Source organism: Camellia sinensis, chromosome 15 (assembly GCF_055761805.1).
Source record: "Camellia sinensis isolate YWXY chromosome 15, ASM5576180v1, whole genome shotgun sequence".
NCBI classification, from domain to species: Eukaryota; Viridiplantae; Streptophyta; class Magnoliopsida; order Ericales; family Theaceae; genus Camellia; species Camellia sinensis.
The window spans coordinates 89,010,093-89,082,181 of NC_138975.1; the positions used below are offsets into that span (position 1 = coordinate 89,010,093).

Here is a 72,089-nt window from a genome sequence, read left to right on the forward strand (position 1 = left end):
AATATCATTTATAATTTGCATATTTTAAAAGAATAAAATAAAATTATGGTATTTCTTAAAAGCACATGATCGCCATAATTTAACATCATTATATAATTAACACTATGGATATTAATATCATTTATAATTTACATATTTTAAAAGAATAAATAAAATTATGGTATTTCTTAAAAGCACATGATTGCCATAATTTAACATCATTATATAATTAACACTATGACTATTAATATCATTTATAATTTGCATATTTTAAAAGAATCAATAAAATTATGGTATTTCTTAAAAGCACATGATTGTCATAATTTAACATCATTATATAATTAACACTATGAATATTATAAATTTTAAATTCAAGAACAAATCACATTTGTTTTATAAAATAGATTATTAAATTTAATTATATTTACCATTCATTTTATAAAACAAAATGTGATTTATTTTTATATATTATAATTTTTTGATGAAATTGATTTTTTTACATAGATGACACTTATTGTGGGGTTTACAAGATAGATGGTGTAGATCATTGATATTAGTTCAGATTAAAACTAAAAAAAAGAATATAGAGAGATACAAAGGGATGTAATATGAAAGGGAGCTTATCCCATTTCTAACCATCCACTCAACCTTAACATGGTCAACAATCCAATATTGTCATAATTTCACACTAATAAATTTATACAATTTTTTTTTGTTGCAATAAATTAAATTTAAGTTATTATCTGATCCTATTGCAATTAATGAAAAAATTGGTGAAACATTTCGGTTTGATTAGAAATAAATAAATTATGAAAAATGAAAATAGTAGAAATAAAAGAAAAGATTTTCTCTTATGAATTTTATTAAGATGAAAATTTTGTAACAAAATAGGAATTTTAATTATGAGTAACTACTTTTATAACAAATTTAAACTTTCTTGTATTTTCGTGTATTTTTTTGCAATAAACTAAAAGTTTAGTTACCATGCTACTATGAGTTGTACAAAAAAAATTAATTTTCTTGTAACTTCTACCATTTTCATGCTAAACAGACTTAGAAAAATTTCTAGGTAGTAGGAAATGTCTAATATATTTTTTCTTATTAGTTAACGTTTCACGATAATATTATTAGATAAATTTTTCTATGACGAGCTGAAATGTATCTATGAAATTTAAATTTCTTTTTGAAGAGATAAAATTTCTCTATGAAGAGCTAAAAAAATTTCTTTGTGAAAATGATGAGAGACCCTAAATGCAATGAAAATTGTGAATGTCATATATCTTATAAAATTTTAATATTAGGAAACTTAAACTAAAAATTCCGTAATTAATTGGTCTTTTGTTAAATGATAATTAGGATTTTATAATTGGGATCTTGAATGAAACCGTATAATCAAATCAAATTAAACAGATTTCTAAGATTTGATTACATAATTGGGATCTTGAATGAAACCGAACAATCAAATCAAATGAAACAGATTTCTAAGATTTGATTACATAATTTCAAAGGTCTAATTCCAATTTCAGAATGGACTTTAGCATAAATTTTTACACTTTGTAGGTAATAAGTTTTTTCTTTTTTCTTTTTTTTTTAAAAAAAAAAATTTGAGAGGACAGTACCATCCCAAAAAACTTGGTTCATCTTGAGTTTTGAAATATAGTTTTTGAATTTTTGCATTTTTATTTTTCATGTATTATTGTCTTTAATAAACTTTTATATATTTTTTTAGTCAAATTTTAAAAATAAAATATTTGTAGAGAAATGTTTTTTTAAAAAATCAATAAATACAAAAAAAAAAAATGTATTGAAACTCCTTTTTTTTTGGTTAAAAGAAAATCACAAATATTTTATTTGTTAAAATAAAAAAAAAAAATTGATTAAAATATTTAAAAATATTCACTAAAGACTCAAAAATACCAAAAATAAAAAATTCAAAAATTTTAAAAACATATTTGAAAACTCAAAACTAACCAGAATTTCAGTCGGATCCATAATCCATTCATTTCAACAAGCAAGAGGTATCCAGAGCTAAGGCCCCTCCTATTTGAGGGCAGGGGACCTCACCCCAAAAGTTGTTTTTGTTTAAATTTTGCCCTCGAAATTAAATTTTCTTCATCCTTGGAATATTGCCATGATTTACTTTGTATGTCACATATTCAATATGATTACATATTCGGAAGATTTGTTTGCTATATGTGATTATTTGATATAAAATGCATGTTTGGAAGTCATATCCATGTAATTAGGGTATTTGCTATATTTGTTTTCAATGCTTTTTTCTTGAAAAATTATCTCTTTTTGTAGGAAGATTATCCTAAATCAAATCTTTATAAAATATGCAAGTATTCAAATTAAAGGAATTGGGGTGGCTATTGTGCGGGGGTGCACAGCAGCCATTTGGGCCTTTTTTAGGGTCCATTTTGATAATCCGAACCGTTCACATTTTAGAATACATCAAGTAGAACATACCTGTAAAAAATCAAGTTAATCGAATATCATTTACCCATTCATCCACTCACATTTGTATCTACAAAAATAAATAACAATTGTTATTTAAAGTATTAAAATAAATACAACGTGAGTGGATGAATGAGTAAACGATATCCGATTAACTTGATTTTTTACAGGTATATTCTATTTGATGTATTCTAAAATATGAACAGTTCGGATTATCAAAATGAACCCGAAAATGGCCCAAATAGCTGCACAGCAGTGGCTGATGTGCACCCCACACAATGTTATTCATCCTTGGAATATTGCCATGATTTACTTACTATACTCAATATGATTACATTTTTCGGAAGATTTGTTAGCGATATGTGATTATTTGATATAAAATGCATGTTTGGAAGTCATATCCATGTAATTAGGGTTTTGCCATACTTGTTTTCAAATCTTTTTTCTTGAAAAATTATCTCTTTTTTCTTGACAAATTGATTGGAATAGAATGGAAAGATTTGTTAGCGATATGTGATTATTTGATATAAAATACATGTTTGGAAGTCATATCCATGTAATTAGGGTTTTGCCATACTTGTTTTCAAATCGTTTTTCTTGAAAAATTATCTCTTTTTTCTTGACAAATTGATTGGAATAGAATGGAATGGAATGAAATGAAATGAAAGACAATTTAGGCTCTTAAACTTGCTTAATTACGGATTTAGGGTTCGTTTGGCAAGAAGAGTTTGGGGCTTTTTTGGCTATTTTAGCCACAAAAGACAAAATAGGTTATTTTAGCTACAAAAAACAAAATATCGTTTCCAACCCATAATCATTACACTTTTCTCTCACAAAAAAAGTCAAAAATGCCAAAAAGCCAAAAGTCCTTCCCAAACCAAGCTTTTTAGCCCAGGCTAAAATAGCCAAAAAAATCAAAAAGCCAAAAAACCAACTCACTTCCCAAACGGAGGCTTAATTGGCTTGGTTAGTGTAATAGGGGACAAGGGAACACATCCCTAAATTAAGGAGTTGAACCATGCTTTCTTTTCTTTTTCGATTTTTCTTTTTTTATAGGTAAATTTTCCATATTAGACACATCTAAAAAATAAAAAATTTATTGAAAATATTAAAAATTTTTGCTAAAAAGCGAAATACAACAAAACAAAAAAACTCAAAAAAATTTGAGTTAAAAAATAAATCACTCTTCAATGCCAACGATCTTCTTCTTCTTTTTATCCTTCACGGTCTCCGTTTTCTTTCATATTTGTTTATTAATGCTTCAGTGCTTCCCCTTCTCTCTGGTTTTCCTTCCTACTGGTTAACTCTGCATTCCTTTGCTTCCCCTTCTCTCTGCTTTTTCACATTTTTGTTTTTTAACTTATATTAGACAGTTTTCGTGTATAAAAACCTCATGCAAAAATGCATTGTAGTGGGGTGGAGAAGTTTTTAAATTACTAATTCTTGTTTTCATACTTATAGCAGGTTACTTTTAATTTATTTTAAATTGATATATATATATATATATATTTTGAAACTAATATTTGTGAAAGAACACTAAAATGGTGTTTTTATTTGTATATTGATGAATGATTCATCTTAACAAACCATTTTTAACCAATTTTTAGAACCATTATGTTTTTATTTTTAGTGGGTTTGATCTGATTTTATTTTATCTTTTAAATTTTGGGTAGTGTGTTCAAATTCACCAGTTCTACATTTTTGTTTTTCTTTTTATTTTTATTAGTCTCTTTTTAATATTATTTTACAGTATGTTCGGGAACTTAGGAGAGAAAAAAAAAGAAAAGATTACTTAAGTTATAAGAAAAAACAAAAGAAAAGAAATGATTATAATTTCTCTCCTTTTTGTTTGGATAAGGAAGAAATAAAAGAAAATAAATGATTGTGATTTTTCTCATTCTTGTTTGGTTAGATTTCATTAAGAGAAAAGAAAAGAAATTATTTTATGTTATATTACCAAAATAGTTTTTTTATATTTTCAATAGTTTTATTTCTTTTATTTTTATAAGGGCAAAATTGATATTATGAAAATAATAGTTTATTTTCTCTCTCAATCTCTCCACTTTTGAAAAGATTGAAAATGAGACTTATAAGAGAAATAAATTTCTCTCCATTTCTTTCAATTTAAGTTATCCAAACAAGTAAAAAAAATACATATCACTCTATGTCTTTTCTTTTCTCACCAAATCACTCCATCCAAACATAGCACTATAGATCTGTCCATCCCAACATAGCATTATAGATCTGGGTGACAAAATATAAAGTTTCTTGTAAAATCTTTGTAAAATTTGTGTTCATACTGGCTTCTCTGTAGCTGCCTGAAAATTCAAAAACTTGTAACTTTTGCATGTGTGATGGTATCATCTTTGTGAGAAGAAAAACCCTTTTTCCTTTTTTCTTTTTTCTTTGTTAATGATTAGGGTTTTTGATTCTTCAGCTATTTGGTGACCCATTTATTTGTGCATTTGTCTTCTAATTCGTATTTAAGATTAGCTCTGCAAACATTGAATTACTTTTGTAGCGATTATGAACTTGAACAAGTGAATGCGTGAAAGCTGTTGAATTGGTGGTGGAATTGTTTGTCTAGGTTTTCAATGCAACAAAAAGAGTACAATAAAGCTCATTACAAGTCAAAAACCCTAAAATCTGAGGAAAATCGAAGCTCTGATGGTTTCAGCACTGGGCAAAGTAACACCAGTATATTGGATCAACAGCGGTCTCGAATTGATGATACGAACCTTTCTTCTGCTTCGCCTATTTGTTCTGCACCGGTCTGCCGGCAATTTTGGAAATCTGGAAACTATGACGAGGGGGGTGTTTCTAAATCTATCATTAAAGGTATATTCTGCTACCAAAAATTTTAGGATTAATTACACTAATGTTCTGCAGTGTACTTAATTGTTCTATTTCAGTCCCAGTTGTTATACTTTAGCCCTTAGGCGGCATTTAAAATTAAAATCAGTAACCTGAAGATGGGTTATTTTAAAATTTTACATACAACAAAATCAAAATGACCAAATGCATACATGGTCTTGAAGTATACATTTTGTAGCATTTTTTGTTCATAAAATCTGCCTTTTGTTTCATTTTAGTCTCCAAAGTATGCACTTTCTTGCATTTTCGTCTCCAATCTTTTAGTTTTATTGTTGTTTTTTTCTTTTCTAAAAATTTTAAAAAATACCCTACTGTAGACATCCATTTTGACTAGCCATAAGTTTTTGTCATTCCGGGGGCTTCCCAATGATGAGATTGATACCCAATTCATTGCGACAACACTATTGAACGGCTAATGGGCTTAATGGGCCGCCATTTTCGTACATGAAGCCCAAAGTTTGCAAAATTGTTCTCAACCTTAGCCAAAACAAATGTTTTCAAAAAGGAATGTGGGAAATCAGTTCACACATTGATCAATTTTAGGTTTTGATTGGCGATCAAATTAGGCTTTAATTCCAAAAATTGACTCAGAATTGGTTAAGTGCATGAAATGCAAACAAAATTGCTCGGAAAGTGGACTGCAGCATGAAGCAAAGTGGGGCCCACTTGAGAAAACCTGTGGCCACACAAACAGGGTGAATCTGTAGGTCCTGTACCTGCGGGTTGGACCCAGAATTTTTGGAGTTCCAGGGAAACATGTGGCCGCACATCACAAACCTGCGGTCGTACATTCTTTCCTGTACGTTTGTAGACCAAGTTTTGCGAGATTTTGTTTCCAAAACGATTATGGTAGTGACATCTATGGGATTGCAATATAGATACAAGGTGTGCCTTGCATACCAAGAATATGTACTTGCTTAACAAGTATATGGGGCCTATAAATACACCACTCCTCTCATTAGCAAAGAAGAGAACCTTTTTGGAGAGATTTTTGAGAGCCAAACTGCTGCCACACATGCCCTCAAACCCTAATTCAAAATCCTCATTATGTCAGAGGCTGTTGTTGAGTGCTTAGAGCATACATCACACACTTCAAGGGTAATTCTATTTCCACACACAAAGTTTCCTTACTCCACACACTTAATGAATTTTTTTAGAATCACAATTTTATCCTTTAACAAAATTGCCATCTCACCCACACATCTCACAATTTCTCCATACACATCTCACCCACAACCATCTCACCAGCCACTTCACCGCCGGCCATCGCCTTCCATGCCCACACCTCAACCATACACAACATTCATATTGTACACAAGCAAGACTATGCAGCTTGTCAATGCTCTTGCTCAAGAGTGAGGAGGATGCTTGAAACATTTTAAAGAAAGCCATTGAAAGTACAGTGTCAAATGCATCCCCCGTGTCACTTCACTGACGGTTGTATTTACAACATCAAATAAACCCTGAGAAACTCAAGCTCCATCAAAGTCTTGAGTTTCATTTCAGGAACTGACTTGGCGGGGACAACAAAAGGATACCATAATGTCTGCAAGCAGAGTCACAAGTGAAATCAGTCATGGGTTCCACACCCTCAGGTTATCCTGTTTTCTCCTTATCTTGTATGTCTGTCCTCTTGGCATACCAATTCTTTAAGAGTCGTCAAGTTTTTGGCTACTTTTCTTTCTAGAAAGTAGTCTGTTTAGCTCCTAATTGACCAATTCTTAAATGTTATCAAATGCTCCTCTCACTTCTTATACATAGTATTGGTCATCACTAGGTTAGCAGCCAACGCAAAATCTAAAATTCTCACCAAAATCATACCCACCATGCACCCTCTCATAACCTAGTTTATCTATTCCTACATGGCCATTGAAATCACCCCATATAACTAGGTTTTCTCCTACAGGTATCTCCTGTAACGCCTCATCCATTTGGTCTAAAAAATCTCTCTTAGTCTGTTCATCTAATCTTACTTGTGAGGCGTATGTACTAATAACATTCACTATATTCTCTCCAATAACTGGTTTAACCAACATTCCCCCTCAAGTTGGAATACGGAATAGTTGTAGTGAAGTGTCCAACTTGAACTCGAAAATAGGATAATCAGTACAAACAACTACTATAAAGTTGCCGAAAGACCACAACAATTGTAATAACTCCATCAACAACTTCAAAGAACATAGGCAAGTATTCAACATCTCGCAACAGAGAAACGTGCATGGAATTAGTGATGATGGTAGCAAGAGAAATAAACCGAGAGAGAGAAAGCAACAAGGCCAATGCAACAACAAATCACCACAAACAAAAAGGTCGAAAAAACGGCATCCCACAAAGAATGCTATCGAACACACCGGTAGCCCAAAAAATAAAAAAGAACCAAATATGTGCTTATCACATTAGCACAAGGACCCTAAAAGGGTAGAGAAGTAGCTGAAAAACTCAACGTATCATAGAATAATGCGACTGAACACACTGGCAATCCTGAAACAAGTAAAAATCACAAAGTTTGCTTACCACATCATCAAATTATTGGTCAACTCAGGGAAGAGGGAAAAACACCTTGATAACAAAAAAGGTGGAGTGAAAGCATTCTAGAGAGAAAAAGGCCCAGGGTTTGGTAGGCTTATATGATCAAGCGCTTACCATCTCACCAAAACCCATAGGTAGTGGTGAAGGCGCAACTTTATTTCTTTAAAGGGTACAGCGCCAAGCGCCACAGTCGATTGTATCTCAATCTCAACCCAGGCCTTCGCCATGGCAGGATGATGGAAGCACAAATCATGGGATCTCCATATATTATGATATTTTCCATATCTTCTAATATCTTTGACAAGATAATCTTATCTCCAACAAGTTTTAGTCACATGACATGATTGTCATGCATATAGGCCCAGTTTACCCACTATTAGGCATATTTATCGCTGTATTTTATGATGTGTGTAAAATCATATTATAATGCTCATATGTCATGATTAGTGCCTACTGGACCTCTAGGGTTTCATGTTGTGTGTTTTTGCATTAGTGTCATATCTAGATCATGTATTCAGTGTACTAACATTAGTTTCATGGCTATGATGTTGAGGAGTCACTGTTAGTTTTCTTTCTTTTGCATCTTTTGAGTGAATTTGCACAACTTTTATAAATGACATGTTTTTGTTGTCTATTTGCTATATTTGCTTCCTTTTTGGTGTGTCCATGTCACGCTCGGATTTCGGAGATCCGACCCACGTGGATAACCCATCAACCCGTAGACAAAAGACGATAAGAGGCGTAAGAAAAGTAATATCACTCATGCGAATGAATACAATAAAATCAAACATTACATGAGTTCATCCGATTACATACACCCTACATTCAATATACAGTGATATCATACTTAACTGAAATGCCCGCAGGTTTATATCATATATAAAGGGTGTAACCCTTACAAGAATGGCACTCGGTCTATTAAACAAATGGCCCAAGGCTTGCAGGTAATAGAGCAATTCCACTTTAGCTCCAACAAATACCATTGCCTCATCATCCCATATTCAAACATATCATCACACCTGAAAAATATTTCAGCCACGTAGGCTGAGCATAAAGTCCAGTAGAGTACATTTCAAAGACTAGACACAACTCCACTAGCATAGATGATTATGATGCTATATGTATAATATGCTCAATGTGTTTTTCAAACACATGCTACTGCTCAAATAAAACATTTCCAAATCATCAAAACTTTTCATTTGTTCAAAACATTTTCTATTTATGACCATCCCTTGTTTGGTTAAACCATTTTCCAAAAACACTTTCTTGAATCATAATCCAACTAGCAAATACATTGCTTTGCATTTCCAGTTTATCCAAATCATAAATTCATTATTCGTTCCTTTAAAATAAAAAATAGGACGGTAAATACAAACATTGGGAATCTCTAGGTACGCGCATAAAAGCAGGCTATAAAAGCAATACCATTTCCAATTCATTGGAATTTCACCAGTGAGATCGGGACCCATGTAAACGTAGGCTATAAAGCATTATTATTGCCACTTCACCGGTACTATCCGGAAGGAAGGCATCCTAACGGCACGGGCTTTTGGACTTTCACCAAGGATACAAATGCCAACTTAATTAATCACAACCACACTCCCTAACTAGATTCCACATGGTATTCACTCATTTCTTCAAAATGATATAAGTGTTTCAAAACAACTTTTCCAAAACATAAAGTGTCAAGCTTCCAAATTCATGATATGCATAATGAAATGTATGATTTTATAATGATTCAATTGCCTAGTGACATGCAATTTCTAATACATGACAATGCTATCCTCCACCAATAGAGATATCTCTAATGCAAGAATTTAAAAGATGACAACATAGATATACAATCCCAATATTTGAATAATCAATATCCAACCCCTTACGTCAAATTTCTAAAACCTATATAGCTTTTCAATCACCTCAACATTTCAAAAGAGTAATCGATACTCTTTACTCTAAAAGTTTCAAAAGCACGGCCAACCAAATCCTCAATTTTAAAACAAAACAAAGATTTTCCCAGTAATCCGATAACTTCCCAAAACGTCACCATTTAGGGTTTTTTTTCCACAAATTGGGGTTTTTTCACTCTTAATTACGCACATGCAATCTTATATACATAAAATATGTTTGATAGCAAGATTATAGATAATCAACCCCCAACTTAACCAAATCCTTAACCCACAATTCATATCTCTCAAAATCAACATAATAACAAATACAACATGGTTCCTTGTACTCAAAATTACCACAAATATACCACCAAACTCATATCGAGTAAAAGAAATGTAACCCTACCTCTTGAAGAGAAGAGGAGACAAGTCGAAAATCCACTGACGATGAAAAGACGATCCATTCAGATTAAAACAAAGCCCTCGCTACCCTCTACATTTTGGTATATGGAACTAGGGATAAAAAATGGGTAAATATAGATGAAACCCAAGTTTGAAAGCTTAAATGAGTCAAAAATGGCATCCAGAGGAGAGAGAAAGAAGATGAACAAAAAAAAAAAAAAACATATTTTCAGCTTTTGGATACTTTTATAGACAGACAGACCGCAGGTGTGAAGGACACACCGTGGCTGCGACTTAGACCACAAACCTCGTACCACATTTTAGAGCAACTGGCATTCCCGTTCTCATTCCACGGACCAAAACAATTCACTTTCCAGGGTGGATGTTTGCTGTGGTCTTTTTGCATGCTCCATTTTGACCCTTACATTTTTGTCTCTTTCTAACAGATGGCAGTAGTTATCTACATATTCACCCCAGGTTCCTTCATTCAAATGCCACTTCACATAAATGGGCTTTTGGTGGTATGTCCTGCTTACTATATTTACCCTGATTATATCCTATTCACCCCGCAATTCTAGCAGTTTGAATGTTTTGCATTTTGGAACTGTTACAATCTCTGATGCCATCTTTACTTTTGGCCTCATGTTTGCAGCCATAGCAGAGTTGCTTGATAATGCTGTTGATGAGGTAAGTTTTTGTCCAAAATTTTTAGTTGTTCACTTTGTTATTTTAGTTCTCCGTGCGATTCTGTGATGCTGTGTTGATTCAGTCTTGCAACTGATCTGCATAGAAATTACATTCAAATTCCTTAATAAAGTTGAGAGAGACGTTTTAGAAGTTTTCAACTGAGATAGAAGTCCACTCGTAGAAGGAGGGAAAATTACAAAGTAAACATCTAGTTTGACCCTTATAACAATTTAAACCATATGGTTTTAAAATTTTTAAATTAAACTCTAATTTATGAACCTGATGTCAATTTTGAACCATCCATTCATTCCCTTCAATTAAAACTAACAGAGATAGGATATTTTTGTCAATTTATCTTTTTCATTTTTCTCAACTTGTAATTTTTTTTTTTTATGCATTTCCTTTCCTTCTTCTGCTAGCTCACTTCAGTGGTGGTGGTGATTGGGAAGAGGAAGAAGGGGCTGATGGTGGTTGGGGAATAGGAACGAAGGGGGGTGGTGGTGGTGGCACAGTGGCAAGGTTTTAAATAACGGTGGTGGTTACCGTAATAGTAATGGTAGCATTGACGCGGTTGTGGGGTGTAATGGCATAGCGTAACGGTGCTGGCAACCGAAACCGTGAATTTTTTAATTTTTCTCTCAACTTTAAGAAAACATGACGATACACTGTTTTTATTTCATATTCACATTTAGTAAGGTTCAAAATGATTTTTAGTATTTTTGTTTAGTTTTAAAACATGATCCAATATATATATACTAATTTTATATTAATTTTAAGTCGTTATGGAGAATTTTTCTATTGTTGAATTTACTCAATTTTCTTTGCTTTACTAATTATACTTATGGATAACTTGCAATTTGATAAGAAAAAAAATGAAGTATGTTTAAAATTAAAAATAATATCTCATAAACATAAGTTTAAATACAAAATGTCAACAGAATAATATAAAAAGTACATAACATGAAAGCTAGATTTTGTTCAATAAATTTAACATAAGAGAAATAGATATAAATTAATATTCAAATCTAATTAAGTGAAACAGTAATCAAATTTTGTAGAACTTGAATATTAGACATTTAAAACATATACATATAAGATTTTTACGTAAGTTCAGGAAAAAAAGAAGAATCATTATATACAATATTTATTAAAATATTATTTTTTCTTAGAAATAGAAGCGTAACGGTCGGAACGGCTGTAATGGTGCCATAGCGGCAATGTAACAGCCGTTATGGCCTTTACTTAACGGTGGCAGCCATTACGGTTGTGAATTTCTTTCACACCGCTATAGTGGCCGTAATGGGTGACAGTAACCACCACAACCGTTACGTAACAGTTGTAGTCGTTTTTTAAAACCTTGCACAGTGGTGGAGCTACGAAAGGGAAATGGAGAAGGCCATTGAACTCACAATAGTATCCATGAGGATGTGCGTGAATTGACTAAATTAACCCTTCTTTGTTAGTTTTAATTAACAGAATTGGACAGAAGTTTGGAATTGATGTTAATTTCAAAATTTAGGGTTAAATTTTATTGTTTTCTTCTCTCTCTCTCACTCTCTCTCTCTCTTGAGCATTGATGTTGAAGGTGTTTTTTTCTTTTTGTTCTTTGACATGATCACTGATGTTAAATACCTAGCCCTCTTTTAGCTGGTAGTACTCAGTAGCTTAGATTATGGATCAATGCCCTTTAACTTTACTCTTTTGCCATTATTGTCAGTTAAAGGCTTGGAAACCAGTCCAGGATTATTGGTATGAATATAATTTTGTTTTCCAATTTTAAGTCCAAAATCAATCCAAATATTATTGGTAAAGGTCCAAAAATTGATCCAAAGATTATTGGTATGAATATTATCGTACTATGAAGCACGGATACGGACACGGATACAGACACCGAACATGGGACACGGTGATTTCAAAAAAACAAGGACACAGACGTGGCGGGGGGACACGACAAATTATTATTATTTTTATTATATGTATTTGCTATATAGATTAATATTATGTTATCAAATAATCAAAATTAATAAAACCTAACATTAATTCAATATATATATATATAAACCACTATATTTAAACAAATTAATATATTATTCATATTTGAGCATGCGTATCCCCGCCGTGTTCCTTGCAACAAAAAAATAAATAAATTAAAGGGACACACCATTTGGTATGTCCCGTACGTGTCCCTGTGTCCGACACCGCTACAACACCTATTTTGAAGTGTCCGTGCTTCATAGCTATCATATTTTTCACTTTTAAGCCCAGAAGCAATCCAAATATTATTGGTAAGTCAAGGGCTCAAAAACTGGTCCAAAAATTATTAGTATGAATATTATCATGTTTTCCAATTTTACGTCTAGAAGTGATCCTAACGATCACAAATTCTCAGCCCCGTTGTTTGGCTTCCACTCTAGTTGACCTCTCTTGTTTGCGTCCCCCCATGAGAAGGTAGAGAGCAAAACCAACTCAGCAAACCACTATTACTATGCCAGTATTTGTAAAGCATTTACTTTTTTAAAATTTGTGAATGGTTCTCTATTAAGCAATAGTGTGCCTTGGAACCTAGGTTTTCTCTTAATTAGTAGCATAGCTTGGTTATTAATGTCTTTTACCTTTTTGGCTTTATCTGTGTTTTTGGTCTTAAGTGTGACTCGTCATTAATGTTTATTTGAAAAGCAATGATAGAGTTGAAAGGTGGAAATTCGGAAAGACTATTGTCCATCGCTCATTAAGCCAAGCAGTGAACAGAACTAAGGGACAAATTAACATGTTGTAAGAGCCATTAAAGGGCACTAAACCAGAGCAACCCTAATTTGGTACATGGAGGGATGTTGCAAGGCTGTCAAGCTGCTGGTTTTAACTAACTAGTTTCTTTAATTGAATAAAGATGTTGCTACATACTTTAACTTCCTGCTCCTTCTGTACTACTTAATTGGTTGTGTGGGTTTTTCATTTCTCCTCCCCCCCCCCCCCCCCCCCCCCCCTCTCTCTTTCTCCAAGAATTGCTTGATTGATGTAATGAAGGTAGAAATAGTCATCTCAAATATTCCAGTCTTTGCAACTCATTCATCCAGTTGAAACCCCATATATTAACACAAAATGGGTGGTGAGTGGTAAGGAACTAGATGAAGGAAGGAATAGATGGGGTGGGGTAGAGAGCATAATGGATAGGTGTGCTCTCACCTCCAGATGCATATCACTTAATCCAAAATTGAAATTGTGACGTCAAAGGAATTAGATTGTTAGTTAGATTGACTCTCACCACATAAATTGGCTTCTTAGTTGGCATCATGAAGGTTAATATTTAACTTTAATGTTCATCAATGGAAAATTACATGCCTAATTTTTTATGCCAAGTATGATGACTTGTTTTTATGTTTTGTATTCCTTGTTTATTCCATTTGATAGATTCAAAACGGGGCCACCTTTGTCATTGTAGATAAAACCTCAAATCCGAGGGATGGATGCCCAGCATTGTTAATTCGAGGTACCTGATAGTTAATATGATTTTGAACTCTTCTTATTGACATTATCACCCTTCTTTAAATTTTTAGGGAAATTATATTCGTACTCCCCTTTTAATCTGTCATGCTTCCCTTGTGAGAGCCAAGATGACCAAAAAAAATGAAATAAAATAAAATAAAGAACAAAGAGTGTGGGAGGCTAAAAGGGGAGTGTGAATATCATTTCCCAATTTTTATGTAAATTTTGTCATTTGAAACTTTATGCTTCACAATCAGATGACGGTGGTGGAATGGACTCAGAAGCAATGCGGCGTTGTTTGAGTTTTGGCTTTTCAGATAAGAAGTCAAAATCGGCTATTGGACAGTGTATGGACCATGGGCTCATTTTGCAAATTCGACTGTTTTCTCTTTTAATGTTAGGTGGCTGACTTGTGTAGCCTTTCAGATGGAAATGGCTTCAAGACCAGCTCTATGAGACTTGGGGCAGATGTTATTGTTTTTAGTCGCCATTCGAAGGAAGGCTCGGAAAGGTTTGAGTCCAACAATGAAGTCATTTATTTTCTTTAAACCAAATTTCTGTTTTTGCTGTTCTGCTGATTTGTTCGCAATTTTTTCTGCTTTCTGTTCTTTATCCTGGTCAATGATTTTAGCATCTCTAATACCATAGTGGATGCAATGCTCTATAGTTCACATATGGTTGTAATGAATCTATCTGCTCACTCAAACAAATGCTTTAATATAACTGTCACTTACATGTATTAATATTTCTGTGCTTACACACAAACACCTATAAATGAAAGAAATTCTGGCTCAAGTGATTCATGATAACTTGGAACCGTAAATTATGTTTACCCACTTTTGTTGTGATTGGAGACCATGAGGTATTCGTGTGTTGTAGTTTTTAGTTTTATTTTTTTATAATTTTATTTTATCCCAAAGAGTGCTATTTGGTGGTCTTGAGAAATTTCTTAAATTTGAAATCAAGGATAAAAAACGCTGCAATCCTTTGCAGAAGATTTTGTTATGCAGATGAAATTTGACTTGGGCCCTCTGTATTCTGATCCCTTTTCGCCAACCTCATAGATTATGGGTCTCTGTGATTTCTCCCCAGTATGCACTAATTTTCAGCATGTTTGCACTAAGGTTTCAACCAATGCTCGATGGTTGAATTTGGGAATTTGTTGAGCTGTTGGTTTGGATATGAATGTCAACGTACTGTCACTCTTTTGAAAACCAGAGCCATAATTTATAGTCACTTAAAATTTTGAACTGGTCAATGGGTTGAATGGGGATAGACTAACCATAAATTTTGCATCTGGTTCAATCTTGATTTACGTGTATTAGTCTATTGTTTTTCATATGGCTCCATTAGCAAATGGAAGGAAAATTATCTAAAATTGGAAAGGAAAAAAGAAGATGAGGAAGATAGATTGTGCATTGCATACTCTGAGTCAATTAACCATTTAATACTTGTATTCCCTTTGTTAGATACCTGGCTATTTATGCATGATTGCTCATGTTGAAAATGGAGAATTGGTGCCGATCATATCGAACATTTTTTTTTTTAAAGTAAAAGATATATACCAAGGGGATGCAAACAAAAACGGAGATCTATATCAGTTATACTTAACGACCTCAACAAAATTTAAAAATTGGTTAAAAGGGATGGATCAATGTTAACTGAGACCCAACTATAAAAAAAGGATAATAATTAAATAATCTCTTCTTTTTCATCATTAGTTCTTCTATTGTGTTGCCATCATCCAACATTTGATGATTCTCAACAAACTACATTTTACTGATTTGTTTGCAAAAAAGTCAATCCTACAATAAAAACTCTCACAAAAGCAATAAGAGTTGTTAAAAAAAAAAAAAAAAAAAAAGAAGAAGAAAAGAAATAGAGTGAAAAGAAAGCTCCTTATAATCAACATTCCAGATCGAGTCCCAAAATTGTATAGACAGGCGATGTCACCAACTTCATTGAACCTTTCTGCTTATGTTCCCCATCGTTGTCCTTGATACCAACTAGGAGTAGGGTACTGGGGGTAAGATGTTTTCGGGTTTCTGACAAAAGGAAAAAGGAAGAAGAAAATACTAGTGAACGTATTGAGACACACCACATTGTAGCTTGTACTTGAAACTCAGTTGAACTGCAAAGAATATGAGATGATACATGCTTCAAGATTTCATGTTGTTCTTGGAAAGAATCAATGCAAAGGTAGAATGATCTTCCAAAAAAAAAAGTTGTTTCATCTGTGGCATTGTCTTTCCTCATATCCTCTTGTTTCAGATAGCTATCAAACAGACAATCGAGTATCAATGAATTTTGTAACATGCTTATGCAAGACTGCTTTGCTGAGTCCGTGACTTCTCTTGCATGTTTTATTATATCTCTACCTCTCTATCCCTCTCCCCCCAACCCCCTGTTGGGCTTTTGGGTAAATTAGTTGTGTCTGAATCGTCATGGATAAAATTTAGCATGCCAGTATTCTATAAGAAGTATGGTAATTAAAATTGGTTTATATTCGAAGACAACATCAGTTCTATTCTGTCTGAATTAATAACTTAGTTTTCCTCGTCATATTGTTGTTTATTTAATCTTTTGATCTCCTTGCTATTATCTCATGGTCAGGAAGTTAACCCAAAGCATTGGTCTTCTGTCATATACATTTCTGACGCAAACAGGCCATGACAGAATAGTAGTTCCCATGGTGAGTATGCCTTGCTGTTTGGTTGGTCCATGCATAGCAAATGTTATTTAAATGCTAATTTGCTTTAATAGAACAACCTATGTCAGTTTGGTGAAGAATTGTTTAGGAAACTTATTATTAGTTAGGGTTATTTATAATGGTTCCTGTGTGATAATTAATTGTATTTTTGTTGCTCCGTGTACATGACATAGATGTAATACTGGCAACCTGTTTTAGAGATCAAAATTCCCTTATTGCTGGTTGGAGTATGGTGAATTAGGTCATAAACCTGTGTTGACTGTTATCAGTTATTGCCTATTTTTGTTATGTTTTAAGCTGCTGGATATTCTTAGTATCCTAAATTGATTACCATACATTACATGCTTAAGTTCTCAACTTCATGTGTATGTTGCAGGTGGATTTTGAATTCAATACATTTACTAGCAGATTTGAAACCTTACACCCGTATGGTAAAGAACATTTCATGTCTAATCTTTCCATGCTGTTGCAGTGGTCTCCATATTCAACAGAATCAGAGCTTCTGAAACAAGTAAAGCTTCTACATTGTTATGTTTTATTTTTGGGTGAATTACAAATTTACAATGATCTCCCTTGAGGTTTGCCTTTATTTCTGTCTGTTTCCACAGAAGCAAAATTACACTATTTCCCTTGTCAGACTATGACAGGAGACTGTCTTGATGGAAATCATGATTTTATTGCTCTCATATTTTTTTCTCCAACAATACCTGTTACTTTTAGTAAAATATATGAAAAATACAAAACTTTGCACCTGTCATTAATCTACATGTGTTCCCCTGTGCCAACTAGCATTGACCCATCCCCTTAGTCACCAGTCAACACCTCTACCATCCCACCACCACATGAACACCAGTATCACTGGTGTGTGCAGCGGTAACCCCATTACCACGGCAAAAATCTCTCCTTTGGACAACTCTACAACACCAGAAAAACTGATTGTAGCAAATGTAGAATAGAACCAAATCGAACCACTGCCAGCCTACTAACACCCCATCTAGAGCCACCGCCTAAGAAGCATGGACGCTTCTATAAAGCATGTTGTGTTGGACACCAACATTTTGCATACACTCCTAAAAGCGTGTCTCCAACTTTTTCGCCGTCTTAAAAATTGAAATTCATAATATCAGACTCTTGACTGACACTTTGCTAACACTTCGATGACACTTCTCGAATCCTCTGAACACGATCTATGCGATTAATCTCTTCATACTAATATAATGTTTTGGAATGCAACTTGTGTACTCTAAATATGTTTTGATATATTTATAAGATGAATACATCACATGTATGTCAATGTTCTATACTTGTTTTGCATTCAGAAGATTTGTGTAAATTGGCTTACCCTAGTGAAATAAATTTACGTCTTAGGAAATAAGAATAAAACAAATCACACTAAACCTGTGATTCATCAATCATGGGATATTATTCTAAATATTCCAACACATTCCTTATAATGTAGTTGTCACGTGAATGATATCTTGATAATTAAGTTATGAAATATATGACTTTTTAGTTTTAATTAGTGTTGTGTTTTTTTATTTTTAATTTATTTTTATTTTTTAATTGCCTTCAAATAAACTATTCACATGTTTAATATATAATACATTTTGACTTGTGCTAGGTGTATTATGTCTTGCATTTTGTTTTTAAATTGCTATGTCGGAGTGTCGCGTGTCCATGCTTGTGCTTACTTAGTCCATTATTTATTTATTAATTTATTTTTTGGTATTTAAGTGCTCTTGTTGTATTAACTTTAATGCGAACTAAACGTATCAGGTCCTGTATGTTTTGAAAATCGCCAAATCAGCAAAACCGTGTTGTGTCGCGTGTCCATGTCTATGCTACTTAGGTCACCACCACCACCACCACCACCATCTCCTCTTGCTCCCCCCCTCCTTCTCTCTCTCTCTCTCTCTCTCTCTCTCTCACACACACACACACACACACACACACACACACACACACACACACACACAAAACATATCTAATCTCTATCTCTACCTTACCCAGAACATCTATATCAGGATCCTCTAGAGTTTGACCCTTGAAGTGATCTCCTAAAGTGGAAGATCCAACGGCTAAAAATGTAACTAACCAAAACGACATCGTTTTGGTTAGTAATTTCAAAAAAAAAAAAAAAAAAAAAATACTTTCATTCAAAATTCCTACAGATCTGATATGTGAAGCATTACAGAGGGGGAGGGGAGAGAGAGAGAGAGAGAGAAAAGGGCTGAGAGGAGGAGCTCTTCCGATCCACCCCCGATGCGTCGCTGCCGCTGCCGCTGCCGCTGTCACGCTGCTGCCTGCCATACTCCAACAAATTGAAGGCAAAAAGCACAGGTTTCACTATGTTTCATAGCTATAACTGAGTGATTTAAGCTCTTTATCCAACATTCCTACGAGAAGGTTCTGTTATTGAGTGGCTGATGATACAAAAAAATGTTTTATAGCTATACTTAATTTTATGACTACTATAAGACTTAGTATATCTATATTAGCAGGGATTTGATTTTTTTAATTACAGAAAATGCCCTGGTGTGCGTGAAACTACAAGTGATTGATGAACTCTTCTCCTTATTGGACAAAAGAGTAATTTTGATGTATGTCGGTGAGTTTGTATGAGTTCCTAAATTGTTGGAATATTAGAACTGGAATTGATGTTTGGAGGATGAAAAACCAGATTTCAAAAAAAAAAAAAAGGGGTGAATGAAATGATGTTTTAAATTTCTTTTCTAGAGAGATCTTCATTCAACCTGGCCATGAAATGTATAAAAGGATGAATGAAATGTTATTTACCTTAGCGACGGCGACGACGATTGGATGGTGGCAACGGCGGGGCGACGGCTGGACGGCGGCACTCCTGCCTCTTTTCTCTCTCTCTCTCTTCTTCTCTCTCTCTTGCACTCCTGCCTTCTCCCGCCTTCTGCTACTGCTTCTGCTATACTTGGAGGGAATTTTGAATGAATGCAAATTTTTTTTTTTTTTGGAAATTATTAACCAAAACGACGTTGGTTTGGTTAGTTACATTTTGAGCCGTTGGATCTTCCACTTTAGGAGATCATTTCAGGGGTCAAACTCTAGAGGATCCTCATACAGAAGATCTACTCTTTCTCTGTCACCCCACAAAAACTGTGTATGAGACACAGAGATGGTGGGCTGTTCGAGGCCAAAGCTTCTACCACCCCTTCAGATACAAACCTAATTGCCTCCATCAAACTTCTCAAAAGACATTCCTGGTTGTACCCACGAAACCCAGCTGCAGTGCTGGATATTTCCCAAAGCATCTACTGTTGTTGTCAACTGCTTTATCTCCCTCAGTCTGACAGCCAATCTTCTCTCTGTGTTCCTGTATTGATGCTGAGGAGCATTCCTCTATCCCCTTTAAGAAGAAAATTCATTCATGATTTTTAAGAAATATATGAAATTTAACCTGTATATTGTGGTATAATTATACTCCAACTGATGTATTTTTCAGATTTATGAAATTAGATAAATGAGAAATGAATAATTAAATGAGATAGAGGAACCTTTATTATGTTATGTCATTAGGGTAATGATTCATCAATCTGCTAGTTCTATACAGGCAAATTTATCCTGGAAGCAGAATAACTATTAAAACTGCGTGAAACCCTTAACTTGCATATTATAGTGATCTTCATACTCTTTACACTTGTCTCAGTTACTGCTTGTGTACCTGATGCCTTCACCCTTTTGTGGTGGTATTTTGTTTTACCTGAAAAAGAGAATTCAGAATTTCATTTTCCTTCATATGGTTGAATATTGGAGTTTAAGTCTTTTATTATTATGGATTAAATCTTTATCTATATAAAAAAAGATATTATAGATTGAATTCTAAAAGTTCTTTTCTCTTGTTGTTAAACAGCTCCATAGGGAAAATAGATCTATTTTTTAACATGCTATTAACTCAACTAGACATTTTGAGTGAACTTGATTCAATTTTTAGCCTGTAAAGCACCAGACCAAACATGAGTGTAGACCAGTGTTATCAGAAAACGCTAATACTCTAGTGGTTTTCATTTTGGAACACGTGTGCTGAAACATGGTACATTTTCGTTCCAAAATAGTAAATTTAGCGATCTAAAGCAATCCCAAAAGTTTTTTCCTATATAATTTCTTAAAAGTTTTCTTAGGAATAAAAAAAATCAAATATAATGAATTAAAATCTAAGGTCAGTGAAGTTTTGATAGGACACAATGTAAAAAATAGGTCATAATGCTCATATAAAAATGTGTTGCTACATGATTAATTTGAAAAAAAACAACTACGTTTTATTGGATGCTTAATTGTTAAAAGAAAATTATTCTAGAAGTATCTTTAACTATGTTACCAGAAAACGCTAATACCCTAGTGAATTACGTATTGGTACGCACATTCTGAAATATGGTACACTTTCATTCCAAAAAGGTACATTTAGTGATCCGAAGCGATCTCAAAAGTTTTTTCTAATATATTTCCTTAAATGTAACCTTAGGAGGAAAAAAATCAAATATATGAACTAAAATCTAAGGCGAGCTAAGTTTTGACAAGATGAAAACACAAAAAATGGGTTATAATTTTCATAGAAATGATTTCCTACATGAAAAAAAAAAAAAAATATTGGATATCTAATAGTTAAAAGAAAATTACTCTAGAAGTACTTTAAATTGTAAAATATACTAGTCTACTCCTATCGTACTGTATTTTAGAGTATGTGACGTACCACGTTCACGTTCGCGTTCCCGTTTCATATACCGAAACGATCCATGTTCTTGGTAACATAGATCTTAAATTATTGAAGTGTAAGCTATACAAGTCTACTCCTATTGTATCACATTTTAGAACATGTGGCGTACCACGTTCCTGTTCCACATACTGAAAGAGTCTGCATTCCAGGTAACATATGTTGACACAAGCATATGTGTGTGTAGAGAGAGAGAGAGAGAGAGAGAGAGAGTTATGTTTTCTGGCAAGAGAGTAATTTAGAATGTCAATAAAGTTGTTTCCTTTTTTGACCTCCGGACCATGAGAGATTTGGGACTCTGATTGAAGCTGCAAATTCAGCGGATGATCACTCTTAGTGTTTGTTGCGACTTAAGTTCTTGGCTATGAGATCAAATCCGTGACTTTTCTGTCTGTAAAAATTTGATAAGTTTCCATGTAGGCAAGACGGAAAAAAGCTGATGGGGTTGCCATTGATGGGTGAGAGATGCCCTTGTTAACATACGAGCTATAAGGAAGATGGAGTTTGTATTGAGGAACAGTGTAGCAACCCATCATAAATACGCAAATGCAAAAATTGTTGCATTATTGCATTTGATTAGAGGATAATGGCATTTTGGAACATGATTTTGTGTGTTTTTAATCTTGGGAATTGATTTGGTGGCATTTTATGTGACAGTTCCTAATATGTCTCTTGCTGCATTGGTAGCCTAAATAGCTATTATTTATTTTGTTACCCTTATTTAATGGGTTTTCAATTTGATGAACAGTTTGATGACATTGGTTATCATGGCACAAAAGTCATCATCTATAATTTATGGTTAAATGATGAGAATACAATGGAGCTAGATTTCAACTCAGATCCTGAGGTTAGAATTGTTTCCGTGTTCTTTTTGTTTCTTCTTGAAATATATTTTGGAATAAATTTCTATATGGTGCTGCGTGTGACATGATGGGTGCAGGATATTTGTTTGAGGCAGGATGCCAAACCTACGGAGAAAGGTAGAGGTAAGAATCGGTACGCACTAGTAAATGAACAGCACATGGCTAACCGACTTCACTATTCCCTCCGTGTAAGTGTAGGTTTTAGAACTAGTATTAAATAATACATATATGGTCAACTCTTGCTGAATTTCCTCCTTTCACTATTCACAGGTATATTTTTCCATCTTGTACTTGCGATTACCTGAAAGTTTCAGCATAATATTGCGTGGGAGAGTTATTGATTATCATAATATTGCCAGTGATCTCAAATTTCCAGAATTTATCTTATACAAACCTCAGAGTGGTGGATGTGTGGAGGTGTGTTTAATTATTGTGAATTCCTATTTTGGTTGTATACTGTATCTTTGTTTTTGGAGGTGGGTGGGGGAAACGTTTTGATTGTGATCCTAAAATTCTAGCGTCACCTCTTGAATCTTATGTAAATTGTCAAGTTGTTTCACCTCTTGCATCTTATGTAAATTGTCAAGTTGTTTCAATGACTTTTTTTACAGTTTTAACTTCTGTGATTATGCTTTTGTCATAGCCGCGTAGAGATATCCAAGGATAGTTATGTCTGTCTCAATCTCCATATCAATCACAGTAATCCTTTCAATTGAACCTGAACTCATACTGAATTTTAAAATTATTTTTAGGGCAAATTACACCAGTAGTCCCTACATTTTGCCACTTGTGCCATTTTACCCTACAGTTTCAATTGGCTCAATTTTGATTCCTAATTTTAGATTTTGCGTCAATTTGGTCCAATAGATAATGCTGTTGGGGTTTTTGATAGAAAATTTTCATTGAATTGGTGGTGGTTGAGTCACTGAATTGATCAAGTTTACAATTTTGCTCCTAAAAACATGACACATTCCATTTATGTGCGCATTTTGCCATAAAAAATGCTGACAATTAGAATCAATTGGACCAATTTAAGACGGTAAAAAATTTAGGCTCAGAATCAATCCAATTGAAATTAAAAGGACCAAAATAATACAAGGGCCAAAGTATAGGGCTTAACAAATTACAAGCGCATGGCTGACTGGGATTATAGGTCATAATGAACAGGTGCGTAAACACTGATATGCATAAATATAAAAATGTACTCATTAAGCAAAACTAACAGAATCAAGGTTTTATGTTAAAACTTGATTTTTAAGAAGTTCGATATTGATTATGTTTTTTCAATGAGGTACAGGAAGTTCAAAATATGTAAACATATAGTTGTTTTTCCTTTTCTTTATTCGTAATTTATCGGGAACTAATATTGTTAGAAAAAGGGGTGTGTGTGTGTGTGTGAGAGAGAGAGAGAGAGAGAGAGAGAGAGAGAGAGAGAGAGAGAGAGAGAGAGAGAGAGGCTATTGACAGATATAAAGCATGCCCTTAGATGCCATCATAGCCTCTTTCTCTCTCTCTCTCGCTCTCTAGTGTTGTTGCATTCTTTCATGTGTCTGCATGTTGTCAAACCTTGTGCCATTTCTCTTTGTATTATGTCCCCTTGGTATTAGTTGTATGCTTAACTTTACATCTGCATGCAAGTCCTCTACAGCGATTGGATGCTTATCCATATGCATGTATTGTAGATTTTTGGTAATTATCATTCACTTTACTATGCTTTGGTTTAACTGTGCAGGGTGAAGTTCTCACAACAATAGGGTTTCTGAAGGAAGCTCCACGAGTTAATCTCCATGGGTTCAATGTCTATCATAAGAACCGTTTAATACTGGTGACTAGTTTTACTCAATTTGTTTTGCATCAGTGGTTTGGCGTTGCATTATGCTACTAGCTTCTGTTCGCACCCCTTGCACAATTATTTTGTTCTGTTGCAGAGTACAAAATGTGGTTTGATACATGTTGATTGGGTTAACAAGTAATTTGGCTGAACTCTTATCCTGCTTTGTCAGGATTTGAAATCCTCCAAATTCCATAAGCCTTTTTTTAAAAAAATTCTTTTTGAGTTTCTTGTAAGAATGAATGTTACTGGCAGATTAAATGATTTTGTACCAGTAAAATTCTGAAAATATCTGAAATCTAAATAAAAAAAGCATGTTAATATGATACCACATCGATTTGTTTGACTCATTCCATTACATCTTTGTGCTCATCTCTTCTTTTGCAGCCATTTTGGCATGTTGTAAGCTACACTGACAGTAGAGGCAGAGGGGTTGTTGGTGAGAAGGCACTAAAACACTTGCTATGCTTTATTGGTTTTGTTTTCAAGTTGTTTGTGTTATTTCTATTTCTTTCTTTATGTACACAGATATATATATATATATATATACACCTTGAATTGGTTTAAGTTGCTTCTTAATGACTTCAGATTTTTTGTTAGGTGTTCTGGAAGCAAATTTTATTGAGCCTACCCACAATAAGCAAGATTTTGAGAAAACTTCTGTTTTTCAAAAGCTTGAAAACCGCTTGAAGGAAATGACATGGGAATACTGGTAAGTTATTTATAAAGCACATACTTGCAATGAAAAGATTTTTATGTATGTCTAATCACAATATTGTCGTGGCTAAATTGGTTTTGAGCTGTTGGTAATCCATTTTCTCTTATTTTATCAACTTGGCATCTTAGTTTGTGGATTGATTTTATATAATTTGATCAGAGTTTTTTCCCTGTTCTGTAGAACTATTTTCTGCAGCTGCTTCTTTCTTTTTTTCTTCTTCATTTTTCCTTGGTAAAAAGTTTACCATCTTAAGTGTAGTTTTATTTCTGGTGATGAAACATATTATTATTATTATTATTATTATTATGGGTGGGCAGGGGTCATCTATTGCCACTTTGTGCTTGCTCCTTTAAATGCTACAGGAAAAATTGAATGATTTTATCTTTAGGTGGTGTATGAACACATGGGATGATAATTATTAGTTTGTGGTTTCTGAGGAGACATAGCAAATAGCTGAAGCCTGTTGGTGAACTTTGGCAGGGATTACCATTGTGGACTCATTGGGTATCATCAGGTTAAGAAAAAGCTTCCAGCACCAACCCCTTCACTGGGATCAGCTGATATGAAAAAACCTGTTGTGCTTAACAAGATTTCCTCTATAATGGCTACTACAAATGCAGCACCGCCAGGTTTTGGTCTTCGGCACCTACCTACTGCTTCCTCCAATGGCATAGAAAGAAAGCCTGGAAAATTATTACCCAACTTTCAAAGGATTTGCCTACCAGGTAAATGTTGAAATAAAATAGATTAGTCTTCATTTGGATACATCGATTTGAAATGAAGACATTTGGCGTTCAACTTTATAAAATTGTAAGAAGGTTGATTAATGGATGTAGATTGATAATTCTAAAGTAAAGAATGCATAGAGATAGAAAAGATGCATTTTGTTTATATTTTTTTAGAAGTAGAATCATTCATGAAAGGATTTCAAACAATCATGTTCACTTAGTTATTTCAAATCTATTAGTCTAAAACTCTCAAATCCATTCTTAAAGTCCATAACTAGAATATTACATTGAATTACCTGTTATACTTCTTGAATGAGTGATGCCAAATCCATTCATTTAAAATCCATCTATCCAAACGGAGCCTTAATCTGTTAATCACAGACATTTCCAATCTTTCTAGTATACAATTCCTTTGTATCTGCACAGGAGAACAATTAAAGAGGAAAGGAGATCATCATTTAGCAGAACCTGAAAAGGTGAAAAGGAGGGCAGGAGGAGTCAATGTAATTGATACTGGGTCCAATCTGGAAATACAGGTTTGAGTTGGGAAATCATATGTTATATTTCCTTGTCTTTGATCATTTGATTTCCACCTAAACTATAAGCTCATGATGACAGCTTAAATGGAACCATATTATTCAGCTTGAAGTTTAACAGCATTATATCATTTCGATTATGGAAATTGGTGTTTGTGTTTTAGTCGTGGACCATCTTAGCCATTAACTTGTTTTGCAAGCCTTATATGTGTACATCCCCTAACCTAATATATATATATATATATAACATGAAATACATCTTTTGATCTTTCCAGCTCTGGATGCCCCTTTGCTTAGTGGTAATATATGTTGTCTTATATGATTAGAAACTGGATGAGACAATGCTGCTAAATTGTGCACCTGGTTGTTGATAATTGTGTATGTGGAACAGCATACATCTATAATTGCAGAGATACTAGTGCTTTCTTGTATTACATCTTACTTTGTGGTATGATTGAGAAGGTTTATGCCTTTTACAAGAATTAGTGGTTTTTCAAGCAGTAACTGTCGGTATCATAAGGCATGAATTACGGGCCAGCTCATTACAGCCCATTACATCAATCAAGGAACAAATCATAATAATATAATTTTCGATTCTAACACGTGAATATAATTTCTATTCTAACACTCCCTTTCAAGCTAGTGCGAAGATATCTTTCATGCTCAGCTTGTTGAGAATGTCATGAAATGGTTTGCTCCCTATTCCTTTGGTGAGAACATCTGCTAGTTGATCCCCAGTCTTTGCAAATGGAGTACATATGGTGCCACTAGTGAGTTTTTCCTTGATGAAGTGCCTATCAATCTCCACATGTTTTGTTCTGTCATGCTGAATTGAATTATGAGTTATGTTGATCGCCGCCTTGTTGTCACAGTACAGTATCATGGAATCGGTCTGATGAATCCCCAAGTCTCCTAACAATAGTCAAATCCATAGCAACTCACATACACCCTGAGCCATAGCCCTAAATTCTGTTGCAACACTAAATCTAGCAACCACATTCTATTTCTTACTTTGCCATGTGACTAAATTGTCTCCAACAAATGTGCAATACCCAGAAGTTGATCGTCTATCAATGACTGATCTTGCCCAATTCGCATCGGTAAATGCCTCCACACTGAGATGTTCATGTTTCGAGAAATAGATACCCTTTCCAGGAGAGGACTTCAGGTACCTCAGGATTTTCATAATCGTCTCTAAGTGGGAAGTTCTAGGGGTATGCATAAACTGGCTGACCATGCTTACTGCAATGGCAATGTCTAGACGTGATTGGGATAAGTATACGAGCTTACCCACTAGCCTCTGATATCTTTCCCTATACATTGGCTCTCCCCTTTGATCCTCACGTAGTTTCTAGCCCAATTCTAGAGGTGTATCATATGGTTTACCTCCAAGCATCCCAGTTTCTTTTAACAAGTCAAGTACATACTTCCCTTGGTATATGAAGATGCCATTCTTGGACCAAGCTACTTCAATGCCCAAGAAATACTTCAAATTACCCAAATCTTTGATTTCAAATTCCCTGTCTAAATATTCCTTCAACCAAGGGATCTCCTCAACATCATTCCCTATCAGAACAATATCATCAACATAAACAATAAGAGCTGTTATCTTACCATGAGAGAAGTGTTTCACAAATAAGATGTGATTAGCTTGACTTTGCTTGAACCCATATTTCAGCATACCTTGAGCAAACCGTTCAAACCACGTCCTAGACGACTGTTTTAGCCCATAAAGCGATTTTCGAAGCCTGCACACTTTATCTTTGGACTTAGCATCCTCAAAACAAGAGGGAATATCCATATAGACCTCTTCTTTTAGGTCTCCATGAAGGAAGGCATTCTTCGCATCAAACTGTGAAGTGGCCAATCCAAATTTGTTGCAAGAGAGAGTAGTATTCTCACAGAGTTCATCTTGGCAACCGGTGCAAATGTCTCCTGGTAATTTACTCCATAAGTCTAAGTGAAGCCCTTAGCAACTAGTCTTGCCTTGTACCATTCGATGGAACCATCTGCATTATGTTTGACAGTGTACACCTACTTACACCCAATTGGATGTTTGCCTCGAGGTAACTCCACCAACTCCCAAGTGCCATTCCTGCTGAGAGCTCTCATCTCCTCCATCATGACATGTTTCCATTTAGGAATAGAGAGAGTATCCTGAAAATTGTTAAGTAGACTCACAGAAGAAATCTTAGATGGAAAGGTTTTATATAAAGGAAACAGATTAGAATAAGAGACGTGATTGGTAATAGGATGCTGAGTATATGACCTAACCTTTTTCCTATTAGCAATGAGAACATGAAGATCTGAAAGCTCAGGAAAAGGAGCACTAGGATCAGAATTACCTGGACTCTCAGGATAGGGGATGACTCTGAACACTTGTCTGGAGAAAAAGTTGGCAGTAGAGGAGAGAAAGTAGTCTCTTGCATCTAGGTGACTTTCTGTCTATCCTTGTCTTTGACATAAACTTTGCTTGCTTCCTTTTCCACAACAATTGCTGGCTTATCATCCTCTATCTGTTCAACCATTGGTAGAAGTGGAACATGAATCTCTTCACATCAAGACTCCCCTGAAGGGATAACTGTGACACTAGGGAGGTTAGAAAGTACGACTGAGACTCAAAAAAGGTAACATCTATGGAGACAAATCATTTGCGAGTGGGAGGATGATAACACTTATAACCTTTTTGTGTGGCAGAGTAACCCAGAAAAACACACTTAAGAGACCGAGGATCTAATTTAGCACGAGTGGGTGAATGATTATGGACAAAACAAACAGAGTCAAAGGTCTTAGGGGAAATGGAGAATCCAGAAAAGGTGGACCCGAACAAAATTTGAAGAGGTGTTTGTTTTTAAAGGACTTGAGTAGGAAGACGATTAATCAAATAAGCTGCAGTGAGAACCGCTTTCCTCCAATAGGATCTAGAAACATGCATTTCAAAGGATAGACAACGGGCCACATCAAGAAAATGACGATTTTTTCATTCGGCAACACCAATTTGTTGAGGGGTATTAGTGCATGAAATTTGATGAATAATGCCATGCATGAGTGGCAAAATAACTGGCAAGACCAAAGTCAATATATTCCCCCCCATTATCAAAATGCAAAATTTTGACAATCGCCCCAAACTGAGTGCTAATCATTTCATGAAAGTTTTGAAATACAAAAAATACCTTACTTTTTTCTTTCATCAGATAGACCCAAGTGGCCCTAGAACAGCCATTTATGAAAGTAATAAACCATTTTTGACCTTTTAAAGACACAAAACGTGAGGAATCCCATACATCAGAATGAATCAAAGTAAATGGAACTGAATTTTTATTAATAAGAGCAAAAGAAGCTCGGTGTTGTTTCCCAAGTTGACAAGACTCACATTGAAAATTGAACACATTATTTTTCTCAAAAACAAAAGGAAATAATGCTTAAGTAGTAAAAAAGAGGGATGTCCTAAATGACGGTACCACAGCTAAAGGTTTTCCTTGATGGATGGTAACTGAATAGATGAGTGAGCCAGCTTGTCGGTCTGATCTAGAATGTAGAGACCATATTCCTCTCTACCACTGCCAGTCTCCTTCCTCATGATAAAGTCCTAGAAAAGACAATGATCAGGAAAAAAACGTTACACTACAATTCAAATCACGAGTAATACGACTCAAAGATAAAAGATTAACACTAAAATTGAGAACATGGAGGACAAAGGATAAAGGAAGGGAAGGTGTGGCATGAATTTAACCTTTCCCTGATAGTACCATCGGCAATATGCACTTTTTCTTGACCTGAGGAGGGGTTATACTTTGAGAAAAAATGAAAGGAACCAAACATATGGTTGGAAGTACTGGAATCAATAATCTATGGCACAGTTGTATGAGATAGCAATGCACATGGAGAGGAAGCCAAGTTACCAAAATTGGCAAAGGAAGAAGAGGATGCACATGTGACAGAAGTGGAGGCTCGACGATCTAGCAAGTGGCCAAGAGCGATCTTAAAATTAGAGGCAGATAACCCTGAAACATTAGCAACCGGTGAGACAACTAGAGATGAGGGTGGTGGCTCAATCGTATCTGAAAGATGTGCCCGAGCATTGGCCCCTCGACCTCTAAATTGGCCAAATCTACCCTCGCAAGTACTAGGACAGTCTCCTCGGCCACCAGGAGTCCTATGCAGTTTCCAACAAGTCTCTCGAGTCACGGTAATAGTCACAGAAAAGATGATCCTTTTCAAAGGAAGGACGAGATACCCAGGTTACTTGCTCTCCATCTCGAGAGGGTGTAGAAACCAAGGCAAAGTGATCAGTAGTGGCAGAAGGAAGCATAGCAGAGCAGCGACTCTTCTTGTTCTACACAAAAGTAAAGGCTTCTTGGAGAGAAGGAAGCACATTCATGCCAATGACTCTGTTCTGAACCGGATCATACTCTACATTCAGACCTTCCAAGAACTAGAAGACCTTCTCTTGCTCCACAAACTTTCGGTAACCAACAGAATCAGTGGAACAGATAGGCTTGTAATCCTGAAGGTGACCAAGACGCTTCCACCCATTGCTAAGGAAGGTAAAATACTAGAGAATAATCCTCTCACCTTATGCTGACCGTTCAATGGAGTGACACAATTCGAATGCTTGGGAAAAATTCCCTTTGCGGGAATAAGTTGTAGCCATAGCCTCCAAAATATCCTGTGCAGTATCTATAGACAAGCATCCTGCACCAATCTCAGGAACCATAGAGTGTTTCAATTATCCCATAATCAGAGAATTCATAATCTCCCACTGGTCATAACTAGAATTTGTAATGCTATGTGCTTGTATTCTCCCATCAACATAACCCATCTTTACCTTACTCTTGAGAAAAAGGGTTAGGCTTTGTGACTCTGCTAGGTAGTTTTGACCATTAAATAGAGAGGTGGTGATTTTACAGTTAGGATTCAGAGTGTCAGATGTAGTAGTCATTATGGGACTCTCCCCCTTAAGTGGTTGAGAAATGGTGGGGGATCTACTAGTTAAGTCAGCCATGTATAATCTACAATCCTAACCCAAGAATACTGCATTAATCATAAAAATTGGAAAGATGGAATGGGATGAACAAGTAATGTGTAGCACTGACCACTATGAGATCATAATATAATATTCAGTTTCAGATTAATAGGGCCATATAAGAAAGTCAATGATGAAAGAGTGACCCATCAATCAAACAGATACATAAAGATTGTTGCTATGTAGAACAGTCAGATGAACTAATCAAACCAGACCCAGAAATAGAGTAGGCAGAGGGCAGCAGAGCAGTGGATGGAGTTGAAACAGACAAGGATACTGTTAGATGAGCAGAAGAGGGGCCGACTGGTCCTGGTGGGCTTTCGACAACGGTCAATTAGGCATAGGTGGACTTTTGCAGGGCTTGGGTGTCCTTTGGCAGGACCTGGGTGCCCTTCGACAGGGCCTAGGTGGCATTCTGCAGCAGCCGACCGGGCCTGGGTGGCCTTTGGTGACTGTGACCAAGCTTAGGAGGCTTTCAGCAGTAGTCGACCAGGCCTGGGTGGCTCATGGCAGTAGGCAACTCAACCTGGGTATCCTCTGTTGCTGTCAGGACCTCTATTCTCACAATAAGTTGATGAAACTAGATGGGTGGCTGTGTGGTGGTGTATAGGTTTAGGTTTGTGGCTATGATACCATATGATAGTTTTAGAGAAGAGAAATAGATAGGGAATGAGTAAGACCTCATCCTTTTTTATGTTAAGAATAAAGCATAATTACATGAGTGCCATAAGGCATGAATTACGAACCAGCTCATTATAGCCCATTACATCAATCAAGGAACAAATCAAAATAATAGAGTTTTTTTATTTTAATAAGACTCGCACCATTGCTCAAACTCTCAGTGTTTTCAGCTAAAACACCTTGAGTTTGAGTGGGAGTGTGAGAATATATCGTATATATTCTAGAAATATATTGTATATATTATAGATTTGATATAATTCTGATTGTGTATATATTAGGCATTGTTGTGATTATGTGAATCTTGTGTTTCGTTTTTTCGTTTAGGAGTTAGGGTTATATAAACTAAGGTCTTGATGTAATTGAAACACACAATTGAATACACACAGATTTATTCAGAAAACTTATACTAGGTCCTTGTAGAACCCACCTTAACTAGTTCAAATCCCAAATATTTGGGTCAGCACATGGATCTGTCTTGACCAGGCAACTCTTTCTAGAGCCATATCCTTATTTAATCCAAGGCAATTGTGTCCTATCCTGTAGCTTCACCTATGTTATCTGGAATGTAGTTCATTCCAATATGATATCAGGAATGTGGTACGTGACCTCTAAAATGTGGTACGATGGGGATAATGTTGTATAGATCAAACTACTAGAATTTAAGGTGCTTCTAAATGTGAGAACAATATTCTTTTAATAATTAGACATCCAAAATATAGTGTATTAAACTTCAGATTAATAATGTAAAAGCACAGTTCTAGAAGCATTATAGCATTTTTTTAATTACATTTTCTTATGCAAAACTTCACTCTAACTAGATTTTATTTTTATTAGGGTTTGATTGATTAGACTTAGAGTGAAGAATATGATGAAAAGTGAAAGTAATATAAAGTGAAGTGAAAGAAATGAAAGTGAAGTGAAAGGAAAATTTATTTGTATAGGAAGTTCGTTAAGATGAATTTTTTGTGAGAAAGTTATAACATTTGGCTACTTTCATGAGGTGAAAAAAAAAATACATATGTTTTTTGCAAGAAAATGGAAATCAAATTAACATGCTAATATGGGTTGTTCAAAAAATTTAACTTTCCTGAATTTTTAATCACTCATTCTAAATAAACACATGAAATGTTTCAAATTTTTTTTTTTCCTCTTTCCTGCACTTTCTATCGCTTTCATTCTAACCAAACTTAGTTTTAAGGAAAACTTTTAAGAAATAACTAGGAATTTTTTTTGGTGATCACTATATTCACTGTTTTGGAACGGAAGTATACCATTCAGAACGTATGTTCCAAAATGTAAACCGCTACGTTTTTGGGTAATTTTGAGCCTCACGAAGTGCTTTCTGCCCTTTCTTTTTCTTTTGATACCTTTACAACTTGGATGGGCTCATAAAAAAAAATATAAAAAATGGGGAAAAAAAGCTTGGATTGAATCACTCCTCTTGTACTGATGAATTCATTGCTCCACCTTGTGCATGGCCAAACCGTCCAACTTCCCGCTTCTTATCCCTTATCCAATGTTGCCTCAAACTTCTCACAAATGCATTTATTGCTTGTACTACCATTAATTTATTTTAACATCCTGATTCACCTGTATCTTTTTCTTTTTTTTATATATATTTTTTATCATTCTGTTCTTGATTGCTCAAAGTTCCAGACAACAAAGCATTATTACAGAAGCATTTTGTATTTCCCTAGTTTCTGCACTAATCAATATTTAAAATATGCTCAAGTTGTCTATTTGGGAAAATTATTACAAAAATGTTTTATGAATGTCATTTATGTAAGCCGCAGGTGTTGATAAAAACATCTACTAGAGTGGAAAGCATTTATGGATCTGATGTGATATATTATCTTCATTTGACTAATGCCTAAGCTCTAAGAAGCATGGACACGGGCACATGACACGATACAAACACGTCAACACGAAAAAATTTAAAGTATGTAGGGCACGACACGTGCAAAATATATACTTTTATATATGTATCATATGTCAAATATAATGATTAAATAATTATCATGTCATATCTATGAATATTTAAATAAAAGATAATAATTTTTAAAATCTAAAGGAGGAGAATATGTATAAATTTACATTGTTTTTGTTTTATCATTGGATTTCAACTTAATTTATTCAAATTTGTAATGTGTTTCATGTATGTCCAGGTGTTGGGAAGCATCCGACGAGTGTCGTATCGTGTAGTATAGATAGATTACCTTTTTAGAAGTGAATGTGCTTCTTAGCATGAGCTAACTTTGATACTATACTAACCCACAGTGGCTCCACTTTTAGTGAAGGAAATGTTAATTACCTGAATCACAGTTCAAGCGACCTTTTTTTTGGGTTTTTAATTCAATTACTAACCCCTCCAATGCTGATGAAGTTGGGTTTTGATCCTAGGTCTTTGGTATCATCACCAATAGACTTTACTGGGTAAAGCTAGGTGGTGCCTTCAGTTATACAGGCTCTAATTAAGCTGAGAACCAAGTGCACTGCCCTATCTCACCTGTAAATGAAAACTTAAAGCAAATAGTTGCCTTTGTTCATTATATGCCAGGCTAAAACCTTGAATTTTCCGAACAGCTGCTCATTGTACATCTTGAGCTACTTTCTTCAGTTATCAGTTCACACAGTACAGCTCGGTAAACTCTCTTTTAGGGTCCATTCATTATGAGGCAAGATGAATAAGGAAAAGAGGCAGGGGTGGGGGAACCTTTTTGCCCAAATATGGCAGAAAGGAGGGGAAGGTCATAGCATTTTTTATGGTTTTGCCACTGAAGACTGTTCCTTTAATATATATATATATATATAATGGTGCAAGTGTAATGTCAAACATCCCCCTCTTTCTGTTCTCTTATTGTTTCCTACTCAGCTGAATAGGAGATGAGGATACCTTTTATAAATATACCTTTTTTTTTATTCTTCTTACTTTTCCTTCAGTTTTTCAGTTATAACCCTCCCTCCATTTTCTTTGGATAAAATTCCTTGCGCCCTGTTATAATGAAATCATCTTCTACAAGAAAAATATAATGCTCAAGTTTTATTCTTCGGACCCTGTTATGATGAAATCATCTTCTTACAGAAAATTAATGCTAATGCTCTTCATGCTTTTTTTGTAGTCTGTCCCTACTACTGTAAATCAGTTGGAAGGTGAGGAAGCCATAAACTTGATGCAAGAATACCAGAGGCTCCAAGTACGGTGAGTATTTTAGAATTTAGTTTTATGAGGGTATGTTGATTCTTTTTTGGTGATCGGGTATCCAGGTAAACCGACTAATCCCAGAAATGATGGATTATGCACGTGGGTTGGGCAAATCTCTGGCAATGCCCGTGGCCGTGGCTCCAAAGGGATTGATTTGTTATGGCTTTCATAAATCATATGTGGATGTCTTATTGATGTTTCAGCTATATTTTAGAGAGTTACATATCTCAGAAATGATGGATTATTATTATTATTAATTTATTTTATTTTATTTTCAATTTTTTCCTTTTACATTATAAAGCTTTTTCTACCAACAAAAGAAGTGTATTGTAGCAGCCAAAAATATTTGCTACTCTGAGCAAAGATATCTGATTTCTGATTGAATAGCACATTTTGTTCTAGACTTCGTGGAACTAAGGCCATATCTGGCAATATAATCTCTGGAAATTTCTTACATGTTTTTCATTTTGTTTTCCAGATGCTTGGAATTTGAGAAGGGGGAGGAAGAACTTAATCGTAAGGTACTTGAGACTAATCTTCACTTATACATTGTGGAAGCCTCAAGCTTGTAGTTTGTTTTCCATATTCATATTGTTCATTTTTCAGTTAATATAACCCTTGAAATGTTTAACATTTCATTGAATGTGTTGGAAGTGTCTTGAGGAGTGGGTGTTTTGAGCCCCACACAATAAAAAATGGTTTGGCAAATTTGCATTGCCATATGGAGCTTCAAAGGCGGAATTCCATTGTTCAGGATAGACTATTGAGAAGCAAAAGAGGAAGAAATAATTAGATAGTTCTCAGAAGCCTAGAATTATGCAATAGGAGTTTTCTTGCAAGTCTAATTTCAAATGCTATACAGTAGTCAAACACCTCCCATATAAGTGAGCATATCTCTGATAAATGTATGAAGCACCAGATAAATTTCTGTCTAGTAAAAATGCTTGGCCCAAGTTATAAATTTCTGTCTCTGATAAAGTTGAGCGCCCAAGTTTTATTTTTTATTTTTAATATTCCAAACGAGAAAAAAAAAAAAAAAAAAACAATGCCAAACTTACCAGAAAGTACTCTTGATTATTTAACGAGAATTGTTAATTTGTTAATTTTGTTTGTGCAGGTGATATTGCTTAGAAGTGAACTAAAAGACCTGGAACATGAGTACACTCGTATGTTGGCTGAATTACAATTTTTGGATGAAGTCAAGGAAGAAAATAATGTAATGATTTTGTTTGTTGTTTTTCTTTTGACTCACTGCTTTTTAAAAGTGTAGTGCATTTAGAACTTCTTGACCCCCCGTTCAAAAGGCCGAAGCTGAACCAGACATTGCAACAGAAACCAAGACTATAAGGATAGACATAGAGTTTTGTCGGATCTAGATTTAAAAAAAATCCATCCATTTGCTTCTCCAGTTTTAAAAATTAAAAAAAAAAGGAAAAAATAATAGAAAATATATTGATCAGTTTACAGGCAAGGTCTCGCTTGTAAATGTTCTTGAATTTATTTATTAATTTTTTTCTGTAGGTTCGTTAATTGCACATGCCTGCAATGAATGACGGGCGATGCTGAATGCTTGTGTTTTAGCAAAGGAGTTGGCAGAATGGATTTGGCGTGGACAAGGCCATGACATTGTTCTGAATGAAGCAAAGCAATGATTGTCAAAACGCATTGAGATGCGAGGGCGCCAATATTTATCTGAAGAAATTTTGGAAGAAAACAATTTGGGCTACAATATTTTTGGCAGAGACAGCAGTGGAGGCTATGAAAATATTGTCCTAAACGAGAAAATTCCTGGATTTGAGAGAACATTCAAACTCGCATCCAATATCATTTGGGGGAAATGTGGCAACGAAGGTGAATCAATTCATGTGTAATTTTCATGTTAATGGCATTATAAATCACTTGGGACATGGTGAGATGTGGTCCATGAGCAGTGATTTATGTTTATCCTCACTGAGGGGTGTGTTGTAAAATACAAAGTTAAATTGTGGTACCATGTGACTGCCTTTGCCTGTTCTGGATAATATTTCGTGTTTTATTCACCATGAGGCTTCGTTCCCATTTCTCCCGTATTATTACAGAAGCTCACAGTGAGTGTTTAGAAGTTTCAAATCATGTTTCCATGGATTACTTGGGGTTGCACACGGGGCTGCGGAGCTTCTACTCTTGGAAAAAGTTGAAGCTGCTAGTGGCACTTCAATGTGTTCTTCCACCTTAGGGCTGGTTATTGTTCCTTGATGTGCACACGGGCAAACTTTTCCACTCATGCATCTTGAGGGCTAGCATTTTTCGGACATAGAGATCGATGAACATTTTCACATTAACTAGTTGTTTACTTTTCTTGTTTGATCCTTCTATGCCCTCTTGCGGTCTTGTTTCTTCTTGGTCTTTTTTTTCCAGATTATGTGTTTATGGTTTGTGTATTACATGCCTCAATCATCATGTGAAAACTTGTTGCATTTTTAAGTTGCTTCCAAATAAGAACAAACTCCATCTACTTACCTAATTCTTATCATTATTGTTAGTTTTTTTGAGAGTCTACCCAATTCTTATCATTAACTATTATTATTAATATTTTTAAAATTGGTTATCTTCCCCTTTAAAAAGTGAATACAACTAAACAAAAGGGAGATATATTATCCAAATTAAATTAATCAGTTTCTTTGCACCATATTTCTACTATAATGTGTATGCTAGAAAGATGAGACATGTCAATCAAGGAATCCCGCGAGGTTACTAATAATTACATGGACCTCCCATGTAGTTTTCGAAATTACACTGTCCTTGCTTGTTGGATGACTATTGGTAACAAATTATGAGAAGTGCCTACACAAAATTAAAATCCTACCTGATTAAAAGTCATTGTTCTTTCTTAAATTAATACATATTTTCATAACCAAACACTCCTCCCAATCCACGATGGATTTGTTTGGTGCAATTTATTGTAAACTAAAAACTGATAATCATAAAGCGGAAGTTGAAAGCACTCATCTCCTAACTTATAGAAAATTAGTTTTTTTTTAAAATTTATTTGAGTTATTTTTGCTTAAAAAGTTATAAACACAAGTTGTATCAAATAATTTGGTACAAATTCTTAAATTAAAATAACTTTAAACAGCAACAATCAATCCCAATTCCCACCTTCAGTAGTACACAACCAGCACCCCTATGTTACGTCTCTCCACCCACCATATACCTAACCAACAATACCTCTCCTCATTTATCTCCTCCCTCTAATGATTTGTTTTTTTTTGACTTTTTGAGACAACCTCTCAGTGATGACTTCTCCTGTAACAACATAAATTTGTCTCTTAATATTTTATGTAACAAAATTTTCATTTTAGGAATAAAAAAATTTAGTCTCTAAAACTCTTAAATATTGTAGTGAAATTTATCCAATCGTTAACAAAAGTTGGTTTACTTTACCCTGTAGAAAAGGTTAATTGGTGAAAAGTTTAGTTCTATAGGACCATATATTATTTGGTCCAAGGTTTAATTTAATTTAATTTATTTTTTAAATTTTCTTTTTTTATGATAATAAAGACATGAGTTGAAAAGTCACAAGAAAAGTCGGTGTTAGAAAAGTCATTGGCACCGAAAAAGTTGTTGGTGCTGCTAGGGCGGTGAGGTGAACATATAGATGACATTAAACAAATATGTGAATAGATAAATGGCACATATATAGCTATGTGATATTTAAATAGATAGTTGAATATAAAGGTAACACGTGTATATGTAAGAATCCATATTTTATTATATTTAATTATTAGATGTCTCTATTTTAAGTTTTATTTAAATTAATTTTAAATTATGTAACATATAATTATATTTGCTTTGTAATTCCTGTCCAAAAAAATTATTTATTTAACAAATTAACTATATTTTCTCATTATATTATATTATATTGATTATAATTATATTTAGGCCTCGTTTAGTAAGTGATTTTTTTAGCCAAAAAGTCAAAAAGTCACTAAAAAAATAAAAAAAGCCAATAATCTATATCAAAAAGTCAAAGATTCTCTTTTCTCTCTACTTTTGTCACATCTTTTCGTAAAAAGTCAAAAAGTCATTCGAAATATACTAATTTTTTTTAGCTCATATTTTAGCCAAATAACCAAAAAGTTACTAAATTAGCCTTAGAAATCAAGTTTCTGGATGATTGAACAACGCCACCAATTAGAGTGCTGCTACTAGCCTTCATTGGTTTAACCCACACAAAAAATAAAGTAACCAAAAAATTCTAAATTAGCCTTAAAAATTATCAAAAAGTGGGGATTTCTAAATGCCTTAGAGTGCTGGTTGTGTCTAAAAAAAATTTGATTAGCAAAAAGTGGGGATTTCTAAGGCATTGATGTGGTTATTCTAAGGCTAATTTAATAACCAAAGGGAACATGAAACTGAAGAACATGAAGGAAACAACACTAATAATACTAAAAATAAGTTAAACTAAAACTGAAGAAGAAGGAAACAGTTTAAATAAACATTAATAATAAAACTTACAATTGTTTAATGGAGTGAAATAAACAATTCTTCAAAATACATAACTTGAAAACAGACTTGAAAATAGAATTACAGAGATAGGTTTTTCTCTTGAGGAAGGAATGCTCTCAATTTTTCTAACTCTGCCTTCTTCTTGACTGAAGGGGCTCTTTTATAATCAAAAGAGACCACCACTGTTAGCCTTGTGAGTGATTCCTGTGAGCCTTGTGAGTGAATAGTCTTGACTTGAAAGGAGCATCAGAAGCACATGGGAGTTGTCTGCTGCTTTCGGTGAGTGACTAAAGCTTTTACTGTGCTGAATTTGTCGGTGGGATGAATCATAATGAATGATGAATAGTAATGTTGACTTTTTGATGAATAGTGAACAGTAAAGTTGACTTTTTTACTATTCATTATTTGGAGGCATGTGACTGAGGGAATCAATATAGATATATACATATCAGCAGCTTTTCTCAAAAGACGAGTATTGATTGAAGCTGATAATTATAGCCATATAGAATCTAATGACTGAATTAAGCATATGGGTTCTGAGCATCTTGGAACTCGGGTCCATATGGATTTTGAGTAGTTGAACCTTCAGAAGAGTTTGAATTGTCTGAACCATCTTCTGAACTGCTGTTATCTGAGTTTGACTTGGCTTGGGCCATGAGTAGACGAGCCATTTGGAGGAGCTCATCTTTGGATGACTTGGACTTGGGCTTAACCTTTGATTTGGATTTATCCTTTGGCTTGGGCTGGTCAGAACTGGGCTTTGCTGACTTGGAAGAACTGGATGATGGGCTTCCAAGATTGACTGGAGGAAGTTGGCTTCCTTGAGTGACTGGAGCAGTTGGGATCTGCTGAGCTTTAACCATGGCAGGTGTAGGAGCATGAATGTTAATTGGGAACTCAGTTTGAACAATTTCAACAATTCGTTGAATCTTGAAGTTATCCCACCATTTAACCTTATGTAGCCGCTGAATTACTTTACCAGAAATACCATATTGCCATTTGAATATCCAAGGGATCTTATATTTGGATATAAAAATAAGCAATTGAGGGAATTCTCTTTGCTGTGGAGTGAATGAGAAAACTGTGGAGAAGTAATTGACTTGATCCAAAATTACTGATGGAAAGATGTCTGGAATGGCACCATAATGGGTCCACCATCTCAGAAACCAAGTAGGTAATTCTGACTTAAACTTTTGATCAAATTGAAGAAACCAGGAGTGACTAAATGTTTCATTTTGATATAGGAGGACTTTGAACCAGGCATCAATATAATCATAATAATTATACTGAAGGGAGTGATTAGGTAAATTTCGAAGTTGATAAGGAGAACCCCATTCAACTAAGGAAACAATATTGTGAATATAAAGTGAATGGTAAACCACTTTACTAGTGTAAGTACGATCATAAATGGGTTTAATCACAATTGACTGGTGGTTGAATAGGATGTCTTTATAGAAAGTGATTGTTTTCTCTGGATGGAGAGGAACAAAATGCCATCCAGAAGGGAAATAAGTTTTAACTAAATCATTAACAGATTGACTCTTTGGGTGACTAGGTTCTTTGAAAAAGAGATTAGTAGTTGTTGAGTCAACGTAATCAGATCGAGCAGTTTTAATAGGATTAGGAGGGTATGGAGTAACTGCTTGGCTGGATGAAGCAAAAGGATCAGTGGCCAAAGCAGATGTGAAACTGGGTCGAGGAATATTACCAAGAACTTGGTAATGGTTAATCATTTCAATAGGATGGTATTGGGTGACTAAGTCCAAAGGAGGAATAAAAGGTTGGCTAGTTGGAATCAAGGCTTTAGAAGGGGGCCTTGGGCGAGACATCTGTTTAAAAAGAAACAAAGGTTAGTAACCACTAAGGAGATCTAAATAAGTTTGATGAAAATCCAAACAATTGTAATAATCAGCAAGTAAATGGCGACGAGCTTGAATTTGGTGGTACTGAATGTATTGGGCACGTTTAGTAGTTTTTCTAGCTAATTTTATCCGGGCAATGCGATAAGCAGTTTGGTGAATCAGATCACGGTAATGGGTAATTTGAGTTTTATAGTAAGCAATAAATGGAGTGGTCATCCCTATCCCCCCTGTAAAAATTCTCGGGTAAGGAAATCAGGAATGAAATTTTGACAACCAGGTATATATTCAATAGTAAAATCGAAAATACTTAAAATAGATTGCCAACGGGAAAAAATTTGCTTACTAGCAAGATTTTGAACATCTTTTTCCAAAACATATTTAGCAGATTTGCAATCAACACGAAGTAAAAATTTTTGATTTAAAATATCATCTTGAAATTTATTAATACATAAAACAGTAGACAAAATTTCTTTTTTAATAGTACTATAATTCTTTTGTGCTTTATTCCAGACACCAGAATGATAACGAACAAGTTGTTCAGATGACTGAGGAGTAAGTTGCTGGAGAAGGATGCCGCCATAACCGATATCAGAGGCATCAGTTTGAATAATTTTGAATGAATTTTCAGTAGGAATACCAAGACAAGGAAGAGACTTGACATATTGTTTAACTTGTTTAACAATAGCAGTATGAGTAGAAGACCAAGGAGGAGGATTGTCTTTTAACCGATCAAACAGGGGCTGACAAGTTTTCCTAAGGTCTTTGTAAAATTCAGCAATATAATTCAGTGATCCTAAAAAACGTTGTAGCTGAGTTTTATCTAAGATTTCATCAGGGAATTTAGACGCAAATTCAATGGAACGACTAATAGGTAAAATAGTATTCTGGTGAATATCATAACCTAAAAATCTGACTTTGGTTTGAAATAATTTAATCTTAGGAGTAGAAATGACTAGACCATGACTCTTAATGGTATAAAAGAATGCAGTAAGATGTTTCCAGTGTTCACTAATTGATTTTGAAAAAATAAGAATATTATCTATATAAACTATGGAAAAATGACTAAATGGATTGAAAATATCATTCATTATATTTTGAAATTCACTAGGAGCATTTTTTAATCCAAATGGCATGACATTCCATTCATAGTGACCAAAAGGTGTAGTAAAAGCAGTTTTATATCTATCTTTAGAATGAATTTGTATTTTCCAAAAACCACTTTTTAAATCAAATTTAATAAAAATAACAGCTTGACTCAGTCTTTTAATCAAATCTTTTTTATTAGAAATAGGATATCGAATCCATTTTAAAACTTTATTTAATGGTTTATAATTGATGACTAAGCGAGGGACACCTCGTTCTAATTCAGCATTTTTATTTACATAAAAAGCAGGACATGACCAAGGTGATTTACTTGGACTAATTATTCGATTTTTTAATAGTTCATTGATTTCTTTTTTACACATTTCAAGTAATTCATGATTCATTTGAATAGGTTTAGATTTCGTAGGAATTTGACTTTCATGAAAATTCTTAATATAGGGTAATGTGACTACATGTTTTTTCCTATGCCAAAATGCAGTAGGTAAAGTAGAACAAACGGTAGTTTCCAATTTTAATTTAAATTCATTTAATTGAGAAATAATAACCGGATTAGTTAATTGTTGATCAATTCTTTTGTAATTAATTTCTTCTTTTAAATATCTTAAATGTCTAGTTAATCGATTAATAGTTTGAGAAATAGAACAATCTTTTAATTGATTTAATTCTAACATTTCAGGAGGAGACAAGAATTTAAATGTAACAGGTTGACCCAAAACATGAGTAGTTATTCCTTCTCTAGATGTGGTAAATGGATATAATAAATATATAAATGGTGTACCTAGAATAATTTTATCAGTCATATTTTTGACTAAAACAAATGAGGTTTTAAAACAGACATTATTTTGACAAACATGGACTTTAGGTAATTTATATTTAATATGCATTTTACTACCATTAGCAGAGGTTAATTTTTCATGACATTTTTCATAATATTTAGTAGGGAGTAAACCTTCTTGAATACAATTAAGATCAGCACCAGTATCAATTAATGCAACTAATTCTAATTCAAAATTATTAATAACAATTTTAATTTTGGAATACCATTTTTGAATATAGATTTTATTAATTAAATTTAATCTTTTTTCTTCAAGATCATGAGATTGGTGTAATCGATTATCAAATAATAAGTTATCAGGATTAGTGGGGTCAGAATCATGTTCAGATTCATGAGGAGATTCATCATTATTAGTTTGGAAATTTTCTAAGTTTTTATTAAGTTTTAGTGTAATAATTTCATCTTTTAAATGTTGATCTTTATTTTGTAATTCTTTAATAGTTTGTTTAATCTGATTGATTTCTTGTTGTAAATCTTGAAGAGTAACTTCTTTTTGTTTGTTCTTAAATCTTTCTAAAGTTTTAGATAGACTAATAATAAGTTTATCTTGTTTAGGTTTATGATTAGTATTGATTAATATAGATTTAAGTTTATCAGTATATTTTCTTTTTAATTCTGGATCATCTAATTTACTAATTAATTCAATAAGAGCAGATTCTTTTTGATTCTGTTTAGTAAGAACAGTAATTTGTTTAACAGGTTTACAACAAACATCATTACATCCTAATTCAATATTATTATCAGAATTATCACTTGGTGAATGGTAATCAGAGGAAGTAGTAAGATTATCAGAAGAGGAATCACTAATAGATTGATTTAATTGAAAGATTTCAAATAATTGATTCTTAGATTGATCATCAATTTGAAGTTGATTTACTTTATCTTTTAATTTTTGTTTTTCTTTACATTTATTAGAATAATGACATTTTTTACCACAGTTATAACAAGTAATATCTTTATTAGATTTAGATTTTGGATGTGATTTTGACTTGTAATATTTCTTTTTGGGTTTAGTATAAAATTTATCATTTGATTTGGAAGGTGAATAGTTCTTTTTGCATTTATTTGAATATTTGTGAGATGATTTATGTTTTGTATATTTATGTGATTTCCTACGAGAGGGTGCTACAGGAGGTAAACCATATTGTTCACAGAAATTTCCTAATTCATATTTAGCTTTGTGTTTATTTTTTTGAGCTTTGTGACCAAGTTTAAGATCTATACACATTCTTAATCCTTCTTTTTGAATAGTGCTAATTATATCGCCATATGTTAAATTATCATATTCAATGATTCCAGTTGGTTGACTAAGAACATCTCTAATTTTGTGAGCAAATAAATCAGGTAATCCATTAATAAATTTTTCTTTCCAAAATGATTTAGTACAGTCTTCTCTTAACATAACTCTAGAGGTAAATACATCTTTATACCATCTAAAATTACTTAATGTGGGACAGGTCAAGTTACTAAGTTGATCATGTATGCGAGAATATATATTAGTAGGAGTTCCTATGAAATGTCTAACTATTGTGTAGATTAATGTGTTAACACCATCAGGGACATAATAACCAATATGTTCATCAAAAATAGGGAGATCATTAGTATCTTTTTGATTAGCATGTAAGATTGATTCACGTTGATCTTCAGTGAGATATTTTTCCCACCAAGATTTGAGCATACCGGTGAAACCAGAGGTGATTAAAGAAGCAATTTCAGGTTGAGAGTAATCGGGGTAATTAGTTAAATAACTATTTGTAACCATAGATAAATGATTTAATTTTTGCAATATTTGATCTTCACTTAATCCATCAATATTCCATTCATATAATCTTTTAGCAGAGACAGAAAATTGATTAGCAAGATTATTTTCCTCATATTGGAGATTAGGTGGTGTAGGTCTAGAATACCAGTTTTTAGTAAGAGAGGTAGGATTAGGTTTAGGATAATGTAATTTATTAAGCTAAGTAGGGGATTGAAATTGTTGAGCTAATTGATTAATTTCAGTATCAGTTGTATCAGATTCTGATTGAGTAGACACATGTGCAATAGGTTGGTTTAAAACAGTAAGACCTTTGGATGGAGAAGCTTGTTCAGGTGTAGCTAATTTAGTGAATAATTGTTCTATAGCTTTAACTGTTGAGTGATCATTAGTTGCTAAACTTTTACGTTTGGAACGATCACTAGGAAGTGTAATTAAAGGTTGATCTAGAGATTGTTTAGTGGAAGTAGAATTAGCAGAATAATCATCTAGATTAGTTTCTATCTTATCTAATTGTTTACCAATTGTCTTTAAACATTGATTAGTGTAATTATTTTGTTCAATAACTTTTTTTAATTTCAGGGTCAGTACCAGGCAACTTAGAAGGAGAGGCTGAAACTTCAGAACCTTGACATTCAATAATTATATTAGATAGAGGTGGATGGCTAGAAGTTACAGATGTATTAGGAGAAGTCTTCCATTTATGTTTTGTGATTTAAAATGTCTTCCATTTATCAAATTAGCCTTCGTTGGTTTAACCCACACAAAAAATCAAGTTTTTTTTTAAATTTTTTTTTCATATTTTTTTTACTGAATTTTTTCAATATTTTAATCATTTATTTATTTATTTTTTAGATCCACCTAATCTAGATATACTTAAAAAGTATAATATTTTGTGATTTTTTTTTAAATTCACCAAATACAAAAAAATAAAATAATACAAAAATTCAATACATTATCTTATTTTGTTGTATTGAACGGATTTTTTTTTAAGTTTATTGTACAACTTTTATACTTTTTAAATACATCTAGATTAAATTGATATAATCTAGATATAATGGTGGAAATAAAAATGAAAAGTTATATTCATATATAAAAATTTATAAATAAAAATATCATAAAAATGATGTGATAGTGATATTGTTGTAAATATATATCATGTTTATGAGTGTTTTGTTTTAAAGTAAAAGGTCACCATTGAGTTATAAAGTGATTCTACTTACATCACTACTTTACCTCTTTACACCCTCCATCTCATTACACCACTAAAAAAAAATGTGATTCTCATAACACCCCATTATTTTTTTTTGACAAATCATAACACCCCATTATATTATCAAAACTAACCCTAAATTAAGACTCTTCAAAACCCTTTCATCTTTTTACACCACTAATTTTTGAAGGAAAAAGAGAAAGACATAGGGAAGACAAGTAGTTCGGACGGTGGGGAGGGGTTTGAACGGCATGGAGGGGACAACACAGGCATGGAGGGGTTCGAACGACATTGTGGTTTGTGTTACCAGCGTGGATGATTGAACTCATTATTCTCATTGGCCAAAAGTAAGTGAAAAAACTATTATTTCTCTCTCTATATTGATAGACATATATATGTATCTTTATCATCTATATCATCATTTTTTGTGAATAAACAAAGAATAACACATTCACAACACAATTTTGGTGGTTTTGATCTTCGAATTTAATTGGATTTGTGATTTTTGGTGCTAGTTTGAATGTTGAAATTCAGATTTTTGTTAGATTCTGGTCCGCTGTTTTGTCAGATTTTTTGTCTCTGTTTTGCATGTGTTCAAAAGGAGACTGTGAATCCCACTTTGAATTTTTTTGGGGAAGCCTCCTTTTTGAAGGTCTAGCACAGTTTTTGCGTAACAAAATTTAACCAACTATAAATCAGTTTTTTTTTTTTGGGGTAAGTAAGTCATAAAATAAATCAGTTCTTATTTACTCTTTTCGGTTGCTGTAGGCAAACAGGCCTATATATATATATATATACTCTCTTTACAATTACTTTATTCCATTTTTGTCTTCCTCTCCTGTTGGTGTCTGTTTGGCTACCTTGAAACTTCATTCCCATTTGGGTTAATTAGCAAAAAGATTATTGTATCTTATATTAATTAGCAAAAAGATTTGCTTTTCCCCACTATATCATGAATTCAGGCTACACTAGCACTGCTTTGCAGTAGAGATTGAAACAAATTATCCACCCAAAAAAAGAGAATGAAACAAATTTGTTTGGCTACAATTTTTACTACGTAATAAAAATCCATCCTTGGAATTAAGATTGATTTATAATCTCAGACCTAGTCTTCATTCCTCCAAACAACACCGACTTATATATATCTTTGTTATATAAATACCATATCAAGATTTACAGTACCTATTATTTATTTTTTTCTTTACCTTTAAATTTAATGTATGTCATAGGAATCTAAACTTCTGGTTTTCCAAAAGGTAAAAATGCTGTTGGTTTTCGATTATTTTAAAGACAACGACTACATTGTTGGGGCTATAAGTGTAACTCAGCCATCTGTTAGAAAAAATGATTTTTGGGAACTTTAATTTAATATTAAAGTGTGGTGATTTTAATTAAATATTAAAGTGGGTCCTAACTATTTTTTGTGTTGGGTCCAAGTGAGCCAAAAATCATTGGGTTTTGAATAAAAAATTGTCAAAAAATTGCTTAATGATGTAGATTCATGAATAGGATTTTAAAGAGTATTTAAATTTTTTTTCTTAGGTAAAGGGTGTGAATCCTTTAGGCATCCATACTTTTCATTTTGTGGAAAGGAGCTATGGATGCTTGGTGTTTTAATGACTAGCTTTAAAGGCTGGAGCCTTTTCCTCTCTCCCCTTTACATGTATAAATTGAGACCCTCCTGTCAAGTTTCAATATAGAAATTTTTGCTTCCATTTTACAAGTCAGTTTGCTTGATAGTTCCTATTGTGAGAGAGTGTTGCCATTGTTTTGTTCGCTAAGCTAGACAGATAGTGCTTCTGTCGTAGCTGGTTTTGACCGTCGTATCCTGGGAGACAGACGCCGGGTTTCCTCAAGCACTCGACCCGTGAGGCGGCGAAATCTGTTTTAAGAAAACTGCTTCCGTACAGGCTTCGGTTTTGTCTCTTTACCCTTTATTGTTTTTTGTGTATTTCTGTTGAAATTTAGTTGTAATTATCAGCATATGTTCTTGGTATATAATTTGTTTTCTTCATAAATCTATTTATTTAATTTCACAATTTTGAACAACAAGCTTAAAACAGATCTTATATATCTTTTCTATGAAATTGATCGAATAGATTTATATAGACTATTAGGTTAGCTTTGTATAATGTTACTAGGAATTGTTGCGGAATTGCTCACTATTTCAATAATTGTAAATTATGCAATGGTACTCTCTAATTGCTTAGTTTAATTAGAATGCTCTATTATAATTTGCATACTTAATTGTATTAGTATGATCTTGTTTTATGCGTATGGTTCATTATTTCCCTACCATGATTTGCATGAATTTTAAGGTTATAAAATATAATTTATGGATGTTGTAATTTTGACATGCTAATTTTATTCTAGTCTCAATTTGTTACATGCTTATTATTTTCTAGGCTAGATTACATAATTTAATGTATTTGGAGTTATAGAGTTTTATGAATTATGTACATGATTAATCTAAATTATCTAATTGTGTGTATTAATATGAATTATTTAATTGGGTGCATTAATCTAAATTATCTAATTGGGTGCATTAATCTGAGTTATTTAATTAGGTGCATTAATCTAAATTATTTATTTGGGTGCATTAATCTGAATTATTTAATTAGGTGCATTAATCTGAATTATTTAATTGGGTGCATTAACTTTGAATTTGACTTATCTATTTGGAGTTATTAGTTTAAATATTTATTATGAATTAATTTCATTCATGACTCATGAGTATTGAACTTTATTTTAAAGTTGTAATTTAATTTTGAAGTTACAAATTGTATTTTGTTTTGGTACCTTATATTAGTTGGTTACTTATATAATTAATAGTTGGCTAGATGGTTTCAATTATTTATTATAATTAAATTTTTTAGATTATTTGTTTGTATTTTGTTGTGGTTTGCTACTAACTTTCTTTGTAGGGATACCAATGCGAAAAACAAATATAAAACCAAATGAATAGAATTTGGGATGTAAAAAACAAAAATGTTTGAAGCATGTTTTGCTTGAGATATAATTGATTTGTTTACCAATTTGTAGTAGCAAGTTTTATTTGCTTATATTGTTGTAGCAATGGTTTTACATTGCTTGTAAAAGTTTTGGACCCTGGTTTGCTTTAACCTAGTTCATCCCTAAGAAAATTTAATTCTTAATTTGTTTATCACGGACTAGGAGTCAACATGCTCTTAAAAGTTTTGTCAAAAGGTTAACTGGGTTTTAAGTGGGACCGATGTGACCCCTCCAGTCTTCCTGGGAACTTTCTTGACCATGTTTGATTCTAGGTTTTGTGGTGAGACTAATTTTTGAATTAATTTTTCTTCTAAGAGATTTTATAAGGGTTAAGTTTAATTTCTGGAAACACAGAAGTGATATTCTAGCGTAATTTTCGAAATGGAAACTATCACTGATGCTGCTGCTACTGCTAATGTTAGTGGGGATTTGAACCCCGGGGCAACTGGATTGCCAACCCCTACTGCTGTGACCTCTGTGGTCAACCTTGGTGTTACTCCGGCTGTTCCGGGAGGACCGCTTAGTCACCATGAGCCCCCAGAAAAATTTGCTGGGAAAAAACTTTAAGAGATGGCAGCAAAAGATGCTGTTTTACTTGACCACGCTAAATCTTGCCAAGGTTCTGAGTGAGGATCCTCCAGCCGTGGCAGAGAATGAGCCTGACAGGCAGAAAGTCATGGCGCTTGACACATGGAAGCAGACAGACTATCTTTGCCGGAACTATGTGTTCAACAGCTTGGCAGACTCACTTTATAGTGTGTTTTGTTCCAAGAGCTCAGCAAAAGAATTATGGGAATCTCTGGACAAAAAGTACAGGACTGAGGATGCCGGGGCAAAGAAATTTGTGGTTGGCCGTTTCCTTGATTTTAAAATGGTAGATTCTAAAACTGTGATAAGCCAAGTCCAAGAGTTCCAAGTGATCTTGCATGAAATTCATGCTAAGGGGATGCCTTTGAACGAGTCATTCCAAGTTGCTATGATCATTGAGAAACTTCCCAATGGTTGGAAGAATTTCAAGAATTACTTGAAGCACAAGCGCAAGGAAATGTCTGTTGAAGAGCTGGTTGTCCGACTTCGGATTGAAGAGGATAATAGAAAGAAAGGAGGGAGTACCTCTTCAGTAAAGGCCAATGTCGTTGAGCATGGCAAATCTTCTGGGATAAGGAAGAAGCCCCCTGTGAACAAGAGCTCTAAGTTGGGGCCAAGGGGTGGTGTTGCAAAGAAGTCAGCTTACAAGCCGCAGGAACCTGGTTATCGGTTCTTTGGGAAATGTTATAACTGTGGTAACGAGGGGCATCGGGCTAGTGACTGCTGCAAGCAGAAGAAGCCATACAAGACCAAACCTCGTGCTCATATGGCAGACTTACAAGAGCACTCCCATGAGGAGGATGATATGCACTTGTCTGCCGTTGTCTCTGAGGTGAATCTGGTGGGTTCAAACCCAAGAGAATGGTGGATTGATACTGGGGCTACACGCCACATCTGCTCCGAGCAGAAACTGTTTATAACTTTCGAACCGGTTACAAATGATTAGAAGTTGTTTATGGGAAACTCTGCTACCTCGATTGTTGAGGGGAAAGGAAAGGTGGTCCTGAAGTTGACGTCAGGAAAAGAGCTGACCTTGAACGAAGTCCTGTATGTTCCGGACATTCGTAAAAATCTTGTCTCAGGGTCTCTTCTTAGTAAACATGGTTTTCGCATGGTTTTTCAGCCCGACAAGGTCGTTCTTACCAAAAGCGGAATGTATGTGGGTGAGGGTTATATGTTGGGGGGTATGTTTAAACTCAATGTTATGACTGTTATCCCAAAGATGAATAAAGGTGCATCTTCTTCTGTTTACATGCTTGAGTCTTCCAATTTGTGGCATGGTAGACTAGGACATGTGAACTTTGAATCTTTACGTAGATTAATCAAGTTAGATCACATATCATCTTTTAAGATTAATCCGAAACACAAGTGTGAAACTTGTGTTGAAGCGAAGTTGACAAGATCTTCGTTTCATTCTATTGAAAGAAGTTCAGAACCGTTGGATTTAGTGCATAGTGATGTGTGTGACTTAAATTTATACAATCACGTGGTGGCAATAAGTACTTCATCACTTTTGTTGATGATTGCACTAAGTATTGTTATGTCTATTTGCTCAAAAGCAAAGATGAGGCGATTGACAAGTTTGTTCTTTATAAGAATGAAGTTGAGAATCAAGTAGGCCACAAGATTAAGGCTCTAAGAAGTGATCGTGGTGGTGAGTATGAATCTCCGTTTATTGAGACTTGTGCTCAATTTGGGATTATCCACCAAACCACGACGCCTTATTCTCGTCAGTCTAATGGGATTGCTGAGCGGAAGAATAGGACGCTAAAGGAAATGATGAATGCAATGTTGATAAGTTCTGGATTGCCACAGAACTTGTGGGGGGAAGCAATTCTCTCTGCAAATTACATTCTGAATAAAGTACCCCAGAAGAAGGTGGACAAGATGTCGTATGAGTTATGGAAAGGCGTTAAGCCTTCGTATAAATTCTTACGAATGTGGGGGTGTCTTGCAAAAGTGGCGATTCCTACACCCAAACGGGTTAGGATAGGCCCGAAATCTGTGGATTGTATATTCATTGGTTATGTACATAATAGTAGTGCATATCGGTTTCTTGTTCATAAGTGTGAAATTCCAGACATACACAGGAATACTATCATGGAGTCAAGGAATGCATGTTTCTTTGAAGACATTTTTCCTTGCCGAACCCATGCAGGGGTTCCAAGGTCTTTGGAGCAATTTGATGAGCTTGCTAGTGAGGATGATCATGTTGATGATCCAGGTGATGATCAAATTGAGGTTTTAGATGAGCCCAGACGGAGTAAAAGGGCTAGGACATCCAAATCTTTTGGTCCAGACTTCTTGACTTTTATGGTTGAGAACGAACCTCAAACTTTCCACGAAGCTATGACTTCTCCTGAGAGTCCTTTATGGAAAGAAGCGATCAAAAGTGAGATTGACTCCATCTTACAGAACCACACCTGGGAGTTGGTAGATTTACCTCCAGGTTGTAAGCCTTTAGGCTGCAAATGGATTTTTACACGAAAGATAAAGGCCGATGGGTCTATTGACAAGTATAAGGCGAGGCTCGTCATCAAAGGGTAGAGGCAACGAGAAGGCCTGGATTACTTTGATACGTACTCACCTGTAACTAGGATAACATCCATTCGCATAGTGATTGTGATAGCAGCTTTGCGCAATCTTGAGATACACCAGATGGATGTAAAGACAGCTTTCTTAAATGGGGATTTGAATGAAGAAATCTACATGGAGCAACCTGAAGGGTTTTCAGCTCCAGGACAAAGCAAGAAAGTCTGTAAACTTGTCAAATCTTTGTATGGTTTGAAGCAAGCGCCTAAACAATGGCATGAGAAGTTTGACAATGTAATGTTGTCAAATGGGTTTCGAATCAACGAATATGACAAGTGTATTTATGTCAAAGACACTGACAGAGGTTATGTTATTTTGTGTCTATATGTTGATGATATGCTCATTATAGGTAGTAACGATGAAATGATCAAAACTATCAAGAAGTTGTTAAACTCTAAATTTGACATGAAGGATATGGGCATTGCAGATGTTATTCTGGGAATTAAAATTACCAGAATCTCTGGCGGAATTGTACTTTCTCAGTCTCATTATGTTGATAAGATACTTGAGAAGTTTAGTGGATCAGATACGAGTGTGTCATCGACACCTGTAGACTTAAGTCTACACTTTACCAAGAATAATAATGAGAGTGTCTCTCAGTTAGAATACTCTCGGGTAATTGGAAGTTTAATGTATCTGATGAGTTGTACTAGGCCAGATATAGCTTACTCGGTTAGCAGGCTTAGTAAATACACAAGTAATCGTGATGCTTCTCATTGGAAGGGCATTTTAAGGTATTTACGCTACACTCGGGATTATGGGCTGCATTATACTCAATATCCAGCGGTGCTTGAAGGATATAGTGATGCGAATTGGATATCAGATATAAAGGACTCAAAGTCCACTAGTGGATTTGTGTTCACTCTTGGTGGGGCAGCCGTGTCTTGGAAATCTTCCAAACAAACGTGTATATCTAGATCAACGATGGAATCAGAGTTTATTGCTTTGGATAAAGCAACGGAAGAAGCAGAATGGCTTCGCTATTTCATTGAAGATATTCCACATTGGTCTAAACCTGTGCCAGCTATTTGTATTCATTGTGATTGTCAATCTGCAATTGGTAGGGCACAGAGTAATATGTATAATGGAAAGTCTAGACATATCCGTCGTAGACATAATTCCATACGACAACTACTCTCGAATGGAGTTGTCTCTTTAGACTATGTAAAGTCTAAGGACAACATTGCGGATCCGCTAACCAAAGGGTTAAGTCGAGTGTTAGTCAAAACGTCGTCAAAAGAAATGGGGTTAAGGCCTTTGGAAGTTACCGGAATGGAAACCCAACCTAATTGACTGGAGATTCCAAGATCTAGGTTCAATGGGACAACCTAATTGCGTGTAACGGTGGTATGTCACTGAGGAGGTTAAACCTCCAGCCATTCATTCTATTAGTGATACCTGCAAGTGTAGAGGATAAGCTGAGCTTTTAATGACTCTTATGTGTTAAGCTGTTGAGCTAAGTATTGCAGGATACTTTAGTAGAGTCACCTATGTGAGTTTGAAGTGGGGCCGCTTCTAGAAGAATTGGGCAGGCCAAGATTCTTTGAAACCACTCGCTGAACCAGGCTAGTGTCCAGGGCCACACAGGGCACACCAATGAGAACATAATGGTGGTAGGAGTAATTCCCGTGTGAGATCTATTGTCTTAGTTTACATAAACGGTAGAGCAGTTCAAGATGTCTTATTCACTGATCTGCCAGTAAACTTGATAGGTTTTCACTAGGAGAGGTTCAAAGCCAAAAGCTACCTTCTCTGTTGTCGGGGTTAGTCCGTTGTACTCTCTCTCAGAGTCTTTATTATTGAACGATGTCCGTTTGTTGAGTCATTCGGTCAATTTTTATTCATGTGGGGGATTGTTGGAAAAAATGATTTTTGGGGACTTTAATTAAATATTAAAGTGGGTCCTAACCATTTTTTGTGTTGGGTCCAAGTGAGCCAAAAACCATTGGGTTTTGAATAAGAAATTGCCAAGAAATTGCTTCATGATGTTAGATTAATGAATAGGATTTTAAAGAGTATTTAAATCTTTTTTCTTGGCTAAAGGGTGTGAATCCTTTAGGCATCCATACTTTTCATTTTGTGGAAAGCGACTATGGATGCTTGGTGTTTTAATGACTAGCCTTAAAGGCTGGATGCTTTTCCTCTCTCCCCTTTACATGTATAAATTGAGACCCTCCTGTCAAGTTTCAATATAAGAATTTTTGCTTCCATTTTACAAGTCAGTTTGCTTGACAGTTCCTATTGTGAGAGAGTGCTGCCATTGTTTTGTTCGCTAAGCTAGACAGATAGTGCTTCTGCCGTAGCTGGTTTTGACCGTCATATCCTGGGAGACAGACCCCGGTTTCCCTCAAGCACTCGACCCGTGAGGCGGCGAAATCTGTTTTAAGGAAACTGCTTCCGTGCAGGCTTCGTTTTTGTCTCTTTACCCTTTATTGTTTTTTGTGTATTTCTGTTGAAATTTAGTTGTAATTATCAGTATATGTTCTTGGTATATAATTTGTTTTCTTCATAAATCTATTTATTTAATTTCACAATTTTGAACAACACCATCATCAAGTTTAGTCATCTTAATTTGTCTACTTTTAGGTTCCTTACAAATGGAATTATATTTCAATTAAATGGTGTGTTTTTCATGAAAGTCTAAACTTATATAGTTCAATAATTGCTTGAGCAGCTCAAACAATTATCTTGGGCTCATGTTTCACTTTTTTGCTCTAGTTCTTTGGTCATGTCCTGTGCCATGTATTTTAAAAAAGAGTAAACACTAACAACTGCAAATTTTACTTGGTGAAAAAAGAAAGAAAACGAAATTAATATGGAATAAATCAAACACTAATTACGATTTTTATCAATTTTTGTATTTATTTCTATTATGATTTTAATGAAACATCATTTTGGTGAACATATGGATTTATTATTGTTTTCAATGCATTGTAATGATATTAAAGTGTTTTAGAGCGATATGATGCCATTTTTTGGAAGCAACATTGTTTTTTTCAGCGTTATTGGCCAGTTCAATGGTACATTGTTAACAAATTTGGACAACTCTGGTGCCATGTTGTTGGATCAAATCACTTTTCCCTACCAGATGTTGCTGTCAAATTTGGAAACGACCTGTTCGGTGATACACTGCTAAACAATTTCCATTACTTTGGTGTCATGTTGCCAAAAAAAAAAAATAGATTTTTCCTCCATTTTGTTGCTATACATTTATAGAGTTACTTTCTTCCAAACGATGATTTTTAATCTGTGCTGGGCTTGTTTAGTAATACAATGTTAATGAATTTAAATTAATCCAGTGCTGTGTTACCAGACAAACTATTTTATCCCAACATTATGTTGCCATTCGATTGGATAATTTCACTTGTGCTGGGCTTTTCCAGCCTTTTATTGCTATACATTTACAGAGTCACTTTCCTTCAAACAATGATTTTTAAATTAGTGTTGCGCCTGTTAGGTAATACAATGCTACTGAATTTGAATTAATCAAGTGCCATGTTATCAGACAAACTTCTTTTTTCCCCAGCAATATGTTGCAGTTCGATTTGATGATAACAAGAAATTAATTTGGACCCACTTGTGAAGTGCCTGTTCGGTGATACATTGCTATACAAATTAGATTACTGTAGTGTCATGTTGCCAGACTATAATAGATTTGTCTAGCCACTCGTCGCTGTACTTTGAAAATTTTACTTTTTCCTTCAAGCATCTATAAAAAAACATCTATAAATCAAATAAATATCCATAAAATCATACATAAAAAGTATCCTTAAAAATATCCATAAAAATATCAAGTATACAAACATCCATAAAAGTATTGATAAAATCTGTCATTGTTTGCATTCATCAATCAAACATGTTATCATAATTCGTCGATATCGACAGTTTCAGTGGTTACTACATCAGTGCTGACAAGCATACGAAATTGATGAATACGGGGTAGTATATGCTTTCTCACATCCACTAGCACATGGGTGATGAAAACGAATCCAATTATTTTCTATCGGAGATGCTAGATGATCAGGTTGCAGATAACTCTATGACAAAAACATTAATAAGTAGAATTACAAAATAAGACATGGTAATGATTTAAGTAGGCTCAATAGTTTATACCTGTATGAAATAGTTTCCATTTATAAATACTATGCGGATATCTCTTCGATCAGGTGTTGCAATTAGTACTGATCTAAGTTGTAGGATTTCTATGTAATGAATTCATGACTGGAGTCCACTAATAATGTAGTACTGACATTGTTGCAATGAGTATAAGCATAGTCCTTCCAATTAAAAAATATAAAATATAAAAAAATAAAACTGAAAATACACCGTAATGAGTAGCCGAACAAATTAAAAAAATTCGACCTTGGGTTACCGGAAATGTATCTTTTATTCGACAGTTGGTTACCGGACATATATTTTTTGTTCAGCAATATGATGCTGGACTATTTGATTTTGTTTCGATTTCGAAACACCAAACAAAAGTCGAAGAACAGTCCAAAAAAACGAAACAAAAACATATCAAACAAATAAAAAAACTCACCATTTCACTTTTTTGATGGTTCTTCACCACTGTTTCTTCATCTATTGCTTTTTTCTATGATCAAAACACTATGATTTTCACTTTTTGAAAACAGATGTGTATGAGAGAAGAAAAATAAAGAAAGGAAGAAGAGAGTAGGAATTGAAGACCAAGGGGTATAAGGAGATAATAAAATATATTTAATTTTAGTGTTTTGTCCTTAAAGGTAATTTCACACATGGGCAACGTTGAAAAAAAAATAATAATAAAATTGGGTAATTCTACTTACACCACTCTTTTACCTCCTTACACCCTCAATATGAGATTGTTTTTTTTTCCAAATTTATCCATGTGTGAAATTACTTAAAAGGACAAAACACTAAAATTAAATATATTTGATTATCTCCTTACACCCCTTGATCTTCAATCCCTATTTTTTCTTTCTCAACTTTTCTTTTCTCTTACACATCTCTTTTGAAAAAGTGATAATCATAGTGTTTTGATCATCAAAAAAAGCAATGGATGAAGAAACGGTGGTGAAAAACCATCAAAAAAAATGAAACGGTGAGTTTTTTTATTAGTTTGGTAGGTTTTTGTTTCGATTTTCTGGGTTGATCTGCGACTTTTGTTCGGTGTTTCGAAATCGAACAAAATAACATAGTCCGGCATCACAATGCCGAACAAAAAATATAAGTCTGGTATCAAATTGCCGAATAAAAGATACATTTTCGGTAAATTACATAACAAAAAATATAAGTCTAGTAACAAATTGCCGAACAAAAAATATAAGTCTGGTATCAAATTACCGAACAAGCCCAAATTATCATTTGGAACAAAGTGGCTCTGTAAATGTATAGAAACAGAATGCTAGACAAATCTATTTTTTCCAGCAACATAACATTAGAGTAATTAAAATTCACTAGCATTTTATTATCGAACAGGCCCAACACAAATTATTACTACATTATTTGGGAGGAAGTGGCTCTGTAAATGTATAGCAACAAAAGGCTGGAACAAACAATTTATTCCAGCGTTATAGCACCGAATTTTTGTAAATTGTTTCGCATTGTGTGACCAAACAGGCACTTCAATGTGGACTCTACTAATTTTGTTGGGAAGTGAATTGAAATTATCCAATTGAATGGTAACATAATGCTGGGAAACAAAATTTTATCCGGTAACATGGAACTAGAATAATTCAAATTGTTTAGCATTGTATTACCGAACAGGCCCAGCACAAAGTATGGGTGTAAAGAGATGGGTTTTAAAGAGTTTTTTTATCATAGGGTTTGTTTTGGTAATATATTAGTTGTAATGAGAATTTAATTTTTTTTTAAGTGATGTAATGAGATAGAGGGTGTAAAGAGGGAAAAGAGTGGTGTAAGTAGAATCACCCAATAAAATTTCATATAGAGGGTATAAGGAGGTAAAGTAGTAGCGTAAGTAGAATCACTCTAAGCTATATTATTGTGCTTGAAAATTCTATATAAAATTTATGTTTGTATATCATCACTCAATAAGAATATGTTCAAGTAGAATTTAATAAAAACGATAATAGGAAGAAGACATAGCAGAAAAAATGGAAAGATGGTTATTTACAAAATTTAGGATATGACATCAACAATCCAGGGGCTAATTTGTAATGAGATTACAAATTTCGAAGAGGGGAATGCAATTTTTCAAATGTGAAGGGGATCTATATTAAACAGAAATCTCAGGAGATGTTAGTTTAATTTAACCATTTCTTTATTATTTCAGCTTGGAAAACTAATTTCTGTAATAATTCTACTACATTAATTATTTATCTTTAATCTTTATTTTAATTTTATAAATACAAATATATGTATTAAATGGTAACTTTATTCTTTGAAAAATTTAGAAATCCCCTAGATACTGATTTGTGATTATGTGTCAATTTAAACAGTAAATAACAATCTCAATCAAACAATCCAAACAAATCGACACAACGATTTTACGTGGAAAAACCACAATTGGAGTGCCTCCAATTGTGATAAAAAAAAAATCATGGACAAAAGTCACAAAACAATACACTAAAAAGACAAAGGAATTACACAAGTATATTCTTAATTACCTAGCGAATCCACGCCCGAATTGAACAGACCCCAATGTGTCTCTTCTACCACTGTTTTCACCTTGGAATTGTCTTGCCCAACGTTGAATCCATAACGCCGATGTCGAATCATGACGATGAGCCACTCCAGAATCCACCAAAGTTTCAGGCTCGAATCTCACTAAATCCACTGAAGAACAATACTCTCTTTTGTATTGAATAAACAAACAATCCTTTGATGTACACTTTTTAAATCATGAGTTGAATACTCAAATAAACATCAAAGAAACTAGCAAAGAAACTCCAGATCTAAACCCTAATATCCAAAAAGAAGATTTGGAAGCTGTAACCCTAAAATCTGACTGAACCACATATTTATAGAAAACAGATCCACGATCTCCGCTCGAGCGCAAGAATGGTCGCTCGAGCACAAGAATGTCTGCTAGAGCGCAAAAACACAACTTCTAGTACTTTCCAGTGAGTTCTAGAACCAAAGATTCTCCGCTCGAGCACACAAGCAACTTCGACTACAATTTTGCTTCTGGCTTTGGGGGCGTTGCCCTTCGACCTCGCCTGGGCTGTGCCTCGGACCCGCCAAGGGGCGCTGCCCCCTGGACCCCTGCGAGCTGATCGAGCAACTCGATTCCCAACATAGTTACCGAAGTGGCAAACATAAAAGAATTAACATCACAAACTTCTCTACAAGACACAATTCGAGTTGGTTCACATCTAAAAACTTATAACCTCACTTAAATAAAAGAACGAATAAAATTACAAGTTAAAGGAGTTTTGTCAAATAAAATTGTGAAGAATAAAAACCTAACATTCTTTTTTATATTTATTAGATTATATATATAAACACAAAAATATTCTAGTGTTTTCTTTAGGGAAAAAACAGAAAGAATAAAATAGGTGGCTTATCTTGAGGACACCTTTCTCCTAGGGTCTCATTGCATGGAAGGATAGACTGTTATTAGTGGAGTGTGATGGACATGTGATAGGCACTAATATTAAATTAATCATTTAGAAAATTATAATTAACTTAGATCTATAAATGGGAGTTAATCTCCCCACTTCTCATTCTCTATACACACGGCTAGAGTAAAAAAAATAAAAAATAAAAAAATAGAGAAGGAAGATGCGAAGAGAAGAAGAGGAAAGAAAGTTGGGAAGCTCTCTGTCACCTTTATCATTTCTTCAAGTTAGATAAGGTAAGAAATTTTGAAAACCCTCTCATCCTCTTCAATTTCAACATATTTACGTGTTAGTAGTGGCAAAGCTCCAGGGTGGCTAGGGGGTCACGGGCCTTCTGAAATTTTTATTTATTTTTATATATGTACATAATTAAAATTTTAAACAAAAATAATATTTAGAATAAAATATCAATAACATTTTTAAATTTATGAAAACAATAGTGATTGTTTTATTAAAAATGAAGTGACTAAAACAAATTATATTTTAATGTATGAAATCTTGTGAAAAAATCTCAACATAAAGGTAATATCCATCATTATTGATATACAAATATAATTAATTTCACTATATATATATATATATATTACTAGATTGTTGGCTATATTTGCATGTTCAGTTCGGGAAATTATTCAATACTCTCGGAGCACCACGTGTCCATACTCCATGCCAATTACCAATTACTTAACCACATGTTGTTCCCCCATCCCCAACATAAATTGTGGGTATTTACGCCTCTCCACCAATCAAAACCTTATGGAGTACCACGTGTCCATACTTCGGGAGTACTAAATAATCATCCGTAGAGTTCACCCTTCATATGTTGTTTTACTATTAGTTGCTGATATCACATGTCAATAATGACGTGATATCACTATTATATGAAATTTTTATTCAAATTTTGTAAAAAATTAATTTATTTTACCATTATATAATTTATTTTAAGACTTAAATATATGACTTTTTTACATTGTTCATGATACACTAGTTACACACAATACTTTTTGATTTTACTCAAAATTAATTGTAGAATTTTATGTGAAATACTTTGTAATAATTTATTTAAGTTTTTATACTTAATATTAGTTCAAAAATTATTATTATCTTCTTATTGTTGGTTATGGGGGGAAAAAAAATTAAAGTTGTGATTAACAGGTCTGTTTGGTAACGTTTACGTTTTCAGTTTATATTTACAAAAATTTTATAAACTGGTTTTTGTTTATTTTTTGTTTATTTTTAGAAAAACATAAACTACAAACGTGTTTGGTAATTGACAAAATGTTTAAAAAAATTTCAAAATATAAAAAAGAGTAAGAAATGGCAAGTGGCGGCAAGTGGCGGCGAAAGACAGTAGTGGAAAGTGATGACGGTGGGTGGTGGGTAGCGGGTGGTGGTGGTGGTGGGTGGGTGGGTGACGGTGGCGGGTGGTGGGTAGTAGCGAGTGGGTGGTGGTGGTGGTGGTGGCGGGTGGTGGTGGCGGGTGGGTGGCGGATGGCGGGTGGTGGTGGTGGTGGTGGTGGCAGGTGGGTGGCGAATGGCGGGTGGTGGCGGGTGGGTAGCGGATGGCGGGTGGTGGCGGGTGGGTAGGTGATGGTGGTGGGTGGTGGCGGGTGGGTGGTGGTGGATGGATGGGTGACGGTGGCGGGTGGTGGGTGGTAACGAGCGGGTGGTGGGTGGCGGGTGGTGGATGGCAGATGGCGGGTGGTGGTGGGTGGTGGCAGGTAGGTGGCGGGTGGTGGTGGTGGTAGGTGGGTGGTGATGGCAGGTGGGTGGCGGGTGGATGGTGGTGGTAGGTGGTGGTGGCGGGTGGGTGGTAGGTGGCTGGTGGTGGCGGGTGGTGGATGGTGGTGGTAGGTGGTTGGTGAGTAGTGGTGGCAAGTAGGTGGCGGGTGGTGGTGGCGGGCGATGGATGGCAGTGGCGGGTGGTGGGTGGTGGCGGGTAGATGGCAGTTGGGTGGTGATGGTGGTGGTGGTGGCGGAGGGTGGGTGGTGGTGGCGAGTGGGTGGCAGGTGGATGGTTGGTGGGTGGTGGTGACGGGTGGTGGGTGGTGGTGGCAGGTGGTGGTGGGGGATGGGTGATGGGTGGTGGCGGCGGAAGACAGTGGCGGAAAACGGTGGCGGGTGGTGGCTAGTGTTGGGTGGTAAAAAAAAAAAAACTCAAAACCGAAACACATTTTTTGTGTTTTCATTTTTTTGGCTAAATTTATAAACTGAGACCATTGATTTATAAATAAAAAAATTTACCAAACAAGTTTTTATTTGAGTTTTTAAAATTTTTGTAAATATAAATAGAAAACTGAAAACGTAAGTGTTACCAAACGGCACCGTGTTCCTTCTGATTTAGTTTTCTGATTCCTCCACTGTGTGTTAGTGGTGTTAAAATCATTATTTAGTACTTGTTGGTAAGTTGTATGTGTGATTTGGATCATCTACTTAGATATTTGAAGGCTTATTCTTGATTTGGTGATATTTTTTTCTAAATCCGTCCGGACTCTTCAACGAATTTTAGACATCCTAAAGTCACAAAATTTCAAGATAATTTCTTCTTAGTTGTTCATAATGATGTCTAGAACACCCAAAATTTGGCATAATTTTTAAAATATGGTACAAATTTATATGCAATTTTCTTTAAACCTAGGTTTTGGGACATATCCTGCCTCTCTTTGAGAAGTCACCAAATATTTTATATTGAACTTAATCAAATGTTTTCTTAGTGAAATATGAAGTTTGAGAAGTCTATAGTTTCACCCCCAATTTTTAGATTATGGTTTTGACTTGTAAATTTAGTGTGAAATTATTTTGAGAAAGAATGACAAATCTGTACTCTATGTATTATTGTAATTTTGTAGAATTTCGTATAATTTATTTTCTGAAAATTATTTTTGAAAATTTACCATAACATATTTATTTAACACTGGTATTATTCCCTTGAGTTTTAGAAAGTCTTTTATTTGTAATTTTCTTTACATAATCATGAATATGAAATTTATTAGAAATAAAGGAGGGAATAAGGCACAAAGGTGGAAATTTTGCTTTATCTATGAGAGTTTATTAGCTAGCATTGCTATTTAAATATTGTATTATGTTGGTATTCAAATATATGATGTTATTGTTTACAACTGTATGTTATGTATTACTTTAATTTAAATTTGTAAATCAAAGGTAAACGCAGCGGATGAAAAATTATGGTCATACCATTTTCTGCAGAGTCTGAATTGAAGGATCTCGTGGGTAAATCACATGCTTCCTGAATCTGATCAATCAACCCAACAATGGAGTGATATTACAGAATGAATATCACCCACACAAGTCACAGTGCAAAATGGCTCTTGATCGTTGTATTTTAGGAGAGAGTCAGTATATGGGAAAAATATACGACATACGTTGTTTTTCTCTTAATCACCCATATCCCATATCATATCAGATATATAGAATAATATCACATCTATCCATATCAGTTGATATGATAGATGTGAATATCCTAAGTGATTATCCAAATAGGTTTTGAATTCAAATTCAAACTTATTTGATAAGGTTCAAAACGTTCAAAGAAGGGTCAAGCCACATGGGCGCCCAATTTCTAACATCTCCCACTCGCACATGAGTTGGCATGACACTGCCACATCTCTATCTCAATCTCCCAAAAAATGAACAATCTCATACTAGCCAATGCACCGTGCGACCGCTGAGAACACCTGCATGTGGAAGCTCTATACTAGAAACTTAATATGAGTCAGCATAGAGACATCAACCCAAAAAGAACAGAAATAGTGTCTCATGTACCCAGACCCATCTAGCTACATCAGTCCAAAAACATCTCTAATCCCTCAAAGATCTTGTTTTGACTCTCCTAGGTCCCGCATTATATTCACACCCAATCAGCATCTCATACAGAGCGATGTGAGTTGTCGACAGTGAATATAGAGCAGAGATGTAGAAGTAGATGATTTTCCCTTCACCCTCATATCATTCAATTTGAAATTGACCGCTTTCCTAGTAATGTCCCTTAAAGCCGAATCATACATGACCGCAGGCAACATACCAAAGCAGCTGAACATCAACTCCTCATCTTATGACATAGCCAAAGGTCACAAAAGGCACAAAGTGAAGTCATTTAGGGAAAAATGACCTTTAGGACTCACACGGTGAAGAAGCAGGGATCCATTCATTCACCTCGCTAACGGGTCGATAAGCACATGCAGTATGAATGCATGTTGTAGTGGAGTAACTCTTCCAAAGAGTGATGTTAAACTCACATACCATACAGATCTTAGTCTAGTCGCTCTTGAGCGCACAAGTCGCTTCCTAGCGTCTAACTTGAATTCTCTATTTGCTCGCCTCTCCGGCATCAAATAAGATCTCGCATCTGGCTATCCATAACAGGCACATCATGGAAAAGTGGGTACTCTCATATCCATGGTCGATCTCTAACAAGACCTCATCTTGGCTCCAACCAAGGCGACATAGCTAGTGGATAATTTTGGCTTTTCTATTTGCTCCAAATACAATAAGCCACTAGTCTCATCCTTACTCGCTACCTAGCGCTAAGGGCGATTACTCGTGTGAGTGAGCCAATCTTGCCTGCTAACATCAATTTAATTATTTTGTGTATGCTAATTCATAAACCATTGCAAAAGGTAGTAAACATAAATGTGTAATAGAAACAAATCTGAATACTAATGGTATAAATATCCCAAAAATATGAGTTCAACTGAATACACATAAATATATCACCACCTACGTAGTCCTAAAGCCCTAACATGAGTAAGATAAACATCTCTAGCAATGGGCTTAGTCAAAGGGTCCGCAACCATGCGACTCGTAAGGATATGCTCCATGATCACTTCTTTCTGCGCCATAATGTCTCTGATAAAGTTGAACCTCACATCAATGTGTTTGGTTCTGCCGTGGTATTTAGGATCCTTAGCGTAAGCGAGTGCAGCCATGCTGTCACAATGGATAGTTACAAGGTCCGAAGTGTGTGTGACAATATCCAAATACTGAAAGAATCTCCTCAACCAAACGGCTTTCTGAACGGCAGATGAACAAGCCATAAACTCAGCCTCCATAGTCGATAAGGCGATACAGGATTGCTTTTTACTGCTCCAAGAAATAGCACCATCGCTAAGCATAAAAGCATATCCTGAAGTAGACTTACGCTCATCTAAGTCTCCTCTCCAGTCAGCGTTACAATAGCCAACTAGATGTAGATCTGAACTTTGGTAGCAAAGTGTGTAATCTGTAGTCCCTCTAAGATATCGTAATATCCTCTTAACTGCTTTCCAATGAGCTGGTCCTGGGTTGGATTGGTAACGACTCACCAATCCGACTGCATAACAAATGTCAGGGCGTGTACACATCATAACATACATCAAGCTTCCAACAACATTTGTATAGGGAACACGTGCCATCTTTTCATTCTCTTCTTGAGTCTTAGGACCCATATCAAGGCTTAGGCTCTCGCCTTTTGCAACATGAGTGTCAATGGGTTTGTAGCTCTGCATTTGGAATCGCTCTAGGATAGTTTTAATGTAAGTCTCTTGAGACAAACCAAGAAGTCTCCTAGAGCGATCCCTAAGGATCTTAACACTGAGCAAATAGCTTGCCTCACTCATGTCCTTCATCTCAAATGTAGAGAACAACCATAGTTTAGTGGCGACAATCATCTCTTTGTCATTTTCAGCCAATAATATGTCATCTACATATAATGACAATATCAGAAAAATGTCCTTGGACCGCTTAACGTACACACAGTGATCTTCATCAATCATCGCAAACCCATTAGAAACAATGGCTCGATGAAATCTCAGATTCCACTGTCTGGATGATTGCTTTAAGCCATAAATAGATCGTTGAAACTTGCAAACTTTGCACTCCTGACCTACTGCCACAAAGCCTTCTAGTTGATCCATATAGATCTCTTCATCCAATTCTCCATTGAGAAATGCAGTCTTAACGTCCATCTGATATAGCTTTAAGTCCAACTGAGCTACTATGGCCAGGATTAGGCGAATAGAGGCAAACCTTACAACTGGTGAAAAAGTTTCCTCATAGTCCACACCCTCTCGTTGGATGTAACCTTTCGTCACTAGGTGAGCCTTATACCTTTCTATGGAACCATCCACCTTGCGCTTGATTTTGAGAACCCATTTGTTCCCAATAGTCTTGCGCTCTGGCGGCAAATCAACCAAGTCGCAGACATGATTTTTCTTCATAGACTCTATTTCTTCATCCATTGCAGTACTCCATTCTTTACTAGCAGGGGATGAGAGAGCCTCTTTGAGATTCTTAGGTTCCATCTCATCACTCAGAGCAATCATAAATGCTTCCCCTTCAATCTCAAAACGACGACGGGGTATAGCTCCACGTTTGCTTCTACGTAGTTGAGAATCTTGAGAATCCTCATCCATTGGATCTAATCCATGGGTAGGTAGATCGCTCTCACTGTCCCAAAGAGCTTGAGGAATTATCTCCTCATTCTCTACTAGGCTACTAGGTGTGCCTTCAAGTAGATCCTTTATCTCATAGAGTTCTACTTCTCTAGTTACCTCATCTCTGCTAGGGAAATCCTCATGTAGGAAATCCATATCTCGTGACTCAATTTCAGTCACACTTTCATCCGGATGCTCCCCAACAAACACATAGCCCTTAGAGTACTCACTATAGCGGATGAAGATACACTTCTTTCCTCTAGGGCCCAACTTCCTAAACTTATGAAAAGCGTTGTGTATGTAAGCTGCCGAACCCCAAGGCTGCAAATTGCCCAAATCAGGCTTTTTGCCAGTCCACATCTCATATGGGGTGGAAGGAACTGATTTGGAGGGCACACGGTTAAGGACGTAGGCAGCAGTCAACAAAGCATCTCCCCAATAAGAAATAGAAAGATTAGCTTGCGCCATCATTGATCTAACCATGTCAAGCAATGTGCGATTCCTTCTCTCCGCTACACCATTTTGCTACGGAGTCCTAGGAATTGTTAATTGCTTGATGACTCCTTTTTCCTCACAGAGCACTTTAAATTGCTCAGATAGATACTCACGTCCTCGGTCAGTCCTTAGAGCCTTAATGCTCTTGTCTAATTGATTCTCAACCTCATTTACATATCGTCTAAAGCAATCCATTGCTTCTGACTTGTGAGAAATCAAATAGACATGACCAAAATGCGTGCAATCATCTATATATGTGATGAAATAAGGGGCTACATGCCTTGCCCTCACATTCATTGGTCCACATATATCAGAATGAATAAGTTGCAATGGGATAGATGCCCTTATGGCTTTCCCAAATGGTTTCCTTGTTGCCTTACCAGCAAGACAGTGCTCATAAGTAGGCAAAGTGACTCTAGCGAGTGGGCCTAAAAGACCTTCTCTAGCCAATCTAGTCATCCTATCTTGCCCTATGTGGCCTAATCTAGTATGCTATCTCATAGAATCATTATCACAAAAAGATGCAATATACGAAACAGAGCCATTAACATTTTTATTAAAACTAGAATCATCCACATCCAAAACTAAAAAACCATCTGAAAGATAACCAAAACCATAAAAAAATTGTTCCCAAATAAATGCAAACACCATCATTCTCAAAACAGAAGCTAAAACCAAGGCTCATCATGCTAATAACTGAAACTAAGTTTCGCCGAATATCCGGAGCATAAAGAACATCATGAAGATACAAGGTGCGCCCTCGTCGCATTTCCAGCTTGTATATGCCAATGCCAAGCACCTCCATACTGGTCTCATTCCCCATGTAAACTTTCTACTTCTAGCAGGTACTTGGCGATACTCAACGAACCCTACTCTGTCCCTCGCGATGTGGTCTGTTGCTCCGGAGTCTATAACCCAAAAATGAGGAGAATGAGCAATTAATGCTTGACTAGACACAAAGCATTGAATGCGAGAAATTAAGTAAGGGAGTACCTTCTTTTGCTCAGGGCAATCCCGAGCGGATGTCCTTCTTTGTTACAGTTAAAGCATGTCAATTTAGCCTTTACCTTCTTGCCACCTCTTTTGCCCCTACGCTTGAAATTTCTAGCGCCATTGGGCTTTAGCGCAGCTGCTGCTTGCTTCTTAGGGGCACCTTTTGCTTCTCCACGTTTGAACTGAGAAGTCCTACGTGAGCACGACTCAACCACCATAGCAGAACCATCAGACTTAGCTGCCTCAAGGCGCTCAGCCTCTAGCTCCAAATGACGCGATATGTCTTCGAATGTTTTCGCACTCTCATTATGCATCATGTTCTGCTTCATCTGCTTCCAAGAATTTGGCAGAGAGCGAATCACAGCTTGTACTTGCTGCTCTTGAGTCAAATTGTGCCTAGCAGCCGCAAGCTCACGTATCATGGCTGACATGACCCTTAAATGCTGCTTCATCAAGTGATGCCCCCTTTTTTGATAAGAGTCAAACTTCATAGTCAGCCCACGTAGCTTTGCCAAGGAGGTAATACCAAACTTTTGTTTGAGAGCTTCCCACATGTCAAATGTAGTCGGGCAATGCTCAAACTCACTAATCAAGTCGTTGTGCATGCTGCTCAACATAGTAAAGCGCGTACACCGATCTTTGTTACGCCAAGTCTGAAAGACTTCAAGATCACGACGATGTTGAGCTGTATTGCCCTGCTCTGGCTCAACCATCACTTGTTCAAGTGTGGTCAACACTTCTTGCTCACTGAGGAGGTATTGGATCTTACGGCGCCATATATCATAATTGTCGCCATCCAATTTCTCTCCCTTAGTTAAGTCTGCCACCACTGTCTTAGCAGCCATTTCTACATACAGAGTAAACAAATGCACATGGGATATTAATGATAGCAACACAAAAAATTATTTTGCAGCAAAAAAAATCTAAATTAAATAATGATAATTTGATACATGTCTCAAGATCGAAAATTTGCTATGCTCGTAATCATCTCTGGTGCCTCTAGTGATAATTATCAAAATTTAATTTAATTCCATGCGCAAAAAAAATCAATCTCCCACTACTTATGGCATATACAAAGCATGATAAATTCCATAAAGTAGCATCTTAATGTAAATTTACAAATAACTCATGCTATATTCATTTAATAATGGAATTCAAATAAATAAATAAAAAACTAATCATGCTTCTTTAATTGCAATATTCAGATTATGCTGTATTCAATATTCAGATTATGCCACAATAAAAAGTACATCATTATGAATTTTTCTAGAATTTTTTCTGAAATTTTCTGGAATTCTAAATAACTAATAAACACACATAAAATTAGAAACAAAAAATTCCAGAATCTGATAAATTGAAAAAATTATACCAGTAAATAGTAAAACATTTCAAAAGTCTACAATAAAAATTTCAACCCCAGAAAATTATTTATGCAATACCAGCAGCATTTTAAAGCATAAATGATGAATTATTATCACAGAAAAAATACTTTTTATTTTCATAAAATTTTCACAATTTTACAAAATATGGAAAATTTAATTCTAAGTCTAACAATACTAACCACGCATAAAACAAAACTATAACGAATTAATTATGACCATTTAACGCGACTCAGAATTAAAAACAAAACAAACAGTGCCTTATGCATCAGCAGCCAAGCCAGCCAAGCCGGCGGAGGAAAACGGCGCTGTTCAGCGAGCGGCTTAGCACGTGGCGCGCGTGTGGCGCGGAGGGCGCGCGCGTGGACAGCGCCGCTGATGCGCGCGTGATGGCACGTGGAGGCGCGTGGCGGCTCGTGTAAGCAGCTCACGACGTCAGGTGGCGCGTGCGGACCACGTGCCGCCTTCCAGGGTATTTTTTGGTCCAAGTTTTGTACTGCCAGACTCTATTTTTCAAAATAAAACCATTTATGGTATTACAAAAGACATTAATGAACATAAAAAATAGGTTTTTATGCTCTTAATCTAATGAGAGTAGACATTTTCCTCATTTATAAACATTCATGTATATAATGTGTACATATATATATATATATATATAAATATACACATGATTAAAGCAAACACGAAAATACCCATTCAAGCTCTGATACCAATGTAAATCAAAGGTAAACGCAGCGGATGAAAAATTATGGTCATACCTTTTTCTACCGAGTCTGAATTGAAGGATCTCGTGGGTTAATCACGTGCTTCCTGAATCTGATCAATCAACCCAGCAATGGAGTGATATTACAGAATGAATATCACCCACACAAGTCACAGTGCAAAATGACTCTTAATCGTTGTATTTTGAGAGAGAGTCAGTATATGGGAAAAACATACGACATACGTTGTTTTTCTCTTAATCACCCATATCCCATATCATATCAGATATATAGGATAATATCACATCTATCCATATCAGTTGATATGATAGATGTGGATATCCTAAGTGATTATCTAAATAGGTTTTGAATTCAAATTCAAACTTATTTGATAAGGTTCAAAAGGTTCAAAGAAGGGTCAAGCCACATGGGCGCCTAATTTCTAACAAAATTATTAGCATAATACTAGTTTATGGTACTAGTATATTTTTAGTAATAATTGTATAGTGCATGTATTAATATTTGTATAATGAATTGTAATTAAGGGGTATAGTTAAGTGTACACGAGTTAATTTGTAAAAAGTCCAAACCCATGAGGTCATATGTTATTTGGTCAAAGATTTAATTTTATGATGATAAGGACATGCGTTGAAAAGTCGTCATCATTGGAAAAATTGCAGAAAAATTGGTTAGAAAAGTTGTCAAAAAGTCATCGATGATTAGTGGCCGTTAGCGGTGGCCGCCAACGATAGCTGGTGGTGGTGAGATAGATAGATAGGTAAATAGACTTGTAACACGTGTACATATGACATTTGGACATATATGTGGATACATGTGTACAAATATATGACATTTGTACAGATTGACAAATAAGTATGCTTTGAACAGATAGATGTTAGACAGAATAGTATCCTTTCGTCTAAAAAACTTTAAGTTTGGGCTTATTACCTTAAAAATTTCAAAAATAAACCTCTTGTTAAAAAAAAAAAAAAATAGTCTAATGATTTTCTCACACCTTAGAGTAGTTTATTATTATTATTATTATTGAATGTGTATTTTAAATAAATATTAATTTGCCAAAATATTTGAGATTATGTCAATTTTTTAAGTTTTTTTTTTATTTTCAAGAATATTAGATGTCATAAACATAAAAAGATTTTGTAAGTCTTATATTTTTGCTAATTCATGCAGGGCCGGCCCTGAGTTTGTCGGGGCCTAAGGCGAATTTCGGAAATGGGGGCCCTTTTATATTGAAAAAAAATTCATGAATAAAACGATAAGTTACAATTTTTTTATTTGTTTGTAACCATAAAAAATTTTACTTACACATATAATCATTAAAATTATAAATAAAACAATTTAATAAAACAAAATTAGAACAAAAAAATTAGGAAAAAATTATTCAATTAAAATTGATAAAGACCTAGGTAAAAAAATTTGAGCAAAATTATTTATTCCACTAAAATCTAATAGATAAAGAAGGTAAAAATAAAAAATAAAAAAAAATAGGGCCCATATATTGTATGTATTATTTTTCTTGAGTCCAAACATTTTTTTTTTAATATATATTTTCATTTTAATAAATATGGACCAAACTACACTTATAAATAAATATGGAGTAAATCATACATGGACCCAAAAAAATATTTTGGGGCCCTTTAAATTGATCCTAAAAACAAAAAAAAAAAAATATTGAGCCTATAATATTTTACCAAATTTAGGAGCCCTATTTTTGGGCC

General features: G+C 34.8%; 1 protein-coding gene across 5 annotated transcripts; it reads left to right on the forward strand.

The window, feature by feature from the left end:
• Window positions 1–4,596: 4,596 nt before the first annotated feature.
• On the forward strand, window positions 4,597–37,391 carry LOC114270765 (protein MICRORCHIDIA 6). 5 transcript variants are annotated; one of them, XM_028212351.2, is made up of 21 exons: window positions 4,597–4,684; window positions 5,024–5,274; window positions 10,574–10,648; window positions 10,780–10,814; window positions 14,223–14,301; window positions 14,555–14,644; window positions 14,724–14,808; window positions 16,911–16,989; window positions 17,384–17,518; window positions 22,497–22,595; window positions 22,689–22,799; window positions 22,882–23,028; window positions 24,344–24,436; window positions 24,830–24,881; window positions 25,043–25,154; window positions 25,641–25,885; window positions 26,315–26,424; window positions 35,251–35,330; window positions 35,812–35,854; window positions 36,451–36,549; window positions 36,855–37,391. In XM_028212351.2, the coding sequence occupies exons 2-21, from the start codon at window positions 5,031–5,033 to the stop codon at window positions 36,861–36,863; spliced, it is 2,022 nt and encodes a 673-aa protein (XP_028068152.1). In that variant the 5' UTR covers window positions 4,597–4,684; window positions 5,024–5,030; the 3' UTR covers window positions 36,864–37,391. The 5 variants fall into 5 exon arrangements, with proteins under 5 accessions (XP_028068152.1, XP_028068150.1, XP_028068148.1 ...); XM_028212349.2 differs by having other exon boundaries at window positions 4,660–4,793; XM_028212347.2 differs by having other exon boundaries at window positions 4,664–4,804.
• The last annotated feature ends 34,698 nt before the right edge of the window (window positions 37,392–72,089 follow it).

Excerpts from the sequence above, each read along its gene's own strand:
- LOC114270765 (XM_028212347.2), top strand. Across the intron at positions 5,275-10,573 it reads TTCTAAATCTATCATTAAAG|ATGGCAGTAGTTATCTACAT; the intron begins GTATATTCTGCT and ends TCTTTCTAACAG. Across the intron at positions 22,596-22,688 it reads ATTTCAACTCAGATCCTGAG|GATATTTGTTTGAGGCAGGA; the intron begins GTTAGAATTGTT and ends TGATGGGTGCAG.